The sequence below is a fragment of the Tetrao urogallus genome (assembly GCF_951394365.1).
Source record: "Tetrao urogallus genome assembly, chromosome: 24".
Classification (NCBI taxonomy): domain Eukaryota; kingdom Metazoa; phylum Chordata; class Aves; order Galliformes; family Phasianidae; genus Tetrao; species Tetrao urogallus.
This window is the reverse complement of record NC_136837.1, coordinates 617,675-686,343: the sequence shown is the minus strand read 5'-3', so window position 1 is coordinate 686,343 and position 68,669 is coordinate 617,675. Positions and strand designations below refer to the sequence as shown.

General features: G+C 57.8%; 3 protein-coding genes across 6 annotated transcripts in view; 2 read left to right on the top strand and 1 right to left on the bottom strand.

Annotated features, from left to right (window-relative positions):
- Positions 1-22,767, top strand: part of FOXP4 (forkhead box P4) — a gene marked incomplete at both ends in the record, with an annotated part of 24,824 nt that extends 2,057 nt beyond the window's left edge. Inside the window, 15 exons of one of the 3 annotated variants that reach the window (XM_079546401.1) lie at positions 4,759-4,848; positions 9,947-10,069; positions 11,411-11,491; positions 14,422-14,569; positions 14,757-14,961; positions 15,140-15,244; positions 16,144-16,231; positions 17,549-17,632; positions 18,034-18,235; positions 18,326-18,402; positions 18,545-18,646; positions 21,760-21,881; positions 21,970-22,036; positions 22,249-22,415; positions 22,623-22,767. In XM_079546401.1, the coding sequence (XP_079402527.1) occupies positions 4,759-4,848; positions 9,947-10,069; positions 11,411-11,491; positions 14,422-14,569; positions 14,757-14,961; positions 15,140-15,244; positions 16,144-16,231; positions 17,549-17,632; positions 18,034-18,235; positions 18,326-18,402; positions 18,545-18,646; positions 21,760-21,881; positions 21,970-22,036; positions 22,249-22,415; positions 22,623-22,767 (1,806 nt within the window). Of the gene's footprint in view, positions 1-4,758; positions 4,849-9,946; positions 10,070-11,404; positions 11,492-14,421; positions 14,570-14,756; positions 14,962-15,139; positions 15,245-16,143; positions 16,232-17,548; positions 17,633-18,033; positions 18,236-18,325; positions 18,403-18,544; positions 18,647-21,759; positions 21,882-21,969; positions 22,037-22,248; positions 22,416-22,622 lie in introns of all 3 variants that reach the window. The other 2 variants (XM_079546400.1, XM_079546402.1) reach the window with 2 other exon arrangements.
- Positions 22,768-31,511: 8,744 nt separating this feature from the next.
- Positions 31,512-45,451, top strand: MDFI (MyoD family inhibitor; the record flags this gene model as incomplete). The annotated part of the gene is given in 7 exon segments (XM_079546278.1): positions 31,512-31,569; positions 32,075-32,081; positions 32,083-32,147; positions 33,361-33,414; positions 42,051-42,191; positions 44,573-44,818; positions 45,195-45,451. Coding segments are annotated over 7 exon segments (828 nt in total).
- A 21,537-nt stretch (positions 45,452-66,988) lies between these two features.
- Positions 66,989-68,669, bottom strand: part of TFEB (transcription factor EB) — a gene marked incomplete at both ends in the record, with an annotated part of 3,422 nt that continues 1,741 nt past the window's right edge. For both annotated transcript variants that reach the window (XM_079546507.1, XM_079546508.1), the window contains 4 exons: positions 66,989-67,411; positions 67,750-67,897; positions 68,028-68,103; positions 68,409-68,465. In XM_079546507.1, the coding sequence (XP_079402633.1) occupies positions 66,989-67,411; positions 67,750-67,897; positions 68,028-68,103; positions 68,409-68,465 (704 nt within the window). The remainder of the gene's footprint in view (positions 67,412-67,749; positions 67,898-68,027; positions 68,104-68,408; positions 68,466-68,669) is intronic.

Here is a 68,669-nt window from a genome sequence, read left to right as displayed (position 1 = left end):
ACCTCCCAGGCTCTGGAGCCTCCCCTCCCTCTCCCCCTGCCCAGCATTGCCCCGAAATCCTCAGCTTTCAATGGAGGGGCCCCGGCTGCAGAGCCTGAATAGCGCATGCCGCTTTGTGCCGGGGCTGGCGGAGGGGAGAGGTCGGCCGGGGGCATGGGAGGGCTGCCCGGCCCCCAGCGTCTCCCCCCGCCGTTGCTGTGGGAACGCTGACAGACCTCCAGCATGCCGGATCCGCGCCCCAAAGCGCCCACCCGGGGCCATTAAGGAGGGGGGGTTAACCAGGGGTTGGACCTGACCCCATCCAAATGGGGGAAACGGGGCGTGGGGTGGGGGGCACTGCCCAGTGCTGGGGTGTGGGACAGGGCAGCACTGGGGCTTCGGGGTATTCAGGTGCGCCCCATCACTGGGGGGGCTGCCACTGCTGGGGGGATTGTGCAGAGCAGGGCCCCAAGTGCTGGGGTTGGTTTGGGGCTCACGGGGTTCCCCACATTGCTCCAGGAATGTCCTCTCGTGAGTTTGTTGCACCTCAACCTTTCCAAATGCTGTGCCTGCATCCTCTGCCCGAACCCCCGATTGAATGGGGGCAGCCGGAGCCCCTCCGTGTCCCCTGCGCACCGCAGAGGCTGCACAAACTGAGGGTACCTCAGGTGGCACTGGGCTGCACAGCACCTGCTGATGCCACGGGGCAGCAGAGCACCGTGCTTGCCTCAGGTCTCCCCTGAATTTGGGGATGTTTGGGGTTTTTTGTTCTTTTTTTTTTTTTTTTTTGGTAATTGAAATTCCACCCTAAATTCCACCTCCCTGCTGTGCGGTCCTATGGAAAAGGAGCGTCTGGAGGGCTCTGCTTCTCCCGCGTCAGTCAGGGTTTTATTTTATTACACAAAAATAGATATTTACAGCTCATTGCAGACGCGTGCAACATGAAGGGCGAGTTATTAGGGGAAATAAGGCTTGCAAAGGAAAGCAGCAACTTGGAGAAGTTGGAGGAAGGGGGGTGGGGGGCAGCGCTCCGCGATAGCGCAGATCCCATCTCCCACTCGCTGCACAACAGAGTGAAGGAAACTCATCCCTCTGCCCGGCGGCCCCAGGGCTGGTGCCGACAGTGCTGAGCACAAACGCAGCGGAGATTTGGTTTCTCCTTCCTCACGGGGTGGACGGAGGGGGGACGCCCCGCCGCGCTCCGTTCGCGGCTCTGACCCCGGTCCTCGCGCAGGGGAGCAGTGCGATCCGGCGGCGCGGCAAAGGGCCGCCCGGCGCACTTTTTCCTTTCCCCCTCTCTGTGTCATTTTGTTCATTCTGCTCTTTTTTGAGCCATTTGGTTCTGGTTAAGCTCGGCCGGGGCTGGGCTGGGTGGAAGTGCTTTTCAATATGGCATCATTTACCGTTAATATCCATCTAAAAATATCTGCGCCTCGCTTAATGGCTCTAATTCTGGAATGTGACGATGTCATTTTTATGAGCTTAGTGTAAAAACTCTCCGTTTTTCTTTTTTTTGTTTTTTCCTTTTTCCATTTTTCCTCTTTCCATTTTTCTTCCTTTTTACCTTTCTTCCCTTTTTTTTCTTTTTTCCTTTTTTCCTTCTTTTTTCTTTTTACTTTTTTTTTACTTTTTTCTCCTTTTTTTTCTTTTTTTTTTCTTTTTATTTTTCCTTTTATTTTTTCCTTTTCCCCTTTTTTCTTTTTTTTTCCTTTTTCCTTTTTTCTTTTTCCCTTTCCTTTTTTCTTTTTTCTTTTTTCTTTTTTTTCTTTTTTCTTTTTCCTTTTTTTGTTCATCCCTTTTTTTTTTTCTTTATTCCTTTTTGTTCTTTTTTATCTTCTTAAATTTTTTTCCCTTCTTTAATTTTTTCCTTATTTAAAAAAAAAAAAAACAAACAACTTTTCATCCCATCCCAACCTCCTTTGATCCTCCAAGAGCACAGAGGGACAGCAGGGGACACAGCCCACCGATGGATGCACTGTCTGTGCACTCACAGGCAAAATTCAGGGGGGCGATAGCGTTTTTAGGGCAGTCAACCCAAGACTCTGTGCAGTTTTTCCCCATTCTTTCAGCATCTCGTGGTGCTCAGCGTGCGGACGGGGCTGCGGTTGTGCACGCAGCTCTATGGGGATGGGAGCGCTGGGTTTTTTAGGGGGGGCACCTGCACGTGGTGTCCAGGCCCTGCTCAGGTCCTTCCTTCACTTCTTTGCAGTGCTTACGAAAAGAAAGAAAGAAGCTCAAGCGTTAAATGTGCAGAATCCAGCCAGGTTCCAGCGCTGGGGCTCACAGCTGTGCGCTGGGTCTGCCTGCACCTCCCGGCTCTGCACTGCAGCCCCGCAGCATCAGCTCCCAGCTCGCAGTGTCTGAGACGCCGCAAACTTTTTTTATGGGGTAATTTGCTGATCAAAGGGAGCCATCCAGGAGCATGATGAATTTGACACAACCCATTCGTTCCTAATTACGGGTAACATGCTAATGACTCTTGAATAACACCGTGCAGCCGGCTGCGATTTAAGAAGAAAGAAAAAAAAAAATCATCTTTTTCTCCACTCGATGGAGCTGGGAGGTGAGCACACATCTGTGCTGGGGGAGATCTCCACCCCTCTGCCTCCCCGACCCCAGCACAGGGTGGGGGCTGCACCCCTGCATACCCCTGTGCTGGAGGGTTGCATACAGTCAGGGTGCTCTATAAGCAGGGTGCCCCATAACCGTGGTGATCCATGGCAAGGGTCTGTATAACCTATAGTGAGGATTCCTATATAAGCAGGGTGCACCATAACCATGGTGCTCTGTGCTGAGGGTGCCCTAGATGGGGAGCGTCCTGTAGAGAGTGCCCTGTAACCATGGTGCCCTTTAGTGAGGCTGTCCTACAGCAAAGATAGGTGCCCTATAACCAGGGTGCACCATAACCAGGGTGACCTATGACAAGGGTGCCCTACAATTAAGCTGCCCTATAACAAAAATGCCCTATAGAGAGGATGCCCTAATGCAAGGATCCCTATAACCACCATGCCCTATAACCAGGGTGCCCTATAGCAAAAGTGTCCTATAACCAGAGTGTCCAATAATGACTGTCCCTAAGATGAGGGTTCCCATAACCAGGATGCCTAATGGCCAAAGATGCCCCATAACCAGGGTGCCCTATAGTGAGAGTCCCTGTGACCACAGTGCCCGATAAGCAGATGCCACAATGTCTTTCCTCCGCCCAGGAAGTTTCATCATTCCCTTCCCACCTGTCAGCTCCTGAGCACCATTTCCCTTTGATCCCATACAGCATTTTTGGGACTCCGTGCACATCTGCCCCATCCCATGGCTGACCTGAACTGAAGCAGCAATGTGGGGCAGCAGGCACTGGGGGGGAGGAGTGGTGCCCTGTGTGCGGTCCTGAGGCCATGCCATTTTTTTCCTGTAAATCTTGTAATTTCGTGCTTGAGAGCACACCAAAGTGAGGCAGCCAGCAGGGAGTGAATTAAATTCCCCCCTGAGAGGTGGTGGCTCGGCCCCCTGCGGCCCCACTGCTGCCATGGGACAGCCGTGGCACTGTGCCCCCCAGTGCCCTGCCTGCCCAGCGCTGCCGCTCGCTGTCATTGGTGATGCTCAGCGCAGAGCTTGCAGTGATCCCAGGTCCTCCTGGAGGCCTGCAGCTCCTCGCTCCCATTGTTGCACAAAGAGAAAACAGAGCATGGGGGGGTGCAGGGAGGGCTGTGCTGCCGGGGTTTCCTGGGGGGCATTGGGCAGCAGCTCCAGGCAGCCTCCAAAGCTGCAGAGGGATTCCATGCGGTGCAGATGGAGGAAGCAAAGCCCTGCATAGCTCTGGCAAATGGACACGTGGAGAGCTCCGAAAAGCTGCACAGGGGCACAGATGTGCTTGGGGCTGCTCTGCACAGGGCAGCTCTGTGCCTAGGTCAGATCATACATCGAGCAGATCTATGGGGCAGCTCTGTGCACAAGGCTGCAGTCCCACTGCCATCCCCGACCTGCCCAGCTCCTGAAGCCCCGCAACGCGATGCAGCTTTGCATCAGCTCCCTCCACTCTTTGGCTTTTAACTGGAATTACTGTTTTCATTTTGAAAAGTAATTAAAACATCAGACCTCGAGCTGTCATAACTGTCACATGGCTTTGTGTGCGCATTACCGATGCGCATCCATCGCTGCTAATAGCAGGGAAGTATCGGAGCCTGGGGAGGAGCGTGCCCTGCACCAGCTCTGCAGGCCACAGGAGCTGAGATTCTGTTCATTTCCGCAGTGTTTGGGTGAAGCGATGGGTTTCTCCCCTCTTCTTTATCTAGTGAGGATGTATCAAGCTGTAGCCCAATAAGTAGTATGAATCCTTAGAGCCTGCTCCTTCTGCTGCCGTGCGACTTCTTGGCGCGATGCCGCTAATGCTGGTGTCCTGCACTTCCCACAGCCCCAACCTGGGCAGCAATGGGAAGCTGTGGGGCACGCTGTGAGATGGCACCTGTGTCTTTGGACACGTGGCATGGCAGGCGCTGACTGTGTGCGGGGTGCAGTGATGCTGGATGCACGTAGCCATGGGAAGGCGCTGGGTGCTGCAGAGGAGTCTGGCAGAGCAGAGCCAGTGCTTTGCGCCGGGATGCGCTGTTGGTGCAGGAGAGCATCTTGTGCTGCCCTCCTTTGTGCCTCCCTAACCACAGGGAACCACAGTGGGAGGACCCACAGCTGGAGGGCGAGCAAGCCCAGAGGGAGGAGGAGGAGGAGGAGGAAGAGGGGCGAAGGCAGAGGGCCCCTTCCCGCCGCCCACCCCGTGTGTCTCTTTTGCAGGCTCTCCAGGTGGCACGCCAGTTCCTGCTGCAGCAGGCCGCGGGGCTGAGCTCCCCCAGCAGCAATGAGGGCAAGCAGCCGGCGGTGCAGGTGAGCCCCAGGACCTCCCCCTCTCCGGAGCTTTTTGGGAAGGGCTCGGCTGCAAAGCGGCACTGATGCGCAGGGGCAGGGCAGTGCCGTCTGTGGGATGGCTGCAACACAGCAGGAGCCCAGAGAGAGACAGATGCCCTGCAGAGCTCAAGAAAGGTGTTGAGGTTTGATGCGTCAGCGCCTGGCTGCGTGCGCATCCCATTCCTTTGGCTGCCTCTGTAACAGCAGGATGGGAAGGAAAGGGTTGCTTGGGGGTCGAGGTTGTGTTTGGGAGAAAGGTCCCCCGGGGAGATGTAGAGGGATGGTGGCATGGAGAGAAGGGCACTGGGTGCCACCTCACCTCGGGGCAGCATTTGGATAGGAAGTCTAGAGCTCCCTGATTACAGGGGAGAATTCATGCCCACAGGTAGGCGCTGGGTTAGGGGCAGTCCCTGGGGCCAGAGCCAGTGGGTCCTTGTGCAGGGGACTCATGGGGTGGATGTTGGTGGCACTGAGAAATGCGCTTCCAATGCACACAGTGCCATCAGAGAAGGGGGGTCTTCTGCCTCTGTGCCTCGGCCAAAGGAAGAGGCAGAGAGAAGGGAGAAAAGGGACAGGGAAAAACAGGGTGGGGGGGGAGAAGTGAGCCCAGAGAGTGGGGGAGGTAAAAAGAAGCAAAACCCAAGTGAATGGGAAGTGACAATTTAAATAGCTGTGTGGAGGGGCTCTCCCTTTAGGCTAATTAAATTTATCGGAGAACAGCAGGTTACCTTATTAGAGCCACGTGGGCTTAATTAACAAAGGAAAGTAATTAGCACGCGTGCTCCCCAAGCTAGAGGTCCTGCCTGTGCCAGGCGGTGGGGTGGGGGCTGCGTGGAGCTGGGAATGGGCTCCAGTGGGCTCCTCTCCACCCAGCACAGGAGCAGAGCACCGGGATGAGACCATTCCCTGTGCCCTTCCCCTTTGCTTTTGCTCATGCTGCCGAATTGCGTTTTGGTTGCAAGCAGCTCCCGTCCCCTTGGTGAGGCTTTACGTTTGGGCTGCCCCATGCACCCCTGCTCCCGGCCTCGCCTTGCTCTGTCCTTTGGAGGTTGTATGGCCAGGGCACGGCTAAATTCCAATGTGCGTGCAGTGCCACTGGCATCACGTCCCTGTGGGGCCGGGGGGACCCACACCCCCAACCTCCATGGGGCCGAGCAGCAGTGAGTCAACATGAGCTGCAGGCAGGCGGCCTTTTTCCAGCGGTGTTTGCAGGAAGGAAATGCAGTCACCGCATGGAAAATCCCGCGCGGGACAAAGGCAGTAAGAGTGAAGTCACGTTCCGGTAAGCGCTGCGCGCCGCTGTCCGTCTGTCCGGCTGCAGCAGGGTTAACTGCATCTGCCGCCCTCCTCCCTTTGTGTTGCAAAAGAACTTGTGAAAGTTGTAGACGTGAGTCAGAAATAGCTCATAACTCAGCAGCCCGGCCTCTTCCTCCCCTGCCCGGCAGCTGGAGCGGGATCTGCGCGGGGGGAGATGGGGATTAAGCGGGCTGCTTTGAAAGGAAGTTTATCTGACGGCGGTGGTGTGGGTGAGACTGGCCAGGAGGCTGCAGGGCGAGGAGGAAGAGGAGGAGGAGGAGGAAGGCTGCGTGCCAGCGCTGAGCACCCAAGCCTGCAGCGCTGCGGGTTCCCCACTGCTGGGGATGGGATGTTGGCGGGGCGCTGTGCCAGCGGCAATATTAATGGCAGTCGACGGCGGCGTGCTGCTGAAAGCAAACAGGGAGCCACTGCTGGGTGCGATAGGGATCGCGGGCGGTGCGTTTCGTGAGTGTGAACCCTCGGTGCCCCCAGATGCCTGGAGGTGTAGCTGAACACGGAGCCACGCAGCTGACGTTGGGCTGCAGCTGCGGCCCCAAAGCCATCGCCCTGAGAAGCATTTCTGCTTCTTCGCAGCCTTAAAGTGATGGTGATTTTGGCATTTTGCAGTGAGGGCTCTGCATCGCTCACAGTGCCCACGTGCTGCAGTTTTGGTGCCAGGCTCCGTCCATTGCTGCATCACGGGGTGACCAGAAATCAGCCTCTGGGGCCCCTCGGTGCCACCGCGCAGCTCGGAGGGGGGACGGAGCGCCGGGGGAAGGGGAGAGGAGTTCAGAGCAAACTGCAGGAAATTGCTTTTCTTTTGTCTGCGGCGGCTGGGAGGGCAGCGGAGCGGAAAAGTGTATTTTGTTGATTTGAAACTTGAGTGAAATGGGTAATGAAGACAGATCAATACCAGCCCTTCTGCAGTCCCTCTCCTGAAGGAAGGCAGCAGCCCGTCCCGCTCTGCTCGCACTGCGCTGCGTTTCCATCTGTACCCCCAGCCCGGCCCTGCCCCTGTGCTGAGCCCTTCTTCCCCTGCACTGCGCTCCCTTTCCCCTGGCCGCAGCCCAATTACACCCCATTAGTGCACCTCTTGCTAACGAGGCACTCGGTGCGGATTGGTCTCCACGTTCTGAGCGGGGTTGGGGCGCAGGTGGGATGAAGGCAGGAGCTCTATCTCCTGCCATTCCGAGCTGACACCCTCGGTTTGTAGCTGTTGCATTTGGGTTTTGTCATTGCGGAAATGGCGATGCTCCTTCCCCGTGGCTCCGTGTGGCTCCGTGTGATGCTGACTGTGGGATTACTCAAAGCTGGGATGGGTGCCCGCTCTGTGCCCCGCTGCTGCTCCCGCTGCAGGGACGGTGCGTTCCCTGCAAGCCATAAAAAAAAAAAAAAGAAAAGTTTTAAAAAAAAAACCAAACCAGAATAAGGCAAACAGCGCTGCTCCCCAGCCCGGCCAAATCGGCTTTGGCGCTGAGCTCTTCTTTAATACCTGTCTTGTTTTCCACCCCCGCCCCATCGCTGGCACGGAGGGATTACAATCCTGAGTGCCTGGAAAATCACCCCTGAGAGATCGCGCTGGCCGATCCGCGCTGCAGCGTCGTCGGGGCTTTTTGTGAGGTGGCCAAAGCTGTTAGTAAGCAGTTCTGCGGGGTGGCAGGAGGCCAGCGGTGAGGCAAGCCCTGCTATGCACCCAAGGCGGATGCCAGCCCATCACAGCGGGACGCAGCTGGGGCCGAGCCTGGGTGCTGGGCAGCCTGAAATGCTCCCATCTTCCACGCTGCCCATCCCCAGCTGCAATGCAGCTGCATCCCACGGGCTGCCCCCCCTCCCCCCCAGCTGCCAACATCCCCCTCAGGTTAGCACCTCCCCGGTGTCCCTGTGCCGCAGCAGCTGTCCCATTCCCCATCCCCACACCGGATAAGCGAGCGCAGCGGGAGCGGAGTTTGCTGCAAGTGGGAATTTCCCATTGGACTCCAAGCTCCAAGTTCCTGCTCAGAGCCATCGCAACATCTGGGCAGGGAGCTGTGCTCCGCCGGCGCTCACACCTCACCCCACCACCTCCCCACGTCAGCCCCGCGTCGAAGCGCGGGAGAAAAAAGGCATTTAATGCAGACAAAGGTTGTATGAAAATATAATTCCGCTTTTGTTAGCAGCCATCAAACTCTAAAAAGCGTCGCTTTTGTTTTCTTGTAACGTTGTGAAAACCTCGTGTCGGATCGAGAGCTGGGGCCCTCTCGACTAATCGCCTCTCCTTTGTGTTTTTAGATTATAGGGGCAATTAGTGTTGTCAAAACCTCTGGCAATTCTCTTTGCTCTTGACAGGGTGTCAGTCCGTTGGGCGAGAAATGGAAGGTGTTATAACTCTCTGGTAATTAGGATGCCTCCGATTGGAAAATGCCAGCAACGGCGGACGAGGGGCCGCAGCGAGGGGGTGGGGAGGCAGCCAGGGTTGGGGGGGGAGGAATGCGTGCAGCAATTAATTAGGGGCTCTCATTCCGAGCACGCTGCCAGCTTGATGAATTGGTGTAGGGAAATGAGCAGGATGCTCCCGGCACACGGGCACGGACCCCGCGCGCATCGCTCCTCACCAGATGTGTGCACAGCTGCACGCTGCCACCTGAGCACTGCTGGGGACACCGTGGCCTTGGCTGTGGTTTGAGCTCCTCCTGCGCAGCTCGTTGCTGGGGGTGCTGCTGTTGGATGGGGTGTCAGCCTGTTCACTGCTTGGCCAGTATCCCTGTGCTGGGACGTCCTCAGGCCCCCGCTGCTGCCCCTGTGAACCAGTGGCAGTTAATAACTAACCCTGACCCGCTGGTGCCTGGGGGGGCTCACGGTGACAAACGGAGCTCGGCGCGCTCCTGACACCTCCCTCCAGCCTGGTGCCTGAGCAAACAGATAAGCCTTTGCAATCTCCCTTGAAGGTCAGCGCGCTCCAGTGTGGCCGGGTGCCGGCGGGGGGAGGCAGTGCTGGGGCTCCTCCCTGGGCTTAGGGTGAGCTGCAGCCGCAGAGCCACCAGCCTCGTGGATCTGCCTCTTGGTTCTGGAGGTCTTCGGGCCCAAGCGCTTGGCTTGCGTGGGGAGCTGGCTACTTGCCTAGGAAGAAGCGCCCAGGGAGCTCTGGGGAGCTGTGGCACCATCCTGCAGCCTGGGGCTGGGGCTGGCTGCTGGGATCACGGGGGATATGCTGGGGAAGGCAGTGCCATGCAGGACCTGCTTGCAGCCTTGGACCCAGCACCCTGCTTTGTCCCAGCCTGTATCCATGGTGGGTGGACCAGCAGTTCCCACAGCCCCCCCCCAGCACATGACATGGTTCATGGTGGTCAGTGCTGTCAGCTGGAGGGAGAGCTCTGATGTGGAGCCTCATCACACTCTGCTCCATGCTATGCTCTGCAAAGTTGGGAAACAGCGATCTTCCCTCGACATCCTCCTCCTGCATGCTCTAAGAGCCCCGGAGGGCACAGCGATGCCCGGTGCTGCTCTGGGGTGTTACCCATGCCCATAGGAGAGCAGGGGCAGTTGGGGCAGTGCTGGTTCTCAGTGCTCCGTTCCTGCAGGCACCTCTCTGCCATCAGCACCGCATCACATCCCCACACTGGGGTCAGGGCGATCCCAGCGTGCCGGAACGGGTGCCTGAAGGCATCCCAAAATGGGATGTGGAAATAGGGGATACAGAGGAGGTGGTTGGCGGAGGGTTTGGGATGGGGGCATGCGGGCTGTCAGCATATGGGGAGGGCTGGGACCAGCAGCGTGGTGACATGTGTGTCCCTCCTTTCCGCAGGTCCCCGTGTCCGTGGCCATGATGTCCCCACAGATGATCACACCACAGCAGATGCAGCAGATCCTGTCCCCGCCCCAGCTCCAGGCCCTCCTGCAGCAGCAGCAGGCAATAATGCTGCAGCAGGTAACGCTGCTCCCCCTGGGGCTCCCATCTTCCCTCTGCCCTTCTCTGGGGCTCCCCGGCACATCCTGCACTGGGAGAGCTGCGGGTGCAGAAGGCATCGCAGAGCACACAGAGCTGTGCCCTGGGGCCAGCATGGGACTGGCGTGGGGCTGGGGGCCAGGTGGGTGCTACATGGTTCCACCCAGCCCTAGAGCTGCTTCTTGCAGTGTTCCCAAGTGCTCCTTGTGTGTAAAAGGAGTAATGAGGGAAGAGGAGGGAGAAGAGGAAAAAAAACAAACCCCAACTGCGGCAGAAAGCGGGGCCGCTCAGTAAACACCTCCGCTGGCAGAGAGAGGGAAGGAGCGATCCCACAAGCATCCTCCCCACCCTTCCTCCTGCCTCCAGTACCTGTTTACTCCAAACAGGCTGATAAGGGCTCAAGGTTGGCCCCAGGGAAAGAACAAAGGGTAAACACTACCCTGGGTGGGTCCTCCCGCAGCCTCTTTGGAGCCGGATAAAGAAACACGTTTGACTGCAAATTAAACAACCCAGGCCGGAATAGCTCGCATTCTCCACCAGAAGAAAACCAAACATCACACCTCTCACCCCTGACCCAATGTTCCCGCAGCCGCGCTCGACCATGCGGCAGAGCCCCGGCTTTGATTGGCTTTCGGGTAAACACCGAGGCCTTCCAAACCTGTTCGCCGACAGAAAAAGCAAAGTTGCTGCTGTCAGCGCTGTCAGCCCTGAGCTGATAAAGGCTTCCCGGCATCCGAAGGGGCATTCCTGAGCCAGAGCCGCCCACCCCTGCTCACCCCCCGCCGCCTCCGGCCCCATCAGCGGTGCTGTGCTGTGGGGCCGTGCTGGTGGCCGTGGGGCTGAGCGCTGCAGGACATCACCCTCACTGTGGCTCAGTAGATGGGATGTGGGTCTGCCTGCTGGAGTGCCCTCCGTGCCCACAGAGCTGGCTGCGCAGGGCGTGGGGCAGCAGGGGACCCCCCCCAGCTCTGCAGCAACATCCATGGGTGTGTGGGGTGGGTGGGAGATTCTCCGCTGCTGGAACGTGGGGTTGCTCGTATCAACAGATGTGCTCACACCTCATTGAGAGCCCTCTCCTGGGTGCGCACTCCATGCTTGGGATGGGAGCTTAGGGGTTTGCTTGGCTGTGGGGGTGCAGAGCTCTCAGGAAGGTGCTCCCAGGTTTTATGCCACATGGGATGGCCCCGGTGGTGCTGTGCTCGGTGCTGGGTGGCTGCAGGGGCTGCGTGGCTGCAGCACGGGGCTGGCAGTGCAGGGCAGAGGGCCAAGCGGGTGTTGCTGGTGTTGATCCGTCCTCTCTCCTCCCGTCCCTCCCAGTTGCAGGAATACTACAAGAAGCAACAGGAGCAGCTTCACCTGCAGCTATTGACACAACAGCAAGCCGGAAAGCAGCAACCCAAAGAGGTGAGCTCATGCAGATGGGTTCTGGGCCATCAGATCTGGCTGCAAATAAAAGGGGACCAGCAGGAAGAGAACAAGGCGTGTGTGAATCCCAGCACCTGGGGGAGGGGCAGGGCCCATCAGAGGGGACGTGGGACTCAGTGGCCCCTGGGACAAATCCCCAAATCCTCCCCTCAAGGGGAGGGCAGAGCGGGATCGGCGCAGCCCTGCCCCATTGCATGGCCCCAGTTCATCCATGCGGCAGCAGTGCAGTGGGAACCTAGAGCAAGGCTTAGGAACCCCTCTCTCCTCCCCACTTGCTGTACGTGGTGCTGCCAGGGCTGTTCCATGCTGTGCACATTGCTGCACCCCCAGCACTGCTGCTCTCTGCGGTCCGTGCTGGCACCCACTCGAGCTTCACGAGGCTCTGGCTGCGGCTGTCATTGCTGTGCCCATGCAGTGTGCAGGGGTCGGCCTTCCTGCAGCCATCTCTGGGAGCTGCAGCTGCTGCTCTTGCTCCAAGATCAGAGCTGGCTTAAAGAGAGCGTGGCAACTTGTAATTAAACGCCACAGAGGAAAGGAGAAATGTGTCTGCTGAAAAATGCTGTGGGGGAGAAGGGGCATGGCTGGGATGGAGAAGGGCTGTGGTGTGTCCCAGAGCTGTTTGCTGTGCTGCTTCGCAAAGGAGAACCCTCAGCATCCCTGTGCTGTGCTGTGGGATGGACATCCCTTCCCACTGTGGCAAAGGGCTGCCGAGCTGCTGCCCTTTGCCATTCATTCCCAGCTCGCTGCTCCCAGAGCCCCGCATGGCATGGGGATCCCTGTGTGCTCCAATGAAGGGGGCTGCCCCTGCTCCCCCCCCAGCCTGTTCCAGCACAGCCCCCCTGAGTCCAGCAGGGCTGGGGAGGGGCGGTGGGGGCTGCCTGTGCCTCACCTCGGCGTCAGCTTAATGAACTGCTCCTGTCAGTCCCTGGTGTCACACCGAAACTCCTCTTGATGTGCTCATAAATCAAAGTGACGGCGCCTCGCACCCCGTGAGCTGCACCCACTCAGCTGCAGCTAATGTAGGCGGCGCTGGGAAGGTACTGCGGCCCCAGACGGGGGGGGTCACTGGCATAGGGGTGGGGGGACACTGAGGGATCCAGCTGGGGGATCAGACCCTAGCAGGGAGCCAGGCCAAGGGGTTCAAGCTCTTAAATCACGGTGGGCACCGCTCCTGCCTCCCATCAGGAATCCCCACCAGTGGGTGCCGTGGGTCGGACCCCTGCAGGTGCACCCTGTGTGCATGGTGCATTCCAACCCCGAGCAATTTTTGGTTGTTTGGTGCACATTTGCGCTCTGGGGTGGGCAGAGGGGCTCCTCAGGGGGGGATGTGGCCCTTGGTGTGGGTGATGCTTTCCCATACTTGTGCTGCAGAGCTGGAGGGACACACGCGTGGGTCACGGTGTGCGGAGCTGCAGAGCAGGGTGCGCCCACAGGCTCTGGTTCTGCTGCGCTGAGCGCCCCGGGGATCCCGATGACTTCATCCGCTGCCAATCTGCCCCTGCTTCCCGCCGGGAAGTGCCATGAATGAGGCAGTGTTCGGGGAGCCCAGGCATGCCCAGTGCCCCTGGGGAGGGTGGCGGCAGGGATGGAAGAGAGCAGGGAGAACCCGGCTATGGGGCGAGGACAGGGCTTGCCAGGGGCACGGGTGTCCACCCAGGGTGCACAGCCCTGTCACGTTCTTCTCCCTGCATCCCAACCCTGCAGGGCCGCAGCATCCAGGGTTCCTCCTGGCCCAGTGCATCGCATGTGACTTCTCTGAGCAGCAATGGCTTTATTTCTGCCTCAGTCTTCTTGCATCAGGGAGTAGGGTGGTGGTGGATAGGAACCCTGCATCCCTCTGGGGCTGAGAAACCTGACTGAATGACATCTGCACAGTGCAGGGGCAGTGCTGCCCGGTGGCCAGGGCATGTTGCTGTGGGCTGCACCGACGTGTGCTGACTGCAGGCTGAGCTGCAAGCTGAGCAGGGAGGGAGGTCTGGTCTTGGGGGTCTCTGTGCCCAGTGAATGGGGCTGGGGGTGCAGTGAGACCCCTTGCAAACATGCCTGCAGCTTGCTGTTCCCAGGGGGCCCCGTCCCACTCTGTGCTCCATGGAGCTGCGTTGCCATGGGGGTCGGCGCACTGCTGCCAGCCTGGCTCCTCGCAGCCTGCAGACAGTGTTGGAGAAAACAGAGAGGTTCACAGGGTTAGCGGGCTGCCTGCCCTGCTAATGAGGCCGGGCAGCCCGGGGCAGCTCCCCTCTCATGGCCCGCTTGGATTAGCAGCTGCCTTTCCCTGTCCCTAATTGAATTCTCTCCCCTTCAGTTAATTCTCATGGATTTCTCAGTGCCTCCCCAGGGACCCATCCTGCCTAACAAGTTTAGGGCCGGTTCCTCTGGTCAGAGCGTGGCAGGGTGATGGGGAGCCCCCCCGGTCTGTGCCCCACGTAGTGACACCGGGGTGGGCACCCATGGACCAGCAGCACAGGTTACCAGCTGCCCTGCGGGATGCCCTGTTCCCCCACCTAAAGGGACTCATAGCAATCATCTGTGGGGAATGGAGGTCGATGGAGGGTGTGCACGGCCGGTGTTTGTTAGGGTGCATTTCGGGTGCTGGAGACCCCTCTCCATTGGTGATGCTCTGTAGGCAGAGCTGTTTCTCATTCTCATACAAACAACCAGCTCTGCTTGCTCTCTCCCTCTCTTTTCAGTGCTTTTTTTTTTTTTTTTTCCTCCTTTTTTCTTTTTTTTTCCCACTTTCCTTTTCTTCCCCTCCTCTTCCGATAGATCAAAGCCTGTTCCTGGCGCGGCCGCCAGCCAAGCAGGCCCAGCAGCACGGAGCCCCAGCACGCTGCCCACACCTGCAGCCGTGCCCCTGCCCTCCCCGAGGCCACAATGCCAGCGCTCACCGTCTCCCTTTTGTTTCCCAGCAGCCGTTAGGGAACAAGCAGCTGGCGTTCCAGCAGCAGCTCCTGCAGATGCAGCAGCTCCAGCAGCAGCACCTGTTAAACCTGCAGCGCCAGGGGCTGGTGAGCCTCCCGCCGGGCCAGGGCACCGTGCCCCTGCAGAGCCTCCCCCAAGGTAAGGTGCGGAGCTGGGGGGCTCGGCGGGGGGATCCTGGGGTTGGGGTTTCCCTGCTGGGATGTGCAGGAGGCGGTGATTTGCAGAGTGCAGGAGCAATGCTGAGCGCTGGGTAGGACGGGGGGGTGGGCGGCGGGTGCTGCTGGGCCTTGTCCCCCACTGATGGCCGCGTCCCATCCCCACGCAGCTGTGTGCCCCTCGGACCTGCAGCAGCTCTGGAAGGAGGTCACCGCCGCCCAGCCTGTCGAAGACAGCATCAAACAAGAGGGTCTCGACCTCACCACCAACACCTCCAACTCTACCTCGTTTTCGGCCGCCAAGGTCTCGCCTCCCATTTCCCACCACCCTCTGCCCAATGGGCAGAGCACCATGCACACGCCGAGAAGGGACAGGTAGGGACGGGCTGCAGCCATTCTGCTTTTACCCCTGGAACCAGAGGGTCCTTTCTCCCCCAACTTCTGTTCTGTGATGATTGGGAGCCATGCAGCCATGGCTGGGGAGGTTCTTGGGGCTGACCCCCAGGAGGTGCCCGAGCATCCCCCTTCCATGGGTCTGTGTCCTCCTCTGCAGCTCTTCCCACGAAGAGACCCCCGGCTCTCACCCTCTCTATGGCCACGGAGAGTGCAAGTGGCCTGGCTGCGAAACCCTCTGTGAGGACTTGGGACAGTTTGTCAAGTAAGTGCTGCCCTTCCTGGTGGGAGAGCTAAGCTTTGGGGCACCCCAGCGCAGGGGGTCCTGAAGTTAGGTATACCCAGACAGTGCAAAAGGGGGAACCTGTGCAGAAGGGGAAAACATGGTAGGCCATGCTTCTGGAGGAGGAAAGACCCCATTCAGGGCTGGGGGGGGTACAGATCCCCCCTGGGGGGAGAGGAGGAGAGGAAGCAGATGGCAGCGTGGCAGCCGCTGACACCGCTTGTGGGCTCTGTGCTGACTGATTAACTCCGCTGTCGAAGAGCCCTCTGCTAGCGTCAGGGTCAAACAAATTGTTTTCACGCTTCGTCAGAGGTTTACTTAATTAGTTCATTTGCAATTAGATCTCTTTGTAGCCAGGATTTTTAGCAAAGACATCAGAAGGAACTGACGGGCTCTCTCGCTTGCCGCGTTCCCCCCTCCTCTCAGCTGTCTGCTGGCAGTGGGCATGGTGCTGCTCGGTGAGGGCTGGGCTTCCAAAGCCCTCCTGGGCACAGCGAGGGCAGCTGGGACCGGGCCACCCTGCCCATCCCCTGGGATGGAGCCGTGCAGTGCCTTTGTTGGGGGAGGATGAGGAGGAGGAGGAGTGCGAAGGCATCTGTTGGGGCCGGGAGCGGTGAGTCAGTGCATCAGGCTGCGTGCCCTCCTGCCTCTGACTCACCGGGTGAAGCCAGATAAGGCGCTGCCGTGGCTCTCCAGGCATGTTTGCACGGGGCAGAAGAGACACCTCCGGTTTGGAAAGCTGTGCTGGGTTGGCAGAGCCACCTCCAGCGTGGAAGGGAGTGGTGGTCTGCATGGTGGGGCTGAACCCGGATGTGGCCTCGGTGGATGAGGGGCACGTTTCTGGCACTTCCGAGCGTAAAACCCCACATTCTCCTCCTCAGACACCTCAATACAGAACACGCACTTGATGACCGAAGCACAGCCCAGTGTCGAGTTCAGATGCAAGTGGTACAGCAGCTGGAGATACAGGTGCGTGCTGCTGCACAGTGGCCTGGTTGGAGCAGCTCCCTCCCAGCTCTGTGTGCTCTGCAGGGTGGAGCACAGGGTCGGGGACTGCTGGCGAGACGGCCTTATTCCCAAATCCTTCCAAGCATGCCTCCCACCCTGCGGTGCTGCCCGTGTTGTGGTCTGGGTGGGCACTGAGGCGTGGAGCGCTCATAAACTGCTGCCCCATCCACAACCCACAGCCCTGCGTGAATCTGTAGGAAAGGACGAGCCATTCCTCCTGCCCAGGATGCCACAGTTGCCTTCTGTGGGTACAGGGGCTGCTGAGAAGTGGGGTGCTGGGCGAGGAGCCCAAGTGTGGTGTTTGGAGCCTGGCCAAGGGATGCTATTTTTGGACAGCAGCTCTTTAAATAGTCCTGTTCCCACTGCCTCCGGCTCCCCAAAGTGCTGTGCGTAATTCAGTTCATAGAGAAGGGAGGAGATAAAAAGGGGGGAGCGGTGCTTTTTTCATCTCTCAGGGCTCTGTGTGCTGTCCCTGTCCCCATCCCATTCCCTGATCACCCCTAGCACTGAGGGGCCGCATTTGGGGCACCCGGCAGTGCTGTTGTCACCCTTTCCCCTGGCTGTCCCTGGGCTGTTGGTGCCGGGTGTCACCGCAGGGGATACAGAGCCTGGGAGTGGGAGGGGGGAGATGCACAGCAAACTCGGCCCCCTGCTTCCCCAGTCCAGGGGGGCTGTGCTGGCATTGCCTGCTCTTGGCATAACGCATGGGGTTGAAAGCAATTACCAGGGCCTAAAGAGGGGAGGGAAGGGAGAAGGAAAAAAGCGAATCCTGAAGGGCTCGCAGAGCTCTGTGTGCGCGAGTGGGGAGCTGCCACCACAGCCACCAATTATGAAGTTTTCAGCACGGAGCTCCCGCTGTGTCGGCGGAGAGCGTCTGCATCACGAGGGGGGACCTGTCAGCTCTAATGAGCGCCGCGGCAGCGCGAAGGCAGCCGAGCTGCTCCAAACTTGCACAAACTCCGCACTGGCTCCCACTGTTAACCCCTCCCAGCCCGGGTTTGAGGGGTCGTGGCAGGAAGGGAAGGTGATGGGAGGAGAGCGCGTGTCAGGTCCCATCGGCTGCGCCGAGCTCGACGCCTCTCCTGGTGCCACAGTGAATATTTCACCCTTCCCCGCACACCGGGGAGTAGATGGGTGGGGGGCGCAATTACAGTGATGCTGTGCGTCCGGGCAGATGGGTGGATGGATGGATGGATGGAAGGAAGGACAGAGGGGGGGACATGGGAACACGTGGGGTTGCCCCCATCCCACCTGACCTGCTCCCTGCTGCTTCCTCAGCTGGCAAAGGAGAGTGAGCGCCTGCAGGCCATGATGGCCCACCTCCACATGAGACCTTCGGAGCCAAAGCCTTTCAGCCAACCTGTAAGCACACGCCTCCCTCCCTGCCCCACTGCTGCCCCACAGACCCCAGTCCTTCCCTTTTTCCCCACTCGTGCCCCCCCATGCCTTGCATGTGGTCGCTGCGTGGATGGGCTTTTCAGAATGTGTGTCATATTCTCCAGTTCTGTTCTGTTGTGCCAAGCATCAATGCATGGCATGGGGCAGGAGTGAAATGCTGCTCATGTTGGCACACGGCGCTGCTTTGGTCATGCATCAGGTGCATCCCGTCCCTATCCCATAACTGCACCCCCTCCCCACCCCATGGTGCATCCCACTCCCTGCACCATACCTCCTGCCCAGCACAGTCCCACTCCCAGAGCAGTCCCAGCACAGCCAGCCCCATATTTTCCCCACTCCCATCCGCTCTCCCTTCCTCTCCGCAGCTGAACCTGGTCTCGAGTGCTACCCTCTCCAAGAGCACCTCGGACACGTTCCCCGACGGTTTACCTCATCCCCCCACCTCTGCCACGGCCCCCATCACCCCGCTGCGGCAGGGCCCCTCCGTCATCAGCTCTTCCACGTTACACAGCGTGGGGCCCATCCGCAGGAGGAACTCGGAGAAGTTCTGCACCCCGATATCTTCAGGTGAGCGTGGGGACGGGGCTGCGGGGCTGGCAGTGCGGTCCGAGGGTGGGCTGCCGTCACCCCTTCATCCCCTTCTCGTCCTCCCTGCAGAGCTTGCACAGAACCACGAGTTTTACAAGAATGCAGACGTCCGGCCGCCCTTCACGTACGCCTCACTCATCCGGCAGGTGAGTGGCTCAACCCAAAACCCTGCCCCCGGGTAAAGCAGCTCCCTCCCCTCTCTGCAGCAGAAGGCAGGAGTCTCCCTGGCTCCTTGCACGAAGCTCGGGCTCTTTGCAAATGATGCTCTGTCCCCTCTGGGGTCCCCAGGCCATCCTGGAGACCCCCGACAGGCAGCTGACGCTGAATGAGATCTACAACTGGTTCACCAGGATGTTCGCCTACTTCAGGAGGAACACGGCCACGTGGAAGGTGAGAGCATGGCACAGGGCTCCTGCAGCCCCACATCCATCCCAGCAGACCCCAGTACTGCTGCAGGAAACACTCCCGTTTTTATGTGCTAGGGTCTGGTTTGTTGCACAGCTTGGGAATGACTTTGTGGCTTAGATCCAAGCATTCTGCCACCAGGATGCATCCCCAGACTGTGGGGGGCGGTCGGTCCGTGTGGCCCACCAGGGTCTGTAGGAACTCCGTACAGAGTTGTGTAGCTGGGGCACAGCAGAGCCGCATGTCCCTGTGCTGGGAGATGGGTGGAGGGAAGAGCGAGGCACTTGAAATAGCAAAGAAGGTTAATGATAACCCGGGGGCTGGCAGCACGCCGCACGCTGGGAAGGCAGAACGTGCTGGGGGCTGCAGCCAGCGCTGCCCCATCCCTGTTCAAGGAGCTGCCCCCCCAGCTGAGAGCTCTGCAGGGTGCTGGAGGGCAGTGCAGGCATTCAGCACCAGGGCAGGAAGGTGCTGGGGGGCAGCTGTGGCACGGAGATGTGGTTGCAAAGACTGAAGCAGGCGGATTGCATGGCTGCCTGGTTATTTAGAAATCACCCAACGGGAGAGGAGCGAAGGACTGCTTTGCAGATGGAAGGGGCTGCTGTGATGGAAGGAACGGGTTGCTCTGGAGCTGGGTTTCCCCACGCAGTGCTGAAGCAGAGCAGCTGGAGCCCAGCGCCGGGCAGTGCATGTGGGTGATGCAGTGCTGTGCAGCCCGGTGTCCCCCTCATGGCACACGGCTGCACTGCAGCTGGCCGAGCTGCACCGAGCATCGCATGGGGCTGTGTTCATTTCTGCCAGGATGGGGTTTGGCCGCGGGTCCATCTGGGACAGCCCTTTCCCTGCCCTGTGCCTCAGTTCCCCCACTTGTGGAATGAAACAGTGGCTGCTGCTGATGCCTTTCTCCTTCCCTTCTGGGCACAGGGGATAAGCATTTGGGTTTTTTTCTCTGCAGCACCCTGTGTGCCCTGGCCCCAAGCTGCTCCCCAGGAGGGGCTGCCCCGACCCCCCGTATTTCCCTTCTTGCTCTGTTTTTTCCTGTTCCACCACCAAAGGGGATCCAGACATGCCTGGTCAGGGCAGATTCCCTTTGCAACTCTCCGTGCCCAAGGCCAGGTTTCTTTTAAAGGAGGGAGATGCACAGGAAAAAATCACCTTATTTCCTCCCTCCAGAAAATTAATGTTTCTGAGGTTCCTCCCTCAGCCCCTACTTCCCCTCTCCGCCCTCAGGATCCCATCCCCACTCTGGGGCAGAGACATGGAGCAGTGTGGGGGCCCTGGGGTGGGGGGGCATAGAACAAATATCATTAGAAAAGGCAAAGAGGAGAAGCAAACAGAGCAGCCAGGTCTGGCACTAAACAGACACAGTTCAAATACAAAAGCTGTGTTGGGATGAGGTGTGGACCCCCAGCCCCGGCGTGGGCAGCTCTGCTCCGTGGCACACAGGGTGGCACATGGGTGACGTCTGTCACCTGCTCAGTGCCACCAGCACAGTGTTCTCTCCAGAGCTGGGGTCCAGCTGGGTAGGAACATTTAGGGACCACTATGGGGAGGCGCAGAAGGAGGGGTCTCCCTCATTTCCACACCCCAGTATTTCCACAGGGATTTGCTTCTCTTCTGCCCTATGCAGGCGCATCCCTGCCAGCACCTCCCCATCACAGTGCTGTTGGGGGGCACTGGGCTGCCAGGGGGCACTGGGCTGGGATGCTGCCAGCTCAGTCAGGCTCTGACCATACCATGCACCCTGCTTCTAACTGGGGCTTTGTTTGGCCGACCAGCCCCCTGTGTGTGCAGGAAGGAGGAAGGGGAGGAAGTCCTGTGTTTGCTCGCCTGAGGACGGGGGTTCAAGGGCAGCATTGGATCCTGTCGTCCCCCCCCCCCCCCCCTGCCTGGGGCTGGGGATTTGCAGTGAAGGCACAAGGACAGGGAGATGGGGAAAGTGGTTTGGGGTTCCCCGTGGGGTTCCCGGCTCCCTCCGTTCCTGCTGGACTCAGAGGACAGGGAACACTTTTGCGTGCCTGCAGGGACACGGGCAGCGCTGCCGGGGGCTGCTGAGGGGCAGAGGGGAGGGAGGGAGAGGGGCTTTGTGTCCATCCTACATTAAAAAACAACAAAAAAAGGGGGGGGGGGGGGGCAGTGCAATGTGCTGTGAGTTTCCGGGAACTCTCACAGTTGGTGATGGGGGGGGGCAGTCCTTGCATCTCCTTCTGCCTTGTTGTGCTGGCCGGCTCCTTTGTTTATACAGCCCCCGTTCGACCTTTTAAATTGCTGTTAATGTTTTAGCGTAACGAATTAGTCTCTCATCACGAATCAGGACTCGAAATAAAAAAAAAAAAATTAAAAAAAAAAGAAAGAAAAAAAAAAAAACCCTCCGAGGCCAACTTCCTGAAATTGGGGTCATTCTCATTTGCAAGGCAGAGAATCTGAGAACCTTAATGCAAGGAAATTTATTCAAAGGCAGAGCCCCGGCGTGATTAGGCCCTTTGTAATTATAGCTCGGAGAGATTCCACTCCAGCCTCCTGCCTCCCTCATGGATTAGCAAGTGAGTCGGAAAAATACACAGGATTTAATTAGAGGCAAATTAAAATTGGTAATGAAATAGGGGCAGTAGCAAATGGCAGGGAGTTGGAAGGGGAAAAGGGAGCCGGTATCTCTCGGGGCTGCGCTGTCTGCCTACGTGTGCGTCTCTTTATTTTACATTTAGAGATGTAAAGATGGTCGACGTAAAGAAGAAAGGGAGGGAAAGGGCCCAAAAGGGATTGGGGAGGGGGAAGGAAGGAGGAGAGCTGTGTGTCTGCAGCAGGTGCTCAGGTCTCGCTGGTGTCACTGCTCCTTGTCCTGCTTGGTCCCCATCCCAGTGCCAGCATTGGGCTGAGGGTCACAGCCGTGTCCTGGGCTTGGCTCAGGGCTCAGCTCCCCAAACCTCTGGGCGTCGCAGAGCCTTCACCTCGGGGCAGGCTGTCAGCCCAGGGTGAGCGGTGGCACCGCGGGGGTTGAGGGGGGGAGGAGGAGGAGGAGGAGGAGAAGGAAGGTGGCTTTCAGGCTGTGGGCGTCAGGGCACGGCTGTGCTGCTGAGCTGCGTTGTCCCCTCCTGCAGAACGCCGTCCGCCACAACCTGAGCCTGCACAAGTGCTTCGTGCGCGTGGAGAACGTCAAGGGCGCCGTGTGGACCGTGGATGAGCACGAGTACCAAAAGCGAAGGCCACCAAAGATGACAGGGTGGGTGCCGCCCCCTCCTCTGCTGGCAGCGCTGCGGCTCTCGGGGCTGGCGGTGCTCAGACTGCTTTCTGCTCTCTGTCTTCTGCAGGAGTCCGACTTTAGTCAAAAACATGATTTCGGGACTCGGTTACGGAGCACTTAATGCAAGCTACCAGGTAAGGATGCTCCGCTCATCCCCATCCCCTGCAGCACGCAGCCAGCCCTGCCCTGCTGTGGGCACGCTCCACTTCCTGTGCTGGCAGCGCACAGCCGTGGTGCCGTGCCATCGTGGCAGCACTGCGGTGGCACTGAGCAGCCTCTGCTGCCCCATGGAAATCCTGCTGCACCGCACAGGCGTTCCCCCATTGCACCACTTTGCTCGTTGCAGGCAGCGCTGGCAGAGAGCAGCTTCCCTCTGCTCAACAGCCCCACCATGATCAACACGAGCTCTGCCAGTGGGATGCTGCACGTGGGCCACGACGACGTCAGCAGCACAGTGGAGCAAGTCAACAGCAACGGCGGCAGCAGCCCGCGCCTGTCCCCGCAGCAGTACAGGTTGGTGGGGGGACGGGGGGCAGCCACGTCCCTGCAGGGTGTGGGGTTGGAGGAAGGGTGATGGCACTGCTCAGTGCCCCCAGTGGCTCAGAGCCCTCACCGAGAAGCAGTCCGATGTTACCTGTGGTGTACAGACCGAAGGCTGAGTGCCAGCAGGGCTGTCCCCGCGAGGTGGAGGGCTCAGCCCCTCTCTCCCCCCTGCAGCAGCCACCCCGTGCACGTGAAGGAGGAACCAGCCGAGGCTGAGGACGACAGCCGGCCCGTCTCGCTGCTGGCCACCGCCACCCAGAATGTGACAATTCCTGACGACAGGGACCTGGAGGAGGAGCTGCCGGTGGAAGACTTGTCCTAAGGACCTCGAGCGCTGCCCGCGCTCCGGCTGCAAACAAAGCCCGGCTCCCGGCTCCCCAAGGTGACCTCTGGCGTTAACCCGTTTCTTCAAGGCACTTCCACAAAGCAAAAGGGTTTCCTCGGGGCACCCGTCCGGCTCCCCACTGCCCAGCGACTGGTGGGTCCCCGGCGCGGGGGACATGTGGCAAAACAAGAAACAAACCCCCCTGAGCTGAACGTTGTCCCCCCTCCTCCCTTGGTTAGTAACTGGTGAACGAGGATGGTAGATTGTTTCTGTCCGAAGTCGTCCCTCCTTCCTTCCCCACACCCACACTCCAAGGAAGGCTCCTCCGTCCCCTCATCCCGCACCCTGTGGCTGTGGGCTCTCTCCAAGGCTCCATGATGTCCCCAGATCCCCAGCGACTGCCCCAGGGAGGCAGGACCCCTCTGCTGAGCCTCCTCCCAGTGGGTTTTGCACTACGAGGACCCGCGGTCCTTTCCCACGTGCTGCCTCCATCCGGCTTTGGGGGAAGAAACCGCAGAAATGGGGCCGAGATCTGTGCTGCAGCCTCACACCACCATCCTGCGCCCGCTGGGACCCTGCATGTCTGCACGGCCCTGACGTCACCACCACTGGTGCTGCCCACCCCCCCCGTGCCGTCCTCCAGTCCCCAACGCCATCGGGCTGGTGGCATCCAGGTGGTGACAACTGTCCTGGCCAGGCACTGAGGACAAAGCTCTGGCTGCATCTTGGCATTGGATGCAGCGATGGTGGCTCTCATGGCCGGACCCATGGAAGGCTGGGATGGGAAGAAGCTCCTCGCTGCGGCTGGGATGGGCTCTTGGTCTGCAGGAACCACAGAAAAGGTTGGCACGTGGAGTCCCACCAGCAGAACCCTGCCCAGGGCTCCAGCGCTGCCATCCACGTCAGGGGGGACGGGCTCAGCCCCAAGCCGTGCCCGCTGGAGCCGGGCTCTCCATTCCCCATTTTGCCTTCGTTCCGTCCTCCTCTTGTGTGCGTTGCGCGACTGCGTCCAGATGGGAAGATACCAAAAGATGTCTAGAGACAGCAGGTCCGTAGTTCAGGTGAACAGATGGTATTGATGCCAAAAAGAAATATTAATAATAACGAGAACGACACAACCAAACACCCCTCTTCTCCCTGCGCTTTCTTTCTCTGGTGGCAGTGGTGGTACCCAGGCTCCCCATAGCCTGGACTGCTCTTGGTGGACCAACGCCCCCCCTCCTCTCCTGGGGGATGTATTGGTGTGCAGCATTTCTCTAGGGTCAGACCTTCTCCTTCCTCTGCTATGGGGTGAGAGCTGGAGTGCAGTGGGGCTGCGTGGGGCACCTTGTGGGTCTGCTGCCCCCAGAGCTGCGTTTTGTGCTGAAAATGGGACGCGTGTTGTGGGGCACAGGCAGGGGATCCCCAGGTGAGCACTGTTTTGTACCCATGCATCACCTCAGCAACGTCCCCAAGGTGCTGGTGACCCTGCAGCGTGTATCCCCTAATTCAGGTCACTGCAACACCTGCATGCGGGGATGGGGCTCTCAGGAGGCCGAGCAAAACCCCCCTGTACTTGAAGGGGCGTCCCCCTGTTGCACCGTCCAGGCGGTGCTGAACCCCAAAACTCATCCTGGTGGGGGGTCACCTGCATCCCCTGTACACCCCCCAAAAAAACCGCAGCAATAGAAAGCAATGGGTTATTCTACGATGGGAAGATCCCTCGGCCCAGCTCGCCGTGCCGCTCGGAGCACGGAGCGCTGCCGGGCTCTCCCCTCGCTAGGTGTCCCCACTCGCCCCGCGTTCCGCCTCTCCATCGCCGCTGCCACCGCCGCAGACGCACAAGCAGAGCGCAGCGCCGAGCATCCCCGTCACCCCCACCAAAGAATTCCTCCTCCCCCCCCCCCACTCACGCACCCCTCCCCCTACGACTTTAATTTTTTTTTTTTTTTCCGTTTTTTTAAGTTATTGTTTTAAACAAGTTTACAGCTCCGCGTGGAGGTGTGGATGAAGGTTGGCCGGTGCCGTGCGCTGCTGCTTTCCTGCCCTGAGGAGGGGCGCGGGGGTTTGAGGGGGGGGGATCTGTCTGCCGTGTTGGTGCCCCCCGCCTCCACCTGCACCCTCTGCAGCTCAGTTTCCCCTCAGCATCCATCCAGGCTTCATTTTTGTCCTTTCGACTTAGGAAGACTTCTTCTTTCTTATCCATACAAACACTGGCAGTGCTTCCCCTTCCCTCTTCTCCCTCCCCCTTCCCCACCCCTCCGTGCCCTTTACTGGAGCTTTCAGCATCGCTGCTTTGGGGATTGTGGGGAACATTGGGGTCCCAAGCAGGGCAGCCGTCCGTGCCCTCCCAACTCAATGGGGCATTGTGGCCATGAGGTGCCAGGCAGGAGTTGTTGTCCCCAAGCATGAGGGTCCCTCCAGCCAACAGAGCCTGCTTTCCTCACGTGCTTTGGGGTCCTGAGCACCCCGATGGCCCCGGGGAGGGGACGATGTGCCCTCTTGCTGTTGTTCCCACTGAGGGACGCCGCATTCCGGGGGTTGAGGCACAGCTGGTGGCACCTGGTGGCTCTGGTGACACTTTGCTGATGTTGCCAGCCCTGCATCCCTCTGCCTGCGCTCTGCACAGCTCCCACTGCTCCTCTCCTTGGAGCTGCCTGTTTCCATAGCTGCTCTCTTCGCTCTTCTTCTCTTCCCAGTTCCACTCTGGGGATTTCATTTTCTTAGCAGATCTTCCAGCGCTGTTTTCCTGCACTGGGCTGAGCGAAAGCAGGCACAGCGTGGGCACACAGCACGCTGGCACACCTGCAGGCCCTCTGTGCTCCCCCTTGGGCTGTGCTTTGTGATGTTTCAGCTGTTCCAGCGGTACAATCGGCCCAAACTCCCCCCAGAACTGCGATGAGGTCTCCCCTGCACCCCCAACCCCTCCTCGCCCTGTGCCCCATAGGTTGTTAGCCGCAATCCTGGCTCGCGAGAGCACCACATATATATATTATATATATATAAGTAAATATATAAATATAAAGGAGGTTTTTTTTAAAAAAAAAACAAAAGCAAAAATAAAGACATGCATAGGTTTTTGGGATGCCCCGTGGCTCCGAGCCCTGCCTCCTCCCCAGCCAAAGTGGGACCACGGTGGGGGGGATGCGGGCGCCACGCGTCGCCCTGCTGCTCTCAGGGCCGAGCGGCCCCACGCACAGCCTGCACCCCACCAGGGACGGACGCCCCCGGCCCCGGCGCGTGTTTCCTTTTCTGCCGGTTGGGATTTGTACAGAATTCCACGTCTTACCTCAAACACGTGTCTGGCGCAGGGGAGAAGGGGAGGAAGGATTGAGGACCAAAGGCAGCGCGTGGCGGAGCCCCGTGTCTGTATATACGGAGATATGTACATACTGGTTGGAAACCCACTGCCACGAGCTGCTCTCTTGTGTTGGGATGCTGGCTCTGCTCGCGGCGGCGGCTTCTCCCTCACTGATGTCCAGAAGGATGAACTCTGTTTTCAATGTCTTTTTTTTTTTTTTTAATTATTATTATTATTTTTAACGCTGATTCGTTTTGTGTGGAATCGGTGGAGGGGAGGCGAGGAGGGGCCCAGCGTGGGGGCAGCGCTGGGTGCCGGGGGGGGGGGGGGGGGAGGGACAGCAGCAGCCCAAACTGCATTAAACCAAAGGGTTTCTGTGCTTTGTTTACATGACTGTCCCGCGTCGCCGCCCAGGAGGAAGCCCTCATTTGGGTTTTTGTCCTGGAAACGCTGTGGGAGGCAGGGAACGGGATGGAGCCGGGCAGTGGGGACCCCCCGCACCCCAGCGCTGGGCTGAGAGCCCCTCACGGTGCAGCCCAAGGGGGGGGGGGGGGGTGAGGGGGAGCATCGCCCACCAACACTTCTCCTTTATGTCCCCATATTTTTTCCCCCTCGTTGCCGGGTGGGGCGGTGACCCTGGGGAGGGGCCGGAGGGAGGTGGCTGGGGGGGACATGTACGAAGCCCCCTCCCCGCCGCCGCATCCCTCGTGCTGTATAAAGGAAATAGCATTGCTGTGTATTTGTACTCCGACCTTCCGTGTGTCTGCTTTGGCAGACGGTAAACCCTTGTACAGTAGGTCTAGCTGCATGTAATCTGTATGGACAACGGCATTATAAAATGCAATAAAAGGAATTACCTATCGTCTGCGGTGCTGCCTGCTTCGTTGCGGTTATGGGTGAATGCAGCATCTGTGGGCTCTTCCAGCACTGCTGTGGAACCCACGTGTGCCAGAGCTCCCATTCTGCTGGGGCTGCTGGCTGGGGGTCGTATCCTGCTGGCGTTGCAGCAGCCCTCGCGTCCCCGGGTGCTGGCAGCTGTGCAATTGCTGTCGGCTGCCAAGAAGGGAGGAATTTTTGGTTCCCAGCACAAGTCGGCACTGGAGAGCTGCATTGGTAATGGGAGCCAAGGCTTCACTGCAGGTTCAGCCCTCTGCGGTGGGGTTGGATGGGATGGGGTGGCATGGAATGAAATATCGTGGTGTAGATGGGATGGGATGGCACAGTGCAGATTGTATGGGATGGCATGACATGACGTGGTGAGATGGCAGGGGGTGGGATGGCATGGAGTAGATGGGATGGCAGGGATGGTGAAGGTGGGATGGGATGACATGGATGGCATAGGATGGTGTAATGGGATTGGGTGGCGTGAGAAGCATGTTATGGTGTAGATAGGATGAGAGAGCATGGGATAAAATGGGCTGGGATGGCATGGGAAGAGATGGCATGGCATGGAATGAGATGGGATGGCGTGGAATTGGATGGGATGTCATGGCATGGCACAGTGTAGATGGGATGGCATGGCACAGGATGGCATGGCATGGTGTAATGGGATGGGATGGCACGGAATTGGACGGCACGGGATGGCATCACATGGGGTGGCCCCAGGAAAGGCATAGAAGCAGGAGCTTCCCTCCTCATCCTCACCCCCCACAGCAGCAGCCCCTGCTCCATCCTGCTGCACGGGGTTTTTCCAAAGGCTGGCACAAGAGTGAGTTTCTGGCTGTTGGCTGGAGTTGGCTAGCAGTAGATCTGCCAGTACAAAAACTAGCAATAAAAATAAAAATAATTATAATTAGTAAGTTAGAGAGTGTTTGCCCTTAGGGACCTTTTCCCCTACCTTAAAAAAAATGGAAAAAAGTCCCACCATGCAGCATTCTCACCTGTGTGTTCCACAGCCTGGGCCTGGGGATGAGAATGGGGATGGAGATAGGGATGGAGATGGGTATGAGAATGGGGATGGGGAAGGGTATGAGGATGGGGATGGAGACACGGGTGTGGATGGAGATGAGGATGGAGATGGGGACAGAGATGGAGCAGATTTCAATTGCTGCAGAGGCCCTCAGCCAGCTCTCAGCCCCCCGTTTCACAGCCCAGCTCAGTGGCTCGCTCCCATCTGTGTCTGGACCCTGCCAATATTCATAGTCTGTTATATCCCCTTTCCCTCTGCTGCTCTGTCTCTGGCCAAACTTTCTTAATCTTTTTTCCAGTGGCCATTTTCCAAGGCTCCCTGACCCACAGCCACTCGCCCGTGAGTTCCTGGGGTGCACTGAGCGCATCTGTGCCAGCCGTGTGCTGCCAGCTGAGCACCCACGGGTGCGAGAGCCACAGGAACCCCCCCACCCCACCCCCTTCATCACGGGCTGGGGCAGGTCTGGGGGCTGCACGTGCCTCTGATTGATTTAACACTCGGAGAAGGAGATCAGAGCTTTCCAACTAGAGATTGTTTTTCCTTTTGTTGTTGTTGTTTTGTTTTGCTTTTCTTTGCTAGGGACGTGCAAGCTCACTTTGATTGCTAAACCAGCGCATGGCGACCCAGCTCAATCCTCCCTGCATCCCTTCCACCAGGGTGCTGCTGTGCCCCGGCTCCATGCTCGGCCCTGAAGCGCAGCCCCATGTGGGGATGTGACGCTGCTTTGGGATGTGACCCCATGCTGCGATGCGCCACGGGTGAGCGGTGGCCTCTGGTGTGGGCTGAGCTCCTGCTGCGCTCAGTGCACCCTCATTGAAGGAGGGAAGATTTAGGTTGGATGTTAGGGGGAAGTTCTTTACGAGGAGAGTGGTTAGGCCCTGGAACGGGCTGCCCAGGGAGGTTGTGGATGCCCCGTCCTTGGACGTGTTCAAGGCCAGGTTGGACGGGGTCCTGGGCAACCTGATCTAAATGTGTATGTTTGGTGGCCCTGCTAGGCAGGGGGGTTGGAACTACATGATCCTTGAGGTCCCTTCCAACCCGGGTGATTCTGTGATTCTGTGATTCTGTGATTAGGGCCACCCTCATCCTTGTGGGCATTCAGCTAAAAGGTTGCACTGCTGGTAAAAAATACAGCAGGGTAAGCACAGCTTTCAAACATTTGTATGGGGGGGGGGGGGGGGGGGGAGAAAAAAAAAGGGAAAAAAAAGGATGATTTTGGTTGTTTTATTGTCAGTTTGTGTGTTTGCTTCTATAAAGAGCATTAAGGAATTGCAGCAACTGCAGTCAGGGAAAGATGGGACCAAAGGAGCAGCAATGGGTTTCTCTGTGCTTTCCTCTCCCTCGTGCAGTGGTTGGACTCCAGCAGCCCCTTCACGTGGCAGGCCCGTAACCCTGACCCTGGCCCTGACCCTAATAACCCAAACTCTAAACCTAACCCCGAGCCTAACCCTAATAGCCCTAAATCCCTGACCCTGACCCGTCCCCAGGGCAAGGTGTGATGGAGCGACCATTGAGCAGCCCATGAGCTCTACCTGCCCGCAGCCCCTTCCTTTTCCTGATACCCAGGCAGCATCACCACGAGCCCCTGGAGCCAGGGGGAAGAGCAGGGGGCACAGGGCTCTGCTCCAGCACTGCTCTGTGTGGGGTGGGCTGGGCCTGCAGCCCCCCACCCACAGCATGGAGAGCAAAGGAGGTTTGTTGGGGGCGAGGTGTGACCCAGCAAAGCGGGGGCTGCAGGGAGCAGCGAGACCCCCCCCCCTTGTCAGCCTCCTACCCCCAGCGCTGCCCCTGGGGGGAGAAGCACAGTGCAGAAGGGAAGTTTTTAATTTTTCCATCTTTGAAAGATGAACATTCATGGGGCCTTTTGCTTTTTTTTTTTTTTTAAGTTTAAATGTCTGTTTCTTATTTATTTATTATTATTATTATTTTTAATATTATTTACAGAAATAGCTCGTGACTCATCAGAAACCTTGGAGCAGAAAACCTCGAACAGAGGGGTCATTCACTGGGAACTGGAAGCTCCCTCCCCCCGCCCTGCTCTGCTCAGAAGGCTTTCGGGCTGTTATTTTGCTCATGGATTTTGTGTGCGCCCGGCTCTGTGACCACGCAGACAGATCAGGGGTTATGGACGTGGACCTATGCAAACACAGCTCTGTCTGCACAGCCCGGCTCTGTCGAAATACAGCCCCATTCGTGGCTCTGCAGCCCGGATTTGGGCTTTCTCTGTTGTTTTCGCATTGCGTTTTCTTTTTGGTGTTTATTTTTGCTCTCGAAACTGCAAAGAGTGCAGGGCGGGATGGGCGCCCGCAGTGTTGCAAAACTCACTTTAAACTGCAAAGCTGGGGCTCTGTGCAGAGCCCATGCTGAGCCTGGATCTGGGAGTTGGCTTCCAGCCCCTTTAAATCCCCATTGCCCATCCCCACCCCATTGCACCCCACAGCCCATCTGCACTCCGTTGTCCATCCCACCCCACTGGCCATCCCTACCCCATTATCCATTGCACACCACTGCCAGTCTCCACTCTGTGGTCCAACTCACCCCACTGTCCATCCTGCCCCACTGCCCATCCCCACCCCATTTTCCAACCCATCCCATTGCCCATTCCTGTGCCATTGCCAATTCCATCCCATTTCTCACCTCCATCCCATTGCCAATCTTACCCCATTGCCCATCCCACCCCACTGCCCAACCTGCCCCACTGCCCATCCCCACTCTATTGACCACCCCAATCTCACTGCCCGTCCTGCCCCAGGTCTGGGTTCGGGGCCACAGAGCAGTGGGGCCAGGTGGGCACTGCAGGATACGGGGGGGTTGGCTTTGGTGATGCGATATGAGCACAGCTGCTGCCTAGAGCTCCTGTGAATGTGGGTCAGTGAAGTCCCACACCCACACCAACAGCCCCACTTCCCAAAACACATCACATTCCCACAGTGCTGGGGAGGGTTTTGCTCACTGTAGGACCCTCTTTGTACAGCACAATACCCACACGCCTCCTCCTGTTGCTGCAGCACAATGCCAGAACTGCTCAGGGGACGCTTTCTTTATAGGACACCACTTGGTTTTATGGAGAACCTTCCCATCAGTGTGCTGGGCGCTCCGCGTTGCTGAGTAATTGGTAACACACAGCACAGAACTGCCCAGACTTGTTTGCACGCCCTCCTGCTCCGCTGCATCTGCTGCGACGAGGACGGCCCCATCCCTCTCTCCGGGGCTCCTCATGTGGGTACTGGGCTCTGGGGCTGCCATACCCAGGGTCACACTGCCCCACAGCCCCACAGCAAGGGAGGGCTTTGGGGGCAGTCTGTGCTGGGCCCTTCGTGGAGTGTGAGCTGACGGATGCTGGTGGTGACGTTCCGGAGCCATCTCTGCAACACGAAGCCTGCAGGAAGGAAGGCTGGGGCTGGGCTGCTGTGGGCTCGTGCTTGCCAAAATCCCCCCTGAATGAACGTGGGCTGCAGCTTCAACATCCCACTGGGAGGAGGAAGTGCGGAGGTACTGGGGCAGCGGAGAGCACAGCAGCTCGGTGCTCACCATCACTGGGGCAGCGTGGAGATGGGATGCGCCCTGCCAAAGCTCGCAGGGAGCTCTGGGGCACCAGGAACAGGTACTTGTGGCAAAGGGACCTGGGTGGTGGAAGAGGGGAGAGCACGGAGCTGTTTTCCAGGGCTGGATCCTACCTTTGGTTGTGGGGTGACCAGGGGGAGAGGCTCTGTGGGATTCCCATTGGGCAGCAGCACAGCTGCGGTGCTGTGATGGGTAAAGCCCCGTCCCCTGTGCCTTCTCATACCGACCCCTGCCCTGCTGATGGCACAGCGCTGAGCACTGGGCACACGAGCTGCAGTCAGGGCCATGGTTCTGCATCCTCAGAGGACTTTTGAAGCAGTGCTGCTCCCATTCTGCTGCAGATCCTTGCATGGTGGGCCCCAGTGCTGCTCGTCCCTTTCCTCCTGAGCCATAGGAGCGCAGTGGGGAGATCTCGGGCCACGGCTCAGCCTTACCAGCACCCATTTATTTCCATGCATTATCAGGCTGAGCTGTCAGCACAGGGCGGGAGGGGAGTGCCTCTCTGCAGCCCCGTGGCTGAGCGCAGCACACGGCACAGCATCACCGCTGAGCTCCTCCTGCCCAGGGCTGCCGCCCCCGGCATCAAACACCTCCACCCAGCGGCCTGCCTTGAGCAGGTGCCAGGTGAGCAGGGAGGAATGTGCGTGGCAATGTGGGGCTGGCGTGGCCGTGATTCACTGACACCCCACGGCCCCACAACGCCATGAGCGCGGCCAGAACCATGCTGAGTGCTGCCCTAAAGTTCATTTTGGCAAGCTTCAGGTGATGGAAAGGCTCTGGCCGCTGCACCCTGGTGACCATGGGGTGATGGCAGTGGAGGAGGGGCACAGGGGGGTCACCGGCTCCAACAGTGGGTTCAGACCATGGGGGCCACAGATCCGTACTGCAAAAAAGGAGCGCTGCAAACGCTCAAGCGCTGCAATCGAGTGATCCGAGTTTTGTGACCCCCGCCCCCCAGGGCAAGGAGGGCTCTTGGCTGACACCCACAGCAGCAGCCGAGCTCCGGAGGGATTACAGCAGGATTATTCCCCTGTTGTGCGTGAGGACGGCTCCCGCGGGGTCGCAGCAGCAAACCCGGCAGGGAAAGGGCTGCTCCCCGCCCCCCGCGGGGAACGCGCCCCGGTGCTGCGTGCGGGGCGGTGGGAGGGGGGGAACTCTGACCGCTCTTCCCACGTGGGGAAACTGAGGCACGGCGCGGGGGGGCGGGGGCTCTGGGGCCCCTCCTCCGTTCGGCCCTCCCCTCGGCCCAACGCGGAGCCGGAGGCGCAGCGCAGCCCGAGAGACCCCCGGGAGCCGGGAACCCTCCGCCTCCCCCCCCCGCCCCCTTCCTCCCCGCTCCGCTCCATCCCCCAAAAGAAACTTTCCTCCCTCCTCCTCGGCGCAGCGCTTCGGCGGACGCGGGCGGTTGTTTGTTTGTTCTCGCGGCTTCTTCTTTTTTTTTTTTTTTTTTTTTTTTTTTTTTTAAGGAATTGGGGAAAAAAACAAAGAAAAAAGTTTAACAAAAAGAAAGAAAGAAAGAAAAAAAAAAAAAGCAACCACAGCCCCGGGCGGCCGTCGGGCCGGCAGCGCTGTGCGCGGGGCGATGCGCGGGGGGGACCGCGCGGGGCGGAGGGGGCGGGCGCGGGGCTGAGCGCTGCGCGGAGCTGCGGGGCCCAGGTGAGCCCCGAGGGGGGGGAAGGGGGGGACGGTGTCCGTCTGTCTGTCCGCCGGTCTCCGTCTGACAGTCCGGCGGTGTCCGTCCGTCTGCCCTTCGGCTGTCTGCCCCGCGGTGGGCTCTGTCTGTCCGTGTGTCTGCCTGTGTCCGTGTGTCCGCACTGAGCCGTCTGTCCCACCGCAGCGCCGATGTCCCGGCAGAGCCGCCCGGAGCCGCGCCGCCCCGATCCGCCGCCAGGTACCGAAGTGTGGGGAAGAAGGGGGGAGAAATGATCCGAGGGGGGCAATGTATATGCGTGGTGCTGGGGGTGGGTGCGGGTCTTGGGGGTCTGGTGGGGGGGTCGTGTGTGCGTGGCTGTGGGTGTGGGTGCACGTCTGGGGGTGCCGGCGTGTTTGTGCGTGGAGCTGAGTGTGTGAGAATGGCCGGGGAGTCGGGGGGCGTGGGGGGGTGCTCGGGGGGTGCAGGAGCTGCGTGGTTCAGGGAGGGGCGACACCCTGGGGGCTGCCTGGTTTTGGAGGGGTGTGAAAGAGGTTGGGGGTGGGGGGAGGTGGCGGGGGGTGCTTGGCAGGAAGGGGTGCGTGTGTGCGGGGCAGCGGGGGGTGCGTGCCCGGCTGTGCGCGCGGCTCTCTGTGCGTGCACGAGCGCTGTGTGCGTGGCTGTGTGTGTGCGCGGCTGTGGGGGCCGGGGGGGGAGGTGAGGCTTTTTCCAGGAAGGCCGCAGTGTGTGCGTGCACGGCCGCGTGTTGCGGTGCCTGCGTGCGTGTGTGCGCGCCTGGCGCGGTGTGAGCGCAGCTGATGCCGTGGGCCTCTGGGGAGCGCAGCACGAACTTCGCAGCGATTCCTGTAACTTTGCCAAGCGCACGGGACGGGGCCGGGCTGGGCTGGGGCCAGCGGGAGCCGAAGGGGTTAAAAACGTCCCGGGGGGAGGGGAAGGGGTGGCTGGAAGTGGGGGGGGAGGGCTGGGGCTGTCCTGCAGCCCGGGGGTCTGCGCCAGACCTCGAGAGGAGTGGGGTGCAGCGGCCCCTTCCCCACCCGCAGCAGCTCCCTGGGGTCCTGCAGACACCAGCAGGACAGGATTGGGCTGTGAAGGAGAGGATGGAAAAGTCTGGGGGATCCTCACTTTTCCCATGGGACAAAGCTGGGCCCTCGGGTTGCTGATCCTGCAGAGATCCATGCACTGAAAGTCCCTGCAGTGACAGAAAACTGCCGGGGCAGGACGGGGAGGGGGCTTGGAGGGGAGCTGGAACAGCCCCACTGCGCACACAGAAGGGGCCACGTCCACCTCTGTGTGAGCTCCAGAAGTTGCTGTGCTGCTGTGGGCGCTGGGAGCCGCTCGCTGCCATGCGGGCACAGGGATGCGGAGCCTGGGCTGCGTGCAGCTGGATCACTGCGTGTTGCCTTTGGCCCCCAAGCATGGCTGGGCCCGAGTGCTGCAGAATGCATCCTCTTGTTTCCTCCCCCTGCTTCTCCTGCTGCGTGCTGCGCTTCCTGGCTGAGCTCTTGGTGCTGCTTTGTGCCGTCAGACCCGGGTTGATGCATGGTGCAGCGCTTCCAGGACTCCCCTGCTCCAGGTGGGAGATGGGGAACCGTGCCTGGACCTCATGCCAAAAGTTCTTGCATAGGAGTCAGCCAGCAGCCTGGATTCAGTGGAGCTCTGTGTGCTGTCAGAGCAAAGGGCTCTTACAAATCCACTCTGTGTTAGAAAAACAGCTCTGCAGCTTCACTGTGCTCCCAAACAACAGAGCGCGGGGCTTTGCTCAGCACTGCTGCACAAAGTGGGTGTCCCTGAGATGGGGGCACGTGGTGGTCGGGGCCGCTGGAGTGGGGGTCGGTGTGGGTGCTCTCAGTCTCAGCGTGGGCACAGCGCTGGGTGCATGCAGAGCAGCTCCAGGACATCCCCATGTCCACCTCCCCAGGCAGCAGAGACCGCACTTTTCACACCAGCAGGAGCTGTGAATCCTTTGCTCATCCAACATGAAGGGGCTCAGAAGGGCTCTGAAGGGCAGCTTCCCACTGCACGGCACGAGCGTTGGCTTCTTGTGCGCATGGTTTGCTTTTGGTGAGCAATGAATGGACGCGGCCGGCCGGCGCTCAGCGCTGCTGGCTGTGTGACGTTGCAGTGCAGAGGCGTTATCTCCTGGGCACTTTCCAGGGCCCTGTCCTGCTGCACAGAGCCTGGGAATTTTTGCTCATCTCCTTTTCCAGCACTGAGCAGATCGTTTGGTAGCACCGAGCCTGCAGAATAAATGGGAAACAGTGTTGTGGCAGAGCTGTGGGCAGAGCTGGGATGACACTGCCGTGCTCGGCCTCATTTCTGTGCTCTGAGTTCATTCCCTGCCATGTCTGGTGCCCACAGCCTCCTCCTGTCCAGGGCTGCCCAGCCCCAAAACAGCCACAGGTGGTTTGCAGAGGAGCCTCGGAGAGAAAAGGCGATTGTCTGTTCATGTGAAGCATGTGGGGTGTAACTGCTTTCTGGAGGAATTAGCCAAAAAGAAAAAAAAAAAAGGGAGAAAAACAGCCCTCCATTTGGCAATGGGGACTGACTTTGTCCTTGCTTCCCACTGCAGGGCACAGTGATCGTGTGAAAAGGGCTTCCTTAGGGGGCAGGTGGGGCCCCGCAGCCCCCCAGCAGCCAGGCAGGAGCGGGGCTGCGTCCTGCACAGAGAGCTGGGGGAGCAAAGCCCTGAATGGGGGCAATGCAAGGGGGCTCTTTGCTCAGCTTAGCTTTAAGTGGAACTGCCCAGTGAGTGCAAAGAAGAAAAACTGAAACCCCCCAAAGAAATACATCTTTGTTTTTCCCCAGTTTAAGCCTCTTTGTTCCAGAAGATCCACTTTTCTTTCGTAGTTCCTCATCTGCTCATGAAAACACATCGTTCTGTTCCTTTCCCTTCCTTACACCAGGAGGTCGCAGCTTTCTGGCTTTTTTCAGCCGTTCTTCGTTCTGAGCAAAACAAAGCTCCCACCCCATGGCCTCCCGGGGGTCCCCATCGCTTCTCCAGCTCCCAGTTGAATTTCCTCGGGAAGCACCGTTGTGCTCTGTGAGCTGCACGAACCCAAACTGCCCTCAGGGCATTTTCTGTACTTTTGCTGATTTTTTTTTTTTCCCAGCGCTCCGCCCCCTCGTGCCATTCCCCATCCAGAGCAGGAGGTTGGGTTGGCAGCACCGGGGCGCTGGGTTGGGGCCGGGGGAGGCTCTGTGCGATCCTTTCCCTGTGCCCCCACTGCAGTTGTGCTGGTGGAAATGAGCTGGTGCGTGCAGCAGATGAGCTGACGTGCATTTTTTGCCCCAGATCCCATCTTCAGGCTTTGCTTTGCCACACGTTGCAGGCATTGTGCCCGTGGCCATCTCCTCAGACAGGCTTTGGCAGCCTCTTCCCAGCTCAAACGGTGCGTGGTTGACTTTGAGGGCAGTCGTCCCTCACTCCAGTGTTGTCCTGCTGTCTGTCCTGCAGGGCCGTCTGTCCTGCTCTGCAATGTGGTGCCTTGGGGTCACGCTTTCAGCCCACCCTGTGCTCTTTGGGTCTCTCCCCTGGGTGGAAGAAGCTCCCAGCTCCATGCTGGCTCCTTCCCTGGTGGGGGATGTGGTGCAGGATGGGACAGAACGGGGTGGGATGGGACAGAATGGGGTGGGATGGGACAGAATGGGGTGGGATGGGGCAGTGCTCACCCGGTTTGGCCACTTTTGCTGCCAGGGCTGCGGGAGCAGTGTGCTCTCCCAAAAGGCCTCCCCACCAGCAGTGGGTTCGCTGTCTCCAGGAGCGATGATGCCTCCACCCCAGTGGCTCATCGTTGGCCATGCTGTGCCATGCCCTGATCTTTGCAGAAGGGTTTGTTGCTTGCCTTCACCTTGCTGCAGCTCCTCCAAAGCTGCTTTGGTGTTGGTGCATAGGAGAAATCCCAACCTTGCAAGCATGCAGCCCGGCAGGAGGGGCTGAGAGGGAAGGCTGAGAAGCAGGACTGCAAGGTTTGGGCTCCATCACCATACGTTGTTGCTTTGGGCATTGTTGCTTCCCCAACGAACCACCTGGTGACAGAGCTCTGCTTCATGGTGGCTGAGCACCGTGGCTGTGCTGACACAAAATACATCCAGACTGGGGGACGTGTGATGGGCACCGGCTTCGAACTGCGCACTGGTAGATCTCAGGATGAAAGGTGCTGTACGACTGCAAATTATTACTCTTGTTAATAACGATGTCCACCAGCTCACATTTATCTGCTCTTCAATTAACTTTTTTTTAAGGACTCTTAGCAGGTTAGAAAGATACAAATTTTCCCTGGCAGAACCTGTGCTGGTTTGACCCCGTAAGGTTGCACAATTACTGTACTGGCATGGTCCTTAATTAGACTCTCCATAATTTTCTCCAGCATGGCGGTGTGGCTCATTGCTCTGTAATTCCCAGATCCTTGGATCTGACAGGCTTTATGGCTTTATCCACTTTCCAGGCTTCTTGCCCTTAGGAGCACCTGGCATGTTGCAGGGCCTCCTCCCACAGCCTTCCCACCCTATAAGGCTGCAAAGTCCCTTTGGCCAGCAAGCTTGGGTGCTGGCGGCTCCTTGATGTGCTGCTCCTCAGTGTCAGCAGATGTTGGTTCAGCCCCAGACTGCATCTTTGATCCTTTCTTGTTCTCCATCATTTTTCTACACTCCTACACCCCAAGGGATGCTTGGGATGCTACACGTCGCTCTTTGCTTTCCATAGGCAGAGCCTGGAGCAGCGTAGGGCAGGAGCTGGGTCCTTTGAGGCTTGGAGATTGCTTCTGCCATGCAACATGCAGCACCCGAGGAGCCCTGAGTGCCACCTGGATGTGTATTTATTTGGTATATTCTTACTGTGTAAGGCACAGCTCCCATTGCTGCTTGCAGTGATGGATGTGCACACTTCTTGCAGTGGTTCTCCCTGAGCTCCCTTGTCACGGGTCGCACCGAGCCGTGCTGCCTGCTGCATTTCCTTTCCTGTGGAGGTGATGGGTCACCCACACCATCCTCATCATCTCCACTGAGAGGTCTGAGCCTTCCGTGAGGGTCTGGGGAGGTCAGTGCATCCTTTGCAGGAGCCGTTGGGTCAGTGAGGACCTCTGGATGCTGGGGTTTGTAGGGACACCCAGCACAGGGTCTGTGCCCCAAACCTGGAGAGGGATTTGGTGGCTGGAGGAGCTCTGCGGAGTTGTGGTTTCAGCCCCTGCCCTGCATCAGGATGGATGCAGCTCCGGCCTAGCCAAAATTCCTCTCTCCCTACCCACCCAATGGCTATAAATAACAAATAATAACAACTCCCAAGCTGGCAAGCCATTTGGGGTTTTGTGGGTTTTTTTGCTTTGTTTTGCTTTTTGCATTTAGGAAGTAACTTTTCATAGAAACCAATACTTGTTTGGTTTGGGGTTGGTTTTTTTTTTGACCAGATTCCTCATTGTCTCAGCAACAAAGTGTTTTCACAGAGCACGGCCCAGGTGAGCAGGGAGGAAATACTTGCCAGGGCCGAACTGGGACCAGAGCTGGGCTGGGTGCAGCTGGGACTTGCTTGGAAGCAAGGCAGCTCCTGGGCATCGCTCGTCCCTTCCCTCACACCCTCCTCTTCCTTTCTCTGAATATCATTGAAATCCTTTAGTGCATTAATTTCAGACTGAATGTAAATAAGCCATTTGGATTCCTCCCAGTTGAGCAAACTTTCAGACCAGAATTCTGCTTTCCTCTCCTCCAGCCAGGCTCATGGGATTGGAAGGATTTGCTTCAGTGCTGTCTCTCCTGCACTTGAAACCACTTAATCAAGCTCTACAATATCCCTTGAATAGGTCAGACAGGCACCTGATTGGGCCAGGCAGCCTATATGGGAAAACCAAGCGAGATTACACACTGGTTTTATCCGCATAAAAAAGATTAGGAAGCTCCCCAACTGAATACCGCCGCAAGGTAGCTGTTGGTGGTGGCGAACGCCTCGCTGGGCTGCCTCTGTTTGTGTCTCCATCCAAAGCAGTCCTTCCCCGACCGACCGCTCCTGGGAGAATCAAGGAGGAGAAGGAGACGTGGGACTCCTGTGCCAATGGAGACGTGACTCATAGCCCTGGACGTGGATCCAGATGTGTGGATCCAGATGTGGATCCAGATGTGTTGAACTTCTCTCCTGCCCCCATATTCCTCTCTCTGTGGCCAAAGCACCGCTGGGGGGGAGGAGAATCAGCTCATCCCTCACATCCAGCTCCAGCTGAGGAGTCCAAAGCGGGAGCCATGGGAAAACCTGGGAGGATTTGACCCCAAAGGCCTCCAGCATTGCATCTTCCCACATCCTCTGCGCCTTCCAGCTGAGGGCCGCACGGAGGGGACAATGTGTGGGTCCCTGCAGTCAGGCAGAGCCCCACTGGGTGCAGCAAGGCGTGCTGATGGCAGCAGTGCTCCTGTTTGTGCTGCTGACGCACCGCTATTTCCTCTTGTTTGTGCAGGGCTTTGTGGACGGGTCAGCTCGGTCCTGAAGGCAGCAGGGAGCACAGCGTGCCTCCCGCCCTGAGCATGCAGGCTTCTGCCCCTCGTCAGCACAAAGCTGGTGGTGCAGTGCAGGGCCCCTCCTGCTGCTCCTTTCCCTGTGATCCCAGCTCCGTTGGCACATTTTGCTTTGCAGCAGTGTTGCAAGACACGCAGTGGAAGGCCATGAGACCGTCCAGCTTTCTTGCTTCTTTCAGCTCTTTCCCCTTTTCCCTCCATTCTTCTCAATCCCTGCCATGTTTGGAGCTCCGTGCTTTTCTGGGGCTGTTACAGAGACTAGTTTTGACTTTGCAAAAGGGAAGAAGAGTCAGGAAAGTTGGGAGCGTGCGTCACTCAGCCTTGGCAGCCGGGAGGCAAGGATGAGGAGCTCCACATCTCTCTGCTCTCCTGATCTCTTGCACCGTACAGCAGGGCTGCGATTCACCAAAGCCTGACTTACTGTTCTTCAGACACTTCATTGTCTCCATCCTCAGCATCACCCCGTGCCGCGTTGCCTTTTGTTTCTCCTTGTGTTTGGCACAGGGCTGTGCAGATGCCGTGGTAACACCAGCGTCCTCATGCTCCTGGTGGAGCAGCAGGGCTGTGTGCAGGGCAGGACAGGAGCAGCTTGCCCAAATCTCTCTCCCGCCTATTTCTGTCTCTCTCCTAGCCAGCTTGTCCCAGTGGGCGTTGATTTAATTGCCATCTTCCTCCCTCCACCGCTGTGGCTGTGTGTGAGAGCTCATGTTGCACTGGGTAACAATTACGGGTGCAGCAGAAAGCTTCACTTTGCAAAGTGCTCAGCACCTCGAACCCCTTCCCGTGCCCTCCAGCCGCAGCTCCGATTGCTCAGCTCTGGCTCACAGCTCCACATGGAGCTGCCCATCCATCGAGGTGTCAGCGTTTGCTTCCCACAGGCGTTGGCCAAATCCCACGGCTCTGAGTCAGGCTGGCCCAGGTCTGGACACGACAGAGGACGTGGCTGCAGCCCCGTGGGGCGTTACTCACCTTTACACCACGCCTGTGCACAAACACCCAGAGGCGTGGGACAGCCTGCTCTCTTCTCTCTTTTTCACCCTGGACTCTCACAGGAACGTGAGAACCAGTTTTCCGTGCTCCTTTTTGGGTTGTGCTTCCTCCTGCTCCGTTTGGGTTTTGGAGCCAAACTGCAGAACTCAGCTGGAGCTGCTGCATTTCCCCTTGAGTGAGCACCAAAATCACCACTGGACTGGATGCGGAGAGCTTGGTGCCAGGCTCTGCAGGTTTTCTCAGCAGAGGTGGTGGATCCTCCAGCAGGAGCCCTTCAGAGCAGGGGGCAAATCTGTGCTCTGTAGGGTAGCGCTTAAAACAGCGACCACAGGCAGGTTGTTTCTTCCCATCCCAGTCGATTCCATGAAGGAACCCAGGGTGCAAAGTGCAAACCAATCTCAGCCACGCTGGGAAGGGCTCAGGCTCCAGGACACAGCAGTCTTATGGGGAAACCGAGGCAGGGGATGAATGCATGGGGCTGAGGCAGCATCACTGCCGGCTGCATGCATCCCCTCCTGCCCACCCCAGGCTGTGGGTGTGCCCCCACCTCCCTTGTAGGGCCTCTTGCTGTAGTCCCTGTAATTACGCAGCTGAGGTCTGCCCAGCTCCAGCTTGTAGGACCTCTTGTTACACTGAGTGTAATGCGGTGGCCGAGGGCTCACTCTGCACCCCCCCCCCAGCCCTGCCTGCCTGCATGTAGGATCTCTTGTTATAGCCAGGGAAATTACAGCTGTTTGGTCTCCCTCCCTTTGCCCAAGCTATAATTTAGGGTTATATAAAGTGCAGTCCAGCCCCTGTTGTGCAAGCGGCTGCTATTCCTGTGCTGGGGAGGAGGAGGGGGCTCTGCAGCCCCCAGTCACACGCTGGGGAGTGGTCCCCACTGCTGGCTGGGATGCTGCAGGGAGATGTGTGGCACTGGGGTTTGTCCCCACAAGGCAGGTGGGGAGTTGCTCATTTGGGATTTGGCTTGTCACAATCAAGGCAGTTCCACAGGGGCAGCTCCTGTGCCAGGGCAAGTGTGATGTGATGGGGGGTGGCTGGCAGAGCTCTTTCATGAGAATGGGGGAAAGCTTGGCTGGAGGTGCTTGGCTGGGTGTTACTGCATCCCCTCTCTTTTTGGAGAGGGAATCTGAGGCCACAGGAGGGTGGTCTCAAACCTCTGGCATTACAGGAGGGGAAGCAGTGCCGTGCAACCCTCAATCCATTGCAGCCCTCCAGCTGTTCCCCCAGCTGTGCACTCTGGGTCAAAAAACAACAGCAGCCAGCGGACACGGCTTGCACCCTGAAGCGGAACCCCAAAGCATGATCCAGGGGTGTGATTGCCCAGGGACTGTGTTGGTGGCTGTGACCCCCCCTCCCGAGGCATTCACCCTGTCCTCTTTCTCTTGCAGAGGTGGGTGAGACCTCACACCCTTCACCTGCAGCCCCCAGGATTGAGAAGCCCTCGGATGACGCTGAGTCCTGCACAGCACTGCCCAACGGCACCACAGCAGCCAGGACGGAGCTCGTGGGCACTCCTGAAGCTGTGACATGTGAGTGCTCCTTGGCACGGCTGCTGCCAATTAATAAGTGATAGTGCTCGTTAACGAGGCAGGCGGTGGTGAGAAGCCATCATCTCCCTGCTCTGTCGGTGTGCCCTCGCTCTGTGCCCCTTTATGGGGTGGGTGGTTCTGCTCCCAGGCCACCCCTTAGCACACAGCCACCCCCGTTGGTTGGATGCGGGTGGGTTGGCGCTTCCCCCCGAGGGGAGCAGGGTGGGGATGAGGTTGTGAACAGTGAAACGCAGGCGCTGCTGCCTGGAGCAAGGAGAGCGCACGTTTCCCCAGCCCCAGCACGAGCCCTGTGAGCATCTGGGAGCTGGGCCGGCTGCCCACAGACATTCTGCACCTCTGAGTCACACCACAGCCACTGCACCCCGCACGCCGCGGCCCCACGCAGCCCCTTCCCCACCCTGTAGGGACAAGGGGAGCACGGCCAGGCTGGTGGGGAGGCAGGGAGTGGGGCAGCTCCCTCCTTCCCCTCTGGTCCCTCGGCATCACCGCCAGCAGCCCTGTTTGCAGCCCACTACTGCCGCTTTCAGTGCAGGGTCACAGTGCAGCCCAGTCCTGCTGGTGACCCCACCTTGGGCACAGGAAGGAGCGCTGTGGGTCTGACAGTCTGGCACTCATCTGGGGATGCCGGGGAGCCTGAGCTGCTCCATGAAGCATCACCCTGGTGTGAGGCACAGCGGGCCCATCCCAGAGCTTTACATTGCATGCAGTCGGTGCAGTGGGTTGCTCCTCCCTGCGCTGCCGGCGCCCCGCAGAGCATCACACACCGCTCCGGGGCTGCAGGTTGAAGGGCTGTCTCTCCAAAGAGCTCCTGAAAGCAATCCCGAAAGATGGAAGCTATTTTTCTTAACAAGAGGGGGGGATTGCTGGCTGGTCCTCCCTGCTGCTCACTGGAGCTGGAGCATGATTTTGATTTACAAACAGTTTAATCTGAGGAATGCAGTGAAATGGAGAATGCCAAACCCAGCACACTGCAGGCTGCTGTAAGTTGTGCTGCTTCAGAACAAAACAGCGGGCAAAGCTGGGGGTGCAGGGAGAGCAGTGGGCAGAGGCGGCCGTGCTGGGCTCTGTTGCCCATTCCCCCATGGCTCCAACCAGCCCCGCTGCCTCTGTTCCCGTGGGCTCCATGCATGGTGGTGGAACCTCAGTGTGTGCTCCTGTTCCCTTGGGATACCAAACCCTGGGACTTCAGGGAGTGGTGGGGGCAAAGTGTCCCATTTTATCCATGATCCATTTCCCCTTTACCTTTTTTGCCCTTCTCTCACCCCTCTTGCTTTCAACCCAATGCTTTCAGCTCAGCACTGGTTGTTGTAAGCTCGTCTCACCGAATGCCCGTGCAGACTTCTTTCTGCAGCTCCCATTTTGGAAGCACCACAGGCACACACTTGCGGGTTTCGTGCCTCTGTCTATTTTTGCCGCTGCAAGACAGGCAGTCATTGCCATGGGGGGGGGGGGGACTGAGCCGTGCCCCCTCCTCCCATGGGTCCCCCCACAGCCACGCTGTGCAGAAAGCAGCTACTGTTCCTGGCGGCCGGAGGTGCCTTTGCCCTCGAGCCTCCAGGCTGAATCATCCCTTGTTTACTGGCGCGGGAGAGGGAAATCAAAGCTTGGCAAAAGCTCCTCCAGTCCAGGCCGGGTCTGTGGCTTCGATTGGCATCGCTGCAGCGGGAGTCAGACATTGCAGCCCCCTCCCTTGAGCTGCGTTTCGAGCTGTGTTTCCAGCCCTCTCCTGACCACGCCGCCTTCGCCACACATGGGGACACGGCGCCGGGCAGGAGCACACAGCTGGAGGCTGATAGAGCAGATCTGCATTCCCTCCTCAGGCCGAGGAGTTCAGCCAGAGGCTGGGGAGCCCTTTCATTACGCAGCCGGGGTGATGAGCAGCGCTCCAGTTTCGCCTTATCTGGCTCAGCAGAGGGGGATGGCCGTGCAGCTCATGGCTGCTCTGCGGGATGGCGGCTGTGCCATTGGGTTTCTTTTGGGGGCGGCAGAGGTGGAGGTTTCTCCCCATGCCCTCCGTGCCCCCACTCACCTCCACTCCTCCTGTCTGTGCTGGCAGTGCTGAGTCCCCTACCCAGGTCCTCTGCTGAGGTTTGGCAGTCACACCACATCCCGCACGCCAAGACGTTGTTTCTTGCTCTTTTCTCATCCCTCCCTCTCTTTCTCTGACTGCCTCCTTCCTTCCAGCTGTCTCTTGCATCTCATTCCTCCTCCCCATTCTCCTGGACAGTGCTTTTGTCAGCATCCCTCCTGCAATACCATGCCAGGTTCCCACATGCTGGCAGGGAACGGGGGCCAGGACCTCATTTGTCCCTCAGCACAGCACTGCAGGGACCAGCAGTGACCTCCTGCTCTCTCCCCAGGCCAGCCCCAGATGCGAGCAGCCACACAGGCCCCCAGCCCCTGCACCCACCTGCTGCAGAATGGGGCTGGACAAGGGCCGGATCCAGGTGGGAACACGGGGAACGGGGTCTTTCGCCCTCTGCCCAGCTCCCAGAAGCCTCACCGTAAGCTGCAGTCCCACCACTCCATCAACAGCCAGAGCAGCAAGAAGAGCAAGGGCAGCTCCAAGTCAGCTTCATCCCACATCCCTATTGAGGCGCAGGAAGGTACCACTCTCTGCAAGGGGAATTTTCTTTGTTGTGGCCCCATATCCCATGGGGTATCTTACATAGCATCCTCCCAGCTCACCAGGACCCTGAAGTTGGGCAGCAGCCATGCTCCCCTCACCTCCTGCATCTGCACCACTCACCCTTCCCCAGGGCGGGTACTGATTGGGTGTCATTTCACCTCCTCCAAAATTGGTTTATTTGGGGGCCTGGGCATGTCTCAGGCATTGAGGGAGCAGCGCCTGGCTCCCAGCCCCATCCCACCCCTTCCCCTCCTTCCCAGTTTTCATCCTTTGGGGGCCGAGCATCCATTCACCAGCCCAGCACTGGTACTACCACTCCTCCCTGCCCACTCTCTCTGGCTGTTTCCCTGCAGACTGCTGCGTCCACTGCATCCTATCCTGCCTCTTCTGCGAGTTCCTGACCCTCTGCAACATCGTGCTGGACTGTGCCACCTGCGGCTCCTGCACCTCCGAGGATTCCTGCATCTGCTGCTGCTGCTGCAACTCGGGCGAGTGCGCGGACTGCGACCTGCCCTGCGACATGGACTGCGGCATCATCGACGCCTGCTGCGAGTCGGCCGACTGCCTGGAGATCTGCATGGAGTGCTGCGGGCTCTGCTTCTCCTCCTGAGGGCCAGATCTGGGGAGAGGGGACCGTTCCCATCCCCTCCTGCAGGCTCCCCAGCAGAAATTGTGGAAACCCAGGCGTGAAATGCCAAAAGACGGAGCCCGGTGAGGAAGGAGAGTGCTGCCCCCCCACCCCGCTGCAAACCTCATCCTCAGAGCTGGTGAGCCTGCTGGATCCTGCCTGGGGAAGGGTGAATCAGCAGGGCTGGGGGCGGCCATAGCACTCTACCTCTTCCCCACGCCCGGGGTTCATGGGAGCATCCTGCCACCTGAGCCGAGCGCAGGAGCTCCCACTCAACACCGTCCCAGGACGCTGCTCTAGGTGCTGTGCCATGCTTTGGGGTGGCCCAGGGCATCCTCACTTCTAGGATCCTCCAAGGCTGGGCGCAGCAGAACCTTCCACCCCACAGAGATGGCCTCTGGAGCCAGGCTGTGTGGGTGGGCGCAGCCCCCAGCCCCTCCTCGGTGCTGACATTGGCAGCCAAGTGCAATAACCAGCCTGCAGGGGGATTCTCCCACAGCCAAGTGCCTTCACCCCCACCCACTCTTCCTGCAGGACTGGAGCAGCCATGCAAGCTGTGACCAACCCCAAGTGCATCCCTCACTGGGCAGCTTGGTGCAAAATGACCCCCAGCAGCTGCTGGCCCCCGTCCCATCACCGCAGGGCTGGTGGCTGGAGGGGGGCAGAGAACACCCTGTTGGAGGGCTGGGGAGAAGGGGAGGAAGAAGAAATGTCATGGTATTATTATTATTATTTTGTCTTTGGTCCCTTTTGTTACTGTAAATAAAGGTCTGTCTTCATTTCTGAATAAGGGCTGCTGTGTCACCTCATGTGCCCAAGGAATGGCAGCTCACAGCCACACTGCATCGCCTGTCCCCACATCCTTCTGCAGCTCAGGGCACGAGGACCTGCAGGGCTTTCTCTTGGCACTGGGGCCATGAGGTGGCTCAGCAGCAGCCCTGGAGCTCTCCTGTCTTCTGCCCCTCACTTCACCTCTGTTGTAGGGGCATCATGTCCCTAAAAGGAGACAGGCAGCCGAGTTTGGTGGCTTGGGTTCTGCCGTGCCACCTCTCAGCCCAACTGAGCAACTGCCAAACATGCCATGCCATGCTGTGCCACGCTGTGCCAGTAAGGGACCGTGACCCCCCAGGAGATTGCCTTGAGGTCCCAACCACCCCAGCGAGGCTGCAGGCTGGGCTGAAGTTGAGCAAGGAGGGAAAAACACTTAAAAACCAAGGCCAAATGGGTCAGTTGGTCGCAGTGACACGGGCTGGTTCGGGATCTGGGCTGCCTGCCCTCCAAGGCTGCCGCTCAGCCCTTCAACCTATTTTTAGTGGTGAGCGGAAGGCAGTCGCAGCCCGGTGCTGGGCAAGTGCGCAGCAGGGAGGAGGAGATGCGAGCGCCTTCCTCTATCCTAAGCATGGCGGGGTGGCAGACTGGGGCTTTAACCCATCCTCAAATGCAGCTGAGCCCCAGAGTGAGGAGCGGGGGCTGCGTTTTGGTGTCTGCTCCCGGACAGGCGGCAGCAGGGCCCCAGCACGGAGCAGATGGGAGCATTGCCACGGTTCTGGCTGCAGCTCGGCTCCAAGCCGTTCACATCCTTGGCAAGGAGGGATAGAGGCGCCGGCCTTCCCCAGCCCGGCCTCACTCATGGTGCTAATTAGGGAGGTTGGAGCTGGCAGGCTGCTCTCCCTGTGGTAACGAGCGCTGCTGGAGACGCTTAATGGGGAACAGATTCCCGCAGTGCAGGAGCGCCCTGGGGTTGGTCGGGCCGTGCTTGTGTCCCAGTGTGGGAAGGATGGCACGCACCCAGAGAAAAGAATGCAAATAAAATAGCACCCAGTGCAGCTACCCATAAGCACGGCTCTGCCTTGCAAAGCGATGCTCTGTCCTCAAAGAGGGCCAACCTCCTCCACCAGCTCCACGGGCCGGGCATTGGCACAGCAAGGCCAGGGTTTTTTAAGTCCCTTTCCCAGGCCTGGAGTGCATTCACTACCCACAGTGTGCTGGTGTGGGAATGGTGGTGCAGAGCAGCACGAGTGCCTGGAAAGGCCTGGAAGAGCCAAGTACACGCCTGCCTCTGGCTGCAAGCTGCTGCTGGCCGTGCACCTTGCGAAGCACTGGGGAAGGCAGGGGTTAACCCTCCTGCCTGGGAATTAATTAACAGCAGATGTGCACCATTTTTTAACTAATTGCTCTCCTGCTAGCACTTGGTTTTCGCTCCTGGTGCGGAAGCCTCAGAGCTGGGAGCTGTTGCAATGTGGCCATGCAGATGCCAGCCCCGAGGCTGTGCTGCACCAATGCCTGGGCTCATCGGTGTCCCATCCCACCCCCCCCTCCCAGCCCAGCTGGGAGGGAATTGAGTTAAATGGGCTAAAGTTCATGAAATGGTCCATTGCTCTGTTCCTGCTGCTTTTAAAGCTCGGTGACCAGGTGATGTGGCTCTGCCTGCCAGGATGGGGGTGTAGTGGGCACACAGCCTCGCCACGGGCAGGGGAGCTGCACCACTCGTTGCTTTCAGGGCTTTCTCTTGCATTGCTCTGCTGGCGATTTGTTACAGGCGAGACGTTTGATGTATTAATAATAGAAGCTGATCCTCAAATTGCTGTCAGCCTGCATGTTCCTGGGGCTGCTCACCGAGATGCACAACGCTTGGCAAGGCAGCAGCATGCAGCAGGGCCCTGACACGCCATGCATGCAGCTGATCCCCTCCTGCCCCACAGCTGGGGGGTGCTGGGCAGCTCGGCACTGATTGCTTTCAGCAGCCATGGCTATTTCTGTCCACAATGGCAATCAATAAAGCAAGCGAGAAGATTTTTTTTATTTTCCACTCCAAATACTTTCTTCATCCCATTTCCTCCCTGCTCACAGAGTGTGCTCCAGCCAGGGGGCCCACGGAATCGGCTCCTTCCTCCTCCCCACTGCTCCCACTCCCCATCCCAGCCCTGTGAGATCCCCATTTGATGCGCTGTTGGGGCAGGTTTGGCCGGCATTGAGAGAACGGCATCCCACATGTGCGTGCGTGCGTGCACACACTGACACACATACACATGAAAACACTTTCAGAGCCAAAAGCCAAAAAAATATATAATATTAGAGCTCGGTCTCTGCAAGCCGTGCAGCTCATGTAATCCCAGTTCTGCCGTGTGAGGGGGGACGGGCCGAGGGGAGATGACTGCAGTCTATTAAACTTCCTTTGAGAACCTGCCAGCCTGACAGCAGCTGGAAGGAATTAGCCGCTCAGGTCCACCAGTTCGGCTCCTCGCTTTCACCCTTCCCCAAAACACAGCCTGGGGCCGCAGCCCCGGCAGCACTGCGTTTTCTCGGCTCTCCGAGAGCCCTGGAGCTGGGCAGGAGCCGGGTGGGGCCGATGTCTTTGATCCCCGATCTGCGATAAACGCGAGCGACCGATGAGGGGAAAGCTGCTGGCTGCCGGCGTCCCGCACGCGTGCAAAGCGCTGGCAAGCGTTCACCGGGCAGCCAAAGCCGCGTCTGCTGCCGCTGCCTGGCGACCTCGTGCTGCGCGCTGCGCTGGGGGACGCGGCGCTGCGTCCTCACGTCATCTCACAGGGTGCCGCCGGCCGTGGGATCAGGGCTGCGATTACCCAGAGCCGTGCGATGTCTCCGGGGTGCAGAAGCCGTCTGATCGCTGGAGCAGCGCAGCGTTGGCCAAAGCTGTCGGGTTTCGCTGCCAAGCGGCAATTTGCCTGAAAGCACCGCTCCTCCAGCCGGCCCCGGGGCTGGGACCCAAGCGGAGACCGTATATCTCCACGTTCTGCCTTGCTACCAAGTTGGAGAAGGAAAACACAGAGCGGTTGGTGTTAACCCTCTCCTGGGTGCTGCAGAGCAGCCTCTTGCCCTTACTGGGACCCAATGGGGGAGGTGAGGGTGGGCAGTGCAGGTCTTGTCCCCCCAAAACACTGAGATCTCAGAGATACAGAAAGGAATAAAGCCAGGAAGCATGTCCCTGCTGGACCTATGGTTCCCAGAGGGTCATACACATATGTGCACCCATGGACACACACACCTGGGGACCTGTGTTCAGTGCAATCCCTTCAGCTCCTGACCGAAGCACAGCACCATGGTAGAAGCCCAGTTTTAAACTAAAAGAGGGAAGATTTAGGTCAGATGCAAAGGGGAAATGCTTTACCCAGGAGCAGTGCTGGCACTGCTGCCCAGAACTGTAGTTGCCCCATCCCTGGAGGATCCGAAGGCCTTGGATGGGATCTCTGGGCAGCCTGAGCTGGGGGGAGGGGGGGACACCTAGCCCACAGCAGGGGGGGTCTGGGGGGCTGTAAGGGCTTCAACTGAGCTGTGGTTCCAAGAAGCCCACCCATGGGATAGCCTGATGGACACAAGGGTCTCAGCTCCACCAGGCATGGGGCAGGTTACGTGTGTGGGGCCACTGGGGGGCCGGATCCTGCCTGGCCTCCTTACACCTCACATTACCTGGGCTGGTCGCATCCTCTGCCATGGGCCTGAGCTGGGAAATATGGCCAATAAAATTCAGAGCGAGTTTATTTCCGTTTCACTGACACTCCTTGCACACTCAGCACCTTAATGCACACAGTGCTGTGAGCCCATAGGTGCCGCTTGGCCTCTGCCTCCCTTCTTTCATCTCAGCTGCCACCAGCACTGCCAGCAGCTCCAGCAGCCCTCATTCCCCCATTCACAGACACCACAGCCATTGCACGAGGGCCATCCCAGAGCCCCCAGTCCACCCTGCTGCCCGGTTCTGGAGGGATACCCGCCCTGCAGAGCGAGCGGAGACCACAGTGTGCAGCTCATCAGGAAGAGGTGCCTCATAAAGCCAAATAGTGATTTCCTGCTGCAGGCGGTGGGAGTTGTTTTCTTTACAAACGCGGCTGAAACCGGAGAGGGGATGGAGAGAGCTGAAATATCTGGGAGCCGCGGTGCCGTGAGACAGCGCCGGCAGCCAACGCACACAGACAGGCAGCACCCGCCGGGGGTGCCAGCATTTGCAAGCCATTAAGGGGAATATTTGCGGAGGAAAATTCAGCCCTACCTTTAACCCCACACAGAAACGCACCGAGTGGCCGCGGTGAGTTATAGGGTGAAAGAAGTGGCACCATTTTTGTTTTAAGACCAAAGCGCCCGTCCCTCCCAAGCAGGGAAAGTTGGCACGTGCTTCACACACGTGTGGGACAGGGCCAGCAGCCGCCCCTTCCCGAGCATTAATTCACTCCTATTTATGCGCTCAGCCTCATATGGGCTCCTCATACGGCCGTTCCCAAACGTGGGGGTAACACTTGGGGGTGACCTGAGCCTCCCATTCCCTCCATCCACGTGTATGTGAGGGACCCCTCTGTGTGCCATAGCACCTGGCTGTGTGTGTATGAACATACATACGTATATGAAACCCTTCATGCACACTGATCCGCACGTATGGCTGCCTGCTTGCATCGACACAGGCACACAGATGCATACAGACACACGCTGTGCACCCATCTGCTCACCCCCCAGCACTCCTCCCCTCACCATCCCAAGGTGCCAGGCTTCATCCCAGCAGCAGGCTCTGCTCCCTTGGGCTCTGGGTGGCTCCCCCAGCACTGGGATGCCCCGCGTTTGCTCTCCATATTACAAAATACCCCCTTCGTTCTCCTTCCCATGCAATTGCCAGCAATTTGGGAGCCACCCCTTGCGCTGCCATTTGGTGTTAATTATTTGGAGGGAGGCGGGGCTGATGGCTCCTATTTCTGCACCAGCCCCGTTCATTTCCAAGCTCGTTAGCACCCAAGCCTGTTCCTGGCTATGGGCAACAAAGAATTTTGCGTTCTAGGCTCTGAGTTTCAAAGCGTGCCTGCACACCCAGCATTGCTGGTATCCTCTGCCTCCTGCAAAGGCAGGTAAGCAGCTCGCCTGTGTTTGCCTCGGCTGTTTTACTCAATATTTTGGCAGCACCATGGGCCGTGCTGGTGATTACCGGCTGACCTCACACCTCCAAGCCGCCTTTTCTCTCTTCGCAATAGAGACATCCCAGCTGTCTCCACACCTCCTCTCTTTGTGCTCGGCTCCGCCACAGCCCTGTCTGCACCCCAGCTCAGAGATGGCTTCCAGATGCCGCGAGCTGCATCGCTCCGGGCCGCAGCCCCATAGCACCGGTTACCCTTAGCTCCATAGATGCTGACAGCACAAACCCGGCCTTCTCCATGCCGACCAGACACACCAGACCGCCCGAGGTGTGAAGCGCTTCGGATGCTCCCACCCGCTCCATCCCGCTCCGCGCAGTTCCGAGCTGATCTCACCGGCGTGCGGCTGCCCCCTACCGCAGGGCGTCCCGGCCCCGAGCCGCCCAGCGCCGGGGGAGGGAATGGAGGTGGGTTTTGCTGCAGAAGCGCTCAGCAACCGCGTCTCTCAGTGACATCCATCCGGCCAGCAAAGAGGGTGTAGAATTTTGCTCGAAGCAGATTCTGGTTTGAAAGCTCTGTGATGATTCGTCTGGGGGAAGGGAAGAAGGAAAAGAAGAGAGGAAAAGGAAAGAAAAGGGGAAAAGAAAGGGAGGAAAGAGGAGAGGAGAGGGAGGAAAAGGGAAAAAGAAGAGGAAAAGGAAAGGAAAAAGAAAGGAAAAGGGAAGAAAAGGATGGGAGGAAAAGAAAAAGGAAGGGAGGGAAAGGAAAAAAAAGGAAGAAAGAAAAAAAGGAAAAGGCACACTAGGAGAGATGTTGGAAGCTGCCTTGACAGTGGCTGCTCAGCTCTGCCTACCTTGTGGCAACGACACCCTTGAGGGGCTCTGGGGCTGCTGTGGGGGGCTTTGCTGCAGAGCTCTTGGCCCTGCCAGCCATGGGGTTTTGCAGCTGGATGGAGATGGATGCAGAACTGTGCCAGCAGCAGATCTCAGCTGTGATGGGGCTGTATGTGGGCCGGGGTGCCAAGGGCCCTCAGCAAGGCAGGGATCCCTGCACTGGGGTTCCCTATTCTAAGGTCAGTAGGACCAGCTGTGCAGTGAAAGGATGAGATACACGTGTGCTCTGCTTCCCCCATAAAGCAGCTGGTGTAACCCAGGCTGGTGATGGGAGGGAAGGACAGGGGAAGCCCACACAGCCGGCTCCACCTCCCCTTGTGCTGTGCTGAAGTCTTCTGTGACTTTGGGGCTGCATCCTCCTGTTCCTTCCTTAGATCTCTCTCTCCAAAGACCCAGAGCTTTCTTTCTGCATCAAGCAGATTTTCCCTTCCTAGCTGGGTTTTTCTCTCCTCCAAGTCCTAGGGTTTCTCTGTAGTATATGAGATGAACTGTTTGCTGGGGCTTTCTGCAGCTCAGTTTCTGCAGCGCCTGTTGCCCTTGCTCTTCTTGGAAAGCTTCAGCCTCAGGAAGGCTCCTGGAGGTGCAGATTGGCTCATGGGCTGCTTTGCCAAACTAGATGGATCCCAGGGCTGTTCCCAACGCAAGAGGCTCTGCTCCCCTGGCTGGGATGAAGGACTGCACCAGGTCTCAGCATCCTCCATCCCCGTGTCTCACACAGGAGGAGCAAACAGCTCTGCAGTGACTGCACTTTGGAGGATTTGCCTTTATGCCGTGCTTTCCACACCTGCAGCGTGAGCAGCACAGCGCAGCCTCAGCCACCACCATCCCCATTTTGGGGAGCGCAGAGCAAGCTGGTCTCATGGGCACAGCCCTTAACGGCAGAAAGGAGAGCAGAATGAAAACCCTCCTGCCTTCCCACCTGCCCTGCTCTGTGTGCAGATACCTGTGCTGGCACCGCAGAGCCCCAGCACAGCACACAGGGGTGCAGCGATGCCCTAAGCTGTGCCTGCTGACACTGCACACCCCGGTCCTGCATCTATCTGCCAGCCCAGCTCTGCTCCCCTGCAGCCTCCTAACAGAGAGCCAACGCTCACCTCAGGGAGGAAGGAAGCAAGCAGGAGGCGAACATTTACATCTCAGGCAGTATTTCTTGGCTGCGTATGGGAAGCTGTTGTGACCACAGCACATAAATGGCCCTTTGATTATTTCCTACTTCAAGTTCTGAGCAGCCTGAGCTGCCCAGCAGGGCGCATCCCTGCACAGACCCCCAGGGACAGCTGTGGGGTAAACGCTGCTCTGTGTTGGCTGGGAGCATCCCTGACCCCAGCCTTTTGGGACGAGCAGTGGGAAAATAAAAAAGAAAAGCCCCGTCCCTTTGTCCCCTCACTCGCCCTCTCCAGATGCATATGCAAAATCTAATTAAAATTTAGCAGAAGAATTAAAAAAAAAAAAAAAAAATGCATGGGGTTTTTAGCTTTTAAAAAGAGAGAGAGAGAGAGAGAGAGAGAGAGAGAGAGAGAGAGAGAGAGAAAGAGAAGATCCTAACAAAGGCCGTAATATTAACAGGGCCGATTCGTCAGCCGCTACCTGATAATATAGAGTTGAGAGAGCTTTATTAACGTTGGAAGCCTTGGCTCTTTGTTAATTACGGGCTTTGCTAATGATTTGGAATATTGGCCGGTTCTGGGGGATGTTGATGAATAGAGACCTCGCCAAGATTTATTCCTAATTATCTCATTTGTCTCCCTCCATTACTTTTTATGGCTGAAATTTATGGAGCCATTACCGGGGACCTCGCCGCAGCTCTGAGATGATTTGGGAGAAGAGAGATGTTTAATAATAATAACAATAATAATAATAATAAAACGCCAGATTAATAGGAAACCGATTACGCGGGGTGGAGGGGGGCGGGGGGGTGACCCTCTGTGACCCTCTGTGACCCCCGAGGTCCCCTCCAGCCCCATTCCCACAAGCCCACGTCCTTGCACAGCCCTGGGGGACGCCCAGAGATGCCGACGGAGCCGCTGGGAGCCTTTGGCACCTGTAAGAGCTGCAGGATGCAGAAATCCATCGGGTTTTTCCTCCCCTCTGCTGCTTCCCTGCGCTCAACTCCCCTCGAGCCATCCTGAAGGATCTCCTCTGTGTCCCCATAAGCGATGGCAGCTGCGTGTGCCCACTGTTCCCCCCATGGGCTGCACCGGGACCCCACGCTGCAACGCCTTCCTGCAGCCCAGGGCAGTGAGCAGAGCCCAAACCCTTTAATTATAACACAGGGCAATTATTTTTCTCAGCTGTGCTGGGACTGATTCTCTCCCCAGGTCTCCCAGTAAACATTTTCCCAGTACTATCAAATTTGCCACACAAAGGAGAGCCGGGGCTGCAGCTTATCTCCGCTGAGTATTATTCCCCTATCTGCCAGCACGTAAACCTACTCTGGTCCCGATAAGAGGCCTCACACAAAAGATCAAAGCGAGCAAGGCTCTTACAGAGAGGAGGGTTTTCTTCTTTTCTTTCTCTCTCTCTCTCTCTCTCTCTCTCTCTCTCTCTCTCTCTCTCTCTTTTTCCCCCTCTTTTTAGTGTTATTATAAATTTGCAGATCCAGAAGAAGCTGCATTCCCGCCCAGTAACGCAGATTAAAATAATTACCAGCAGCTGCTTTCAGCTGCCAAGAGGAAAGCAATGCCAAGAGCCCCGAATTGCAACCGCCCTCATGGGGACTGTGCTGCCCAGCATCCCCAGCCAGCACCAAACCTCCCCTACAGAGCAGGGGACGCTGCTCAGCCACAAAATGATCCCAGTCAGGAGAGAAGGGATTTCCCATTGGGAAGCTTGGTCTAAGCAGGACCTTCTGGGTTTCTTTGGGATCTGAGGCTGTGCACGGGATCTGTGGGGCACTGACCTCTGCAGGAGCACCACGCCTGGCTCAGCCCCAGGGGACACCCTGCACCCAGCCCCAAACTGCCTGCAGAGATGGGGAGATCTCAGCACACTGATGGCCGCTGGTGGCTGAGCCAGGCTGAACAGCAGGCAGGGGGAATGGGGGGGAGAGGGAATATTGCAGTTGTTTAAGCAAAAATGGTCAGTGCTTTTGTTTTTGTTTTTTTTTTTTTTAAGAAAGAATAAGAAGTATTAAAATTCCTTCGTTCTTTGGAAGGAGAACAGGCTGGGTAACTCACCCTGCTTTCTGATAGCCAACGTGACCAGCACAAAACCCTCCAGCTGAATTTAGGCAAAGCACTTGGGCACAGTGCTCTCCCTCCAGCCCAGCTCCTATTCTCTTCCTCCCTGCCAATTTTGGTTGCCAGATCCCAAACCCATCGCACTGCACTCCGGCTGCATCCCTGCCCTTTGAGGGAAGGGGAATCTGAGCTGCAAACCCACACCCACATGGAATTGGTGCCAATGGAAACAGGGGCTCCTGGAAAACTACTCAGCTCTTTTCTCCTCTGGATTACAGCAAGTGCAAAGGGGTCACCTGGATTGTTTGAGCTGGTGGCAGCGGATGGGACAGTGATGGCTCTCATCCCACCTGTCCCAGTGCAACCCCAGAGATCCCCCATGGCACTGGGGTGATGCTGAGCCCCTGGGTTCCCTGCGATGCTGCCTGGCAGCAGCAGATGATGGAGCTCTGAACACGGAGTGCCAAGCACCCTCCTTCAGCCCATCAACACAGATGGCAAAATCTAAATGTTATGATAAGGTATTTCTCCCAAATTTCCATCTTAATAGAATTACGAGCCTGTAATTACCCTACAAGCCTGAAAACCTGCCGGAATCCCAATTAGGAATCTGAGGACATAATTGGCCCCTAATTAGAAAGATTTGTCAAATGCGAACAATTTTCTCACCTCTTCATTTTCTTTTCTTTCCCTTTTCCTCTCTTTTCGCCCCGTGCAAACACAGATATTTTCTGTTCCTTCCACCTCTCCCATAACCGGGGGCTGAGCTCTCCCAGCTGCACTGCGCTCCTCCAGGCTCTCATGAAAGATGAACTGGACAGCAGGTGTGAAGGTGTTTTTGTATTTCCTGGAAAACTGAGCTATTGAAAAGAAAAAATTAAATAATTTGAAAAAAAATAAAGAGAGAGAGAAAGACATGCAAAATTGCAGCCTTGTGGGTTTTGGTGTCGCTCTTTTACCTTAAGGATGGGTGCTGGAAGGCAAAGCTGCTAGCAGAGCAGCTTCTAGGGCTGGGAGATTACAGAACCACAGCATGGTTGGGTTGGAAGGGACCTTAATATCATAGAATAGTTGGGCTGTATGAGATCCTAAAGACCATAGAACCATGGGATGGTTGGGTTGGAAGGGATGTCAAAGCCCCCCAGTAACGGGCTCCCCAATTCTGCTACTGCAAGAGAGGTGGAGCAAGGAGGGGGAGTGAGAAAATCCAAGCCAAGAAAGGGAGCAAGCAGATGGATTTGCCAAAAGAGAACAGTTTTTTCCATTGACCACACTGCTGTGGGACAAGGGGTCACAAAGCAGCACCAGCAGCCTGATGGGATCCTTGGGTGGAACAGCAGCACAGCAGGGCCTGGAGCCCAGGCAGGATGCTACGTGCAGGCAGCATCCTAAGGAAGCAGCAAAAGTTAGGGCAGTATTTTGGTATGGGGGCTCACCACCACCATCAACACCTCCCTGAGGCCATAGCAGGTTGACCCAGCGATGCTGCATTGCTGAGACCAAAGCACAGGAGAGCATCAGCGTGTGGCTGTCCCCAAGTGCAGGGACGATGCCACTCACCCATCCTTGCCATTAACAACCCCTAACAAGCACTCCGTGCCCACAGCACTTCAATCCAAGGTGTGCACATGGATGCGTGTCCCCATCTCTGCCCAAGCTCACCTGGAGCCACGCATCCCTATTCCAATCCCAGTGCACTGGGAGCACAGCCACCCCTTCCTCCTCCTCATCCCACCAGAGGCTCTTTAGTTAAAAGTGACAACAAGAGGGGAGGGACTGCGAGAGGGGGGTGGGCATAAGGGGAAGCCTGGTTTTCCTAATTAACAATTAGCAGAGAGTGTGCTGCTAATTACGTGGTTCCATGTAATTAAGAAGCTAATTAGTGCAATGTCAATTAAGATTTAATTAGTACCCTTGTCAAAAATACTTGAAAGCGCAGTTTATATGCAAGTGCTTCAATATTTCAATGGCCCTGATCTCGGTGGTGTGAGGCAGCAGCCTGCTGCCAGCCCTCCCCTCACTGCTCGCAGCTCTCTGCACTTTATTGATGTTGTCCTTGCATGCTGCCACTCACATCCCTGCTCCTGTCGATGCTCTGATGACGTGGCAGCATTCAGCTGTGCTGGAACCCCCCCCCGCCCCGGGCTCTATGGGGCAGGCAGCCCTCTGCCAGCATCACCCAGCAGCTGGGGACCTGGAGACCTGGGGACAGCCCTGCACAGCTCCCCAGCCCTCCCAGCTCCTTGTGAAGCACACAGGCCTGCAGCTGAGGTGTTTGGGGCACTCAGCACTTTTATCCCCATCCCTCCTCCTCTCTGAAGATGACAGCGATGCGCCCGTGCCCAGAGCCAGACGTGTGTCTCAGCAGAGCTGCAGAGCCTCCTGTCATTGCTACGGGGTTCCAGCAAAGATCTGAAGGTGGTGGCAGAGCAGAGTGGAGACTTGGGGCAAATAACTCCTATTCCCAACACCTGCAGCACCCCTGGTAAGGAGTCCTGCAGCCCTGGGACAGGGCTGGGATTGCACAGAATTCCTCACCCTGGGACAAGGCAGGGGGAGGAGAGGCAGAAATACACGCAGGGCTCTCAGGATTTCAGGAGGAGCTCATACAATAATCCCACCTACAGAAAAAAATCCTCCAAGAACGTGCTCAGCAGTGCATAAATCATCTTTCTGTAGCAGCTCAAAGGCTCACGAGTCCCAAAATGCAAGAAGAAGAGCCAGCCTCACTCTACTCTGCAACCCACAGTGTGCCAAAGGAGCTCAGCTGTGCCATCACCCCATCCTTGCTGCAGCACTTTCTTCCATGTGCTGTTCCCCCCAAGCACACAAACCATGGGGCTGCATGCTCCCCAGTGCTGCTGTACTGAGCCTGGCTGAGGATCTTGCTGCTGCTGTTTGGGTTTCACCCACTGCTTTCACATACAGTGGCAGTGTGTGGCCTGGTTGTGAATCAAGGTGTTGCAGCAGCACCTGCGTATCTCAAAAAGCACCCAAACAAAAGCACAGCCCAGGGGAAGCGTGCCTGATGGATCCACCAGCAGCCCACACACCTTTTCTTGGGGATTGCCGAGGAGAGGTGAGCTGCACCGTGGACATGGAGCTCTGTGACTGCAGGGAGCCTTGAGGTGAGGTGACCCATGGAATGGGCTGCTTTGTCAGACCAAAGCTTTCAGAATGTCTGTGCTTTTGGAAGCAAAGTTCAACTCCTGAGCAGAGCCAGGACATTGCTTTGGGGGCTGGTGGGGACAGACCACGTGTCGCCCATGGTGCCATGCAGGGCTGTGCCGCGCTCGGGTCCAACAGCTCAGCGCCATCCCCACGTGATGCTGCAGCCCTGATGGGGTGGATGGGGATGTGCAGGGATGGGGACACACGAGGATGGAGATGTGCAAGGACGTGGATTTGTGGGGATGTGAACATGTGGGAGTGGAGATGAATGCAGATGGGGATACACGGGGACTGAGATATTCGGGGATTGGGTCTCATGGGTTTGTGACCTTGTTCCAAAGGGGAGACGAAGAGGCAGGAGAGCTCCATCAAAGCTCCGGGTGGGGGCCGAGCCCAGGAAGCACGGGAGGGGCTGGGATTTTTCCCTTCTCTCCCCCCAGCCTTGTACACGCAGAGCCGCCTGCTCTCCCACAACGGCTGCCAAAATACAGTGAGACAGGGTATAATTACAGACACTTACTGCGGCCATTACACCACCAGCACGGGCTGCGCAAAGTGACACACGACCCGTCAACTCCTTATTCACGCCATTAAGGGGACTCATTAGCATCTTCGCTCAGAAGCAAAATTACCCTCACTGCTCATTTCAAGATGTCATAAATTTTAATTTAGGACCCAAAGATAGCACAATGGGAGCAAGGCGGCTCTCGACAGGCGCGGGCTGAGGGAGGTGGTGGGGTTGAGGGGGGAAGGAGGAAAGGAAGGGCTGGTGTGATGGAAGGGGGGGTGAAGGAGAAGAGATGGGAAGGAGAGGGGGGAAAGAGAAGACGTGACCGCAGCCTGGAAGGGCTTTGTCCCATTGGAGACAATGGAGAAGGAAGGAACTGAGCAGGATCCGTATGGCACTTGGGTTGGATGGGCTTCCTGGGAGGTGTTGCTCCATGGGAGGTCTTTGGAGCATGGAGGTGGGGTGGAACACAGAGCCCCACACACAGAGTGGACAGAAGCACAGGGACGTGTTGCTGGGGCAGAAGAGACCAAATCCCCCCCAGCGCACAGCGCACATCTTGTTGGATGCCCATGAAGTGTTGGTTCGAGCCATCTTGACTTTCCTCATCACCACCCTCTGCTGGAACCACGTCTGCACAGGGGATGATAGGGATTGCAGAGCAATTAGGCAGCGGTGCTTCTTCCAACCCATCTCCCCAGGGCTGAGCTGTGGGTAATGCCCAAACCCTGCTGGATTTTGGTACCTGCGTGTGCCCACCTGGGCGCACACTGTGCACCCCTTCCCTCCCAGCCCTTTCCCTGCAGCTGGGACAGAACACAATTAAAATCTCCTAAACTTTACTGTGATTAATGGCTTCAGAAGTCCACATCTTTAAAAAGTGGGGCGAGGGGGGAGAACAATTAGAAGAAAAGCAGCTCCTAACGCAGGCGGCTGAGGGACTCCGGCCCACTCCTGTGCTGTAAGAACAGATATCCAGAAAGGTTATGTTAATTTTTAATGTACAAGGCCGTAATTAATTTCTGGGGCTGGCTGGATTAGCTGAGAGTGTAAATTCCAGCCTCACTCGGGCTGCAGATAACCCAGTGCTACAGGAGCAGCATCACAACTCCCAGTGCCTCCCAGTGCCTCCCAGTGACACAGCGCTGGGACAGCAGCAAGTCTGACTGCCCCTCTCCATGCCCATCATCCAAGCACCCAAAACAGCTCTGGAAAGACAAAAATACAAAATAATCCCTCCAACAGAGAGACAGCAAAGAAAGGTCCGGGCCAGCAGGCGGAATCACGCGGCCTTGGAAATGCAGCAAGTTTTTAAAGGGAAGAAAAGGCTCCATTATCCTCACATTAAACTCTCCCCCTCTCCCTGCCCCTCTGTCAGTCTTCAGCTCACTGACACCCCCCAGCCTCTCCGAAGACAGATCGTTCCCTTAATCACTCTGGAAAAGAACCCCAAGCCGATATAATATTATAATTAATTAATTCACTAAAAAGGTATTAAATTTCTTTTCCCCCCTGTGGATATTATCTGAATTCATTGACCTTTAGAAAAATCACCCTCTAATTGTAACCAGGTTCAAGTGCATTTCCAGCCTGTCCCTTTTACATTAATAATATCTTCCAGGACTCCACTATGCTGCTTAAATATTGTATAAATTTCACTGCCCCCTCAAAAAGGAGAGCGAGAAAGGCATGAAATGAAAACTATGAGCTGATTAAAGCAGCTCAGAAGCGCAGGGGAAGAGGCAGAAGGGCTGCACTGCGGCCTGAGAGATACATGAGCCCAAAACGGGGGCTTGGGATGAGGAATCCCACCTCCCCGAGGTCCCTGAACAAACCGGACTGGGTTTCCTTCCAACGGGGTTCTAAACGTTGGGACAAATTGAGTGCTGTCAATCTCAGCCTGGATCCTGGGATCCCAGCACCCTCATGTGCTCCTCAACTGGTCCACGCTGTGTGTTCAGCAGCAGGCATGGAACATCCTGCTGCTGCTGCTCCCCAGCCCTCCTGGGACCATGGGACAGAGGTGCCGGCCTTGGCAGGGCCATGGAGAAGGGCAGGGAGGGCTGCTCAGATCCAGCTGAGGCCAAAGGCACAAGTTCTGCTGCTCTGCCCCTCAGTGGGGCCAAGGAGCACGGCCAGGAGCTGCGCTTTGGCTCTGCAGGGCTCAGACCCAGGGAATTTGCCCCCCACCAGCTGCCCTGCATTGAAGTGAGCACCGCTGTGTCTCTTGGGCATCGTCATCCAGGCTGCAGAGAAACCAAGGCACGGACGCTCAGTGTCCTTCTCCAGGAGGGAGCTGCATTCTGCCTGCACTGCCTTTTCCTCTTCCCAGGTCTGTTTCCCAGCACAGCCCCTCCTAGCGTTCCCCATCCTTCTGTCCCCATTCTCTGCCCCTTGGCTCAGGGCACACAGCCACTCCTGCCGCGGCACCAAACGTCCCAACAGAGATTAAACCATCCCCATAGCTTTAACAAGTTGCTGGCAGAAAAACAGCAGCCAAAGGCACCCAGGGAGTTACCCTTCAAAGTCAGGGACCCCTTTCTCACTGGAAGCGATGTTTGGACAGACATCACAGGTTTTCCAGTCTCTCCCTCTTTTTTGCACGCTAGGATTTGCTTGCAGAAAGCTGCATTGGGTTCTCGAAGCCAAGGCGGCCGCAGAGCCTGCTCCCCACCTGAAAAAACCATCCCTTCCCTCTGACCTCATCCCAACCGTTGCCACAACAACCCCAGCTGACGTCACCGGCGCAGTGTTGGGGCTTCAGGTGGGGAAGGAGCAGAGCTGAAACCACAGAAGGAGCTCAGTGAGAGCCAGAAAGGAAATGAGGGGAGATGGGGGAAGGAAAACTCAGCAACAGCCCGGCAGCAAGACAGGGGATGGCTTCCAGACTGCAGGCCCGGCTGGTTGTGGGCCAGCAATGCTGCAGCGCCCCACACCCATCCCAAGGTGTGGGGTGGGGCAGGGGAAGCCCCCAGATCAGTTCCTCCTGTAGGCTCCACACTGCTCCTCTGCTCCCTTCATGGGGCAGGGCTGCCCTGCTTGCTGAGCAGTGCGCTCCTGGGGTGCTGGGCTGGCGTCAGGATAAAGCCCATCTTCTGTTTCATTAAGGTTTCATTAAAATTTTTCACTCCTTCCAAGGGATCTTCTTGCAGAACATTGTCTGGAATGCCAACAGCATAAGTCTGTCTGTCTGCATGTGAAGGATGGCACCGAGGGAGTCAGGGAGCTCTTTAGAAGGAAACCCATCCTCAGACAAATGCAGTTTGACCATCACTGGGCAGACCCCAAACCAGGCCCGGCACAGCAGGGCACACGGCCACATCCCACCCCCAGCCCTGCATGGCAGAGGGCTTTATCCCATCCCGGAGCCCACAGATCTGCTGTGCTGTTTTGTAGCTCAGCCCAGAGGAAGGGCATTCAGAGCTCTCAGAAAGTTGGATTTGCAGTTTTAAGAGACTGGAAGCGCTGGGTGAGCTGACTTGCTGGCAGCACTGAGGGCATCAGAAGAGAGCTGCTCCAGCTGGTTTCTCTCGTCGGCTCACCAAAACCCACCCCAGGACGGCAGAGAGCAGCACACCAGGCACGGACTGAGCTCAAGCAGGAGATGACCCTGCTTGCAGGCAGCACAACGGTGCTGAGCTCTGGGGCCATCAGTCCCAGCAACTGGGACGCAATTCCTGGCAGTTCCCAAATCTCGAGCCGAAAGCAGCAGCAGCCCCTCAAGAGATATCTGCATTCCCTCTGCTCGGTAGCACAGCAAACCCGTCTGAACCCTACGGACCAGGGGCAGCTGACCGCGAGCGGGGACCCGGCGGCACGGCCGGGCTCGGCACGGAGCGGCTTTCTCCAGCAACAGTCTGGCTCTCTCTGGTGGCTGCTCGGGCCCTGTGCAGCCTCTCTGCTCCTGCCCAGCACTCGGCGCCGCGTCCCCCACCGCAACCCCGTCCCGGCCCTGCGGGACCCCGCGGTGCGCTCGGATGGCGCGGACACAGCCTGACCTCCCCGGGTGAGAGACGTCGGGACGTGGCTGCCCCCGAAGGTCCAGCGCGCAGTCCCTCATCCGGAGGGTGCAGCCACCCCCAGTGCTGCTTAGGATCCACCCGAAAAACAACAACTGCACGCTGCATGGGGTAATGGAAAAATGTGCCAAAGAGTGCGAGTGGAACCACTGAGGACTCATAGAATGGTTTGGGTTGGAAGGGACCTTTAAGGCCCATCTGGTCCCGCTCCGATGGGACACTTGCAGCTCAGTTGGTGCAGGAGGGGCAGGGTGTGACTGAGGACATCCTCCGAGACCCCAGTGTGTGCTGAAGATGCTTTGATGATGACCTGAATGAGGAGCACCTGTGAGCCTGCAACCCAGCACTATTGCTGTCCACCCACTCCCCCATCCATCCACCCATTTACCTATCCATCCATGCATCTACCCATCTATCCTTCTGTCTGTCCATCTCTCTGTCCATCCACCCACCCACCCATCCATCCATCCGCCTGTCCATTTAACCATCCATCCATCCATCCATCCATCCATCCATCCATCCATCCATCCATCCATCCCTCCATCCCTCCATCCCTCCATCCCTCCATCCCTCCATCCATTCACCTGTCCATCCATCCATCCATCTGTCCAACCATGCACCTACTCATCCTCCCACCCATCTATCCACCTGTCTGTCCATCCATCCACTCACTCACCAACCCATCCAGCCACCCATCCAGCCACCCACCTACCCATTTGTCTGTCCATCTATCCAGCCACCCACCTATCCACCTGTCCAGCCACCCATCTATCCGTCTGTCCATCTGTTCATCCACCCACCCATCCGTCTGTCCATCTATCCATCCACCCACCCACCCAGCCACCCATCTACTCATCTGTCTGTCCATCCATCCATCCATCCACCCATCCACCCACCCACTATCTATCTATCCATCTGTCCATCCATCCATCCACTCACCAACCCATCCACCCACCCATCTCTCCACCTGTCTGTCCATTCATCGATCCACCCATCCACCTGTTCGGCACCCAGCTATCCATCTATCTGTCCATCCACTCACCCACCCACCCATCCATCCATCCTCCCTCCCACCCCGGCCCCACAGCAGAGCCCGGTTGCAGCTCATCACAGCCCTGCAGCCCATCTCCCTCCTCCCCTGCACCCACTGGCAGTGCTGGCACTGCTCTGTTCGGTGGGTGGCTCACATGCTGTAATTAAGAGCCCTTCTCTCCTGCCCTCCCGAGCTCCGTCTCCAGCAGCTGTTGTTTCAGCGAAGGAAACCCCCTTTCGTCCTCTCTCTCCTTTATGATGTTTTTTTTTCTCCCTTCTGAACATAAAGGGATGACAGTGCTCCAAGCCGGGGTCTTTTGCATTTCTGAGTTGGTTCTGTTAATTGGAAGGAGGGTTAAGAATCTGCAAGGTCGTTTCAATCTACATCTGACCTTCAGAGTAATCCTCTATGCCAACACCAGAGCATGTCATTAAAATGAGGCCCTCTACCATATCCCAGCATCCCTTTATTCTCTCCTTGTGCACATTAATTGCTCATAAGTTGATTTGATCTCCCTATTCTGCAAGAAGTAAATTGCCCTCTTATTTCGCCATTTTCATCCTGTTTTCTTAATTAGGCCCTTAAAAATCTCTAGGGCCTCAGCCGGGCCGCGGGCCTCATCCTGGGAATAAATTTTGATCTCTGCCTGATAAAGAGTGAGCAAACCCAGAGATGGAACAATGTCACCCCCCCCCCCCCATGCTGTTCTCCTGACATGAAAAGGCTATCAGTTTTTCTCTGTGTTAATATAGGAAATCATTCACACTTCAGGCGTTGTTCTCTATTTAGCGCTCACGCTCCCCAGATAAATCAGGGTGGGTTCTTTTTCCCAGTCTCTGAGCCCCTCCTTCCCCCCCCTCCAACTCCTCTCTCGCTTTTCCCCTTTTCCCTTTAATGAAGTTTCCAAGATCAGCCCCTGCGATTTTCCACCCTGGGAAGTCTGTTTTAAGGCAGGATTTCTTTGTATTTCTCTTTCCCTGTGTGTGTGTGTGCTTAACCCAGCAGTGGTGGGAGCAGAGGGGGCAGCACATCGCACCCAGGGGTACCCCCACCCAACGCCACCCACCATCACACATACCTGCCCCTTCCCAGGCTCTAATTAACCAGCAGAATGCTAATTGGAGGTCCACAGCCCCAAATCCAACCCTAGGAGAAATGGGGATGCAGCCCCAACACGACTGCAGGAGCACAGCTCCGAGTGCCCCCAGGAGAAAGCACCCACCCACGACACTCCAGTATGTCGTAAATAATTATATTTTAATGATTCTTCTTCCATTCCAGTTCATTCTTTTATACATTTCTTTATAAAACAGTAGTAAAATTTCTTTTTTTTTTTTGTTTTTAATCAGAGCACAGTGCATTAAAAAATAAAACAAAAAAAACAAAAAACAACACAACAAAACCTCCAAAAAAAGATTTAAAAAATAACAATAATCCACAGCTGCTTGCTCACGCACTGGGAGATGCCCCCAGCAGCAGAGGGCCTGGCACAACCATCCTGGAGGACATCATCCCACCCTGGAGGACCCCTGATCCATCCTGGAGGACGCTGTCTCACCCTGGAGGGCCGCTGTCCCATCCTGGAGGAGCTCTGTCTTTGCAGGCACTAACGGCAGTGATGCCCAAAGCCTCCGGTGAACACACAGGTTGAAACAGCCCCAACTCCACTGGCCCCTGCCAGCCCTGCTGCCATCTCTGCCCCTTCCCTCCTCTCCCCCCACCCTCCACACTTCCCCCACCCTCCACACCACACAGGCACCTCTCCCTCAGGAGCTGGCTCACACATCCCTTCCCCACCTCACCCCACTGCTCCCCATCCTCATGGTGGAACAGGGCACACACTGACCCCCACACAGGCTCCTGCTCTCCAACACCCAACCTCCCCCAGCCCCACAGCGCTGCGCTGTGATGGGGGCGCTGCAGAGGGCTCCATGCAGCCTTCCCAGGTGCTCCCCTTTGCGCTTCACAGATCAGTGCAGTATTTTTCACTTTTCCCCCTCCCACCCTCAGCTCCCCCCCCTGCTGCCAGGGAAGCAATGACCCACACTTCACAGCCCCACCGGTGAGGCTGGGAGCATGCTGCCAACAGTGGAACAAGAAGTGATGCTCAGGTTTAGCAATGGGCACAGATCCACCCCTGGCACGGCTGCCACGCTGATGCAGGGCAGGACGTCGGCTCTCGGTATGCATGCAAAGAATCAGCATCAAAACCACATGCTGCTCCTGAGCTGAGAGCATAGTGTGGTGTTTCAGGGCAGAGGCACTTCTGTGGGGTGGAGGCTGATGGACCACAGTGCTGCTGGACCTCCACGACATCGAAGTGACAAAATTCCATAGGACATCCCCTCCCATGCCCTGGGAATTTGCTTGCTCCACTGGAGCACCGCTTCTTCCCGCTGCCCTGGAGAGGCACTGTCAGGAGGAGCCCCAGCAGGGAGGTGACACTGTGACAAAGCCATCAGTGGCACTACAGGGGAATACTGGGAGGGGGCAGCGAGGCAGAGAGCTGTGAGCATCAAACCCAGGACGTGGAGCTCCGAGCTCACACAGGGAGCACAGCAGGGACACGGTGGGAGGCGAAGCAGCCGAGATCATGCTGCCTGGCTGGAAAAGCTGCAGCCAGGCCAACGCCACGGCAAGCCAAGAAGGTTGGCTCCAGCTCTGGGCAACAAAAAAGCTTGCAAAAGACATGGTGGTACCCGGTGAGCCTTGAAGCGAGACCCCCATTGCATAGAGAAAATGTACTCCTATGTAGATTCAAGTGCTCAGCAGGACGGGCTCCTCCCCCAGGAGGAAGAGTGCCCTGTGACTTCACTAACCAAACTCGAAGGCCCAGTCCTCGCCCCCAGCGCGGGCGCAGCTCCTCGTCACAGCATGTCTGCGTCCTCCATGCTGAAGCTGCTTCGGCGACTGCTGGCCTTGGAGGCCTCAGGGGACACGGCCGAGAACAGGGGGTCGGAGGCCAAGGGCAGCATGGTGTCCTGCAGCAGCATCAAGTCCAGCTCCTTCTTGGATAGGGAAGGGAAGGAAGCGCTGTGGCCGGGTTCCAGGCTGTCCGGGAAGCCCTGGGAGCCGTCGTCAAAGCTCAGGCTGTGGGTAAAGTCCAGCTGGTGGTAAGGAGACTGCGGCGGTGGAGGCAGCACCGGCTGTGACTCAGGGTCCGGGGGGGGCAGCATCCCCTCATCTGCACCGGCCTCTTGCTTGACCACCTGCTGAGCCAGCTCAGCCACGTTGACACCTGAGGGCGAGGAGGTGGGCAGCCCGTGCACGCGCGCCTGCATCTCCAGCTCCTGCAACAGAGGACTTGGGTGGGACACAGCACACGGGGACAGAGCATATGGGGATGTGGTGCTTAGGGACACAGCACGCAGGGACACGGTAGGTGGGCATCCATGGAGGCAGCAGGGAAGGAGGAAGGCACAGAAACTGAAGGCAAAAGAGGACAGAGGGACCGTGAAGCTCATTGGGAAGGAGCCTAAGGAAAAGTCTGGAACACCCCTGCAGAGCAGGACAATGCCCACCCCAGCTGCCTGGTGACCTGTCAGCCTAGAAGAGAGAGCCTGGCACGCTGGACTGAAATGTTTCAGAGGCTGGAGAAAGCAGGAGGGGAGAGCAGAAGGAAACTCACCTGGATGCGGAGTAGCAGCTGCTTGTTTGTCATCTCCAGCCGCCGAGAGTGGTTCTCCAGGTCCCGCGATCTCTGCAGGTCCTTCTGCATCCTCTTGATGTAGTCCACAGAAGCTTTCAGGATCGTCCCTTTGTTCCAGCGCACGTCCCTGTGGTGCAGGATGGAAAAAGAGCTTGGCACCTGCAACTGTTTGCTCCCCAAAATAGCACCTCTTGCCACTGGGCGAGGAACACAATGCCCACTGCTATCCCAGCCCCACAGAAACCAGGGATACATACAGGTCATTGGCCTTGGGGATCAGCATCCCCAGCTCCTTGATGCGGTCATTGATGTTAAACCTTCGCCGCCTCTCGACTGCGGGGCGAGAAGAGAGGAGAGCAGTGAGGAGGGGGAGCACCTCGATGCCCTCCAGTCCGGCTCCCACCCCAGTCAGCACCCATCCAACCTTCCCCCCATGCTAAAGAGAACAACAACAGGGTGCCCTCTGCACCATGAGTGCTTTGCAGAGCTGGGAAAGAAGTGGCTATGGGGGTATCTCCCTAGGAGTGAGATGAGATGGGAAGAGGACTCAGCTTGGAGAGGGGAGGAAGGAGGAAGAAGAGTGCCAAGGTCAGAGAGGTAACACCATGCCACCCATGGGCGGCCAGCACCCAACTCACTCAGGTTGTGATTGTCTTTCTTCTGGCGCTCCTTTGCCAGGGCTCGGCTCTCAGCATCTGAAATGGAGACCCACAGTGTCACCCAGAGGGGATGAGGCTGCACCTTGCCCCATCAGCATCCCCCAGAACCATCCTCTGTGCCCACATGGACAGGGTTGCCCTGGCCAACTCCAGTCCTTGCTGCCACTGCAGCTCCCCACCGTGCTCTGGGGCCAGGAACTAAATCCGGTGCTGGGGACATACCTGGGCATGGGGACATAC